This window comes from Apium graveolens, chromosome 4, assembly GCF_009905375.1.
Source record: "Apium graveolens cultivar Ventura chromosome 4, ASM990537v1, whole genome shotgun sequence".
Taxonomy (NCBI): Eukaryota; Viridiplantae; Streptophyta; class Magnoliopsida; order Apiales; family Apiaceae; genus Apium; species Apium graveolens.
In genome coordinates this window covers 85,078,233-85,150,321 of record NC_133650.1, presented here as the reverse complement: position 1 = coordinate 85,150,321, position 72,089 = coordinate 85,078,233, and the positions used below count along the sequence as shown (strand labels likewise).

At 36.9% G+C, this 72,089-nt stretch overlaps 1 protein-coding gene across 1 annotated transcript; it reads left to right on the top strand.

Moving 5' to 3' along the window:
• The first annotated feature begins 35,704 nt into the window (after window positions 1–35,704).
• Window positions 35,705–38,036, top strand: LOC141718140 (cytochrome P450 CYP736A12-like). Its single transcript, XM_074520516.1, has 2 exons — window positions 35,705–36,453; window positions 36,609–38,036. The coding sequence occupies exons 1-2, from the start codon at window positions 35,782–35,784 to the stop codon at window positions 37,434–37,436; spliced, it is 1,500 nt and encodes a 499-aa protein (XP_074376617.1). The 5' UTR covers window positions 35,705–35,781; the 3' UTR covers window positions 37,437–38,036.
• The last annotated feature ends 34,053 nt before the right edge of the window (window positions 38,037–72,089 follow it).

Sequence of the window (72,089 nt, the reverse complement as noted above, 5' to 3'; positions counted from 1 at the left end):
GAATAGCAAGGTATGTAGGCATCTTGTTAAGGCAGATTGAGTCACGAAACACAAGAGCAGTCAAATCGAGCTTCGAAGCTCACGAACCCTAGCATTAAATATACCCTAAGTTTTTATCCACAACATTTGGTATCGCCTGTGGGAAAGAATAAGAATAACCATGGTGAGAACACGGAACGGAAGCAGCGCCCCTGAAGTAACACCGGCTGGGACAATTCAACCAATTTTATCAGTGGTAGAGATACCCCTGCATTCGACCTATGCCACTACCCAAGAAGGAACCTCGGTGGGAGTAACTGAACCCCAGTCAAAAGGGAAGAATCTCCTTCCTCATCAAGGGATGAATCCCCAATTTCAGCAGCTACAAGCACCTGTGAATCCTCAACCCGTTGGGTATGTGTATTCAACAATTGTGACCCTAACCACTAACCACCCTTACGGGCCATTATCCAGAGGTTGGAAGTGGGCACTCAAATCGGAGTGAAGCACAAGGGAAGACGCCCCATTACATACTGGTTTGGCTCCTATTCCGGAGGATCAAGAATTCTCTGGGCCTTATATTGAAAGAGAATATGAATCTTCGGATGATGATGTGGCTTCAAGAAGGAGGTGTGTTGGTAAAGAACCAATGTCTGATGCTAATCAGCATTCTAGGAGCACCCGAGGGACGAATCCCCAAGAAGTGTAGAGGAATATGTGTATTAGTTTGATCATAGTTAAACAAACACTTAAGTAAATCTAGTGTTTGTAGCCTCAACGGATAAGACCATTTTGGCTATCCGTTGAAGGAGTAGCTTTACTTAGAAATAAGTTTAGTATTGTAGCACATTTCATTCTCTGTATTTAAGTTGTAATTCTTAGATGTTGTGGGAAATTATCAGTCATGTTGACTACTAGTGGATATGCAAATAGGAGGGCTAATTGTAAATATTTCATGCCTTGTAATTTTGTATAAGTGAAGTAGTATCAACTGATATTAAAGGCCTTCAACGGATGAGAAACAAAGCTTCAACGGATGTCTCTAAAGCTTCAACGGATAACATCCATCAACGGATGAGTGCTTCAACGGATAAAGCTTCAACTGCTAATGCATCAACGGATAAAGCTTCAACGGATAAAGCTTCAACGGATAAGCATCAACGGATGAAAGCTTCAACGGATGCTTAGTTCAATAGCAGTTGATAGTGACAATTCATAAGCTGACAGAGGCACATGGGTTGACAGAGACAAACTGGAATGTGGCAGCCTCTAGGAGGAATCAAGAAAATGCAGCATTTCCATTCTGGTGCAAACAAGGAAGTATTCAAAGATTCACAACTAAACCTAAATTGCATTGGATAGAGAAATGAAGAAAACATGTGAAGAATCTTTTAATTGTATTTTACAGTTTTGTCTTCACTTGTAAACTTGGTGATATATAAACCAAGTAGCAGCTAGTAATTAGATGTGAATTTTCCAGAGCTGTTTAGAAAAATCCAGAGAGAAAATCATCTAGTTTGTACTAGGACGCAGCTGTGATTTAATTCTTTGAATCACAGATTTTCTGAAATAACACTCTGGTGGAACAACAAATCCACCAGAAAAGTTTTTAAGTTCTTTGTGTTCTTTACATTTGTGTTTGAATATATATCTGTCTGTATTAGCTTCAAGCAATTCACACACATTGTCACTAAAACACTTAGCCTTAGAAACTGCTCAAAACTTGAAAAAGTTTTGAGATTTACATTCAACCCCCCTTCTGTAAATCTCATTGTTAGTCACTGGGAATAACAATTGGTATCAGAGCAAGCTCTTAACATACAAAGAGTTTAAAGATCTATTCTGCTAACATCATGAGTAAGAAGGATATTGGTGTAAAGATTCCAATCCTGGAAAGAGATAACTATCATCACTGGAAAGTGAAGATGCATTTACATCTTCTCTCTCAAGATGAAAGCTACATCAACTGCATTGAAAATGGTCCTCACATCCCTCACAAGGTGGACCACAGCTGCTACTGCAACAGTTGCTGTTGGACAGTCTATTCCCAAGCCAAAAGCAGAATGGACTGTTGAAGATATTGAAGAGGTTCACAAGGACAAGAAAGCTATGACATTCTGTTTAATGACCTAGATCAAGATAGTTTGACAATGTCATTAACAGCCAAACTACTAAGGAAATTTGGATCTGTGCAACTTATCTGTGAAGGTACTGAGCAAGTTAGAGAAAACCAAAATGCAGCTTCTCATTCTAACAGTATGAATATTTTCATTTTGAAGAAGGAGAATCATTGAATGATACCTTCACAGATTTCAGAAACTGTTGATGGATTGAAGCTGTATTGGCAGAGTGTACCAAGTCAAGGACTCCAATTTAAAATTTCTGAGGTCTCTACCAAAGGAATGGAAGCCTATGACTGTTCTCTAAGAAATTCTCAAGATTATAAGGACTTCACACTTGAAAGATTATATGGGAATTTTGAAGACCATATGAACTTGAGATGGAGCAAGATGAGCTGTTGAAAAGGGAAAGAGAAAAGGAGGATCAGTTGCACTTGTAGCTGACAATGAGAAGATTGAAGCCAGGAATGAGGAAAAGACAATGCCAAAGTCTCAAAATTGGCACAAGCAAATCAGAATCAAGCAAGGGAAAGGAGCAAGTAGCTGAGGATGAAGACAATTCCAGTCAAGATGACTCTGATGATGTTGATGAACATCTGGCTTTTCTGTCCAGGAGGTTTGCAAAGATGAATTCAGGAAAAATGCAAAATTCACTAAGTCAAACAAGAACATGGTGGACAAATCTAAGTTCAAATGTTATAACTGTGGCATTAGTGGACACTTTGCAATGAGTGCAGAAACCATCCTCTGATAAGAAAGAAATTTGAGCAAGTTGATTACAAAAAGAAGTATTTTGATTTGCTCAAACAAAAGGAAAGAGCTTTTCTCGACTCAAGATGATTGGGCAGCAGATGGAGCCAATGAAGATGATGATATGGAATATGTCAACCTAGCCCTGATGGCTAATTCTGATGAAAATGAAAAACTAGTTCATCAAGCAACCAGGTAATTACTACTGATCTCTCTCAGCTTTCTAAGATTGAATGCAATGAAGCCATAAATGATATGTCCAATGAATTATATCATTTGCTGTGTTTCCCTTAAATCACTAGCTAAAGAAAACACAAGAATCAAAGAGAATAATTTGTTTTTAAGTGATAGGAATGCTGTGTTAGAGAATCAGGTAATTGAGCTTGAAAGATTAAAATTAAATGCTTGACTGTTGAGAGTGAACTAGAAGAAGCTGTTAAGAAAGTAGAAATTCTTTCTAAACAGTTAGAAAGTGAGCAGAGGTAATCAAGGCCTGGAAAAACATCTAGGGATGTTAGTGCTCAGATTGTCAAGGTTCAGGGAATTGAATCATTCTGTGAGAATGCCTGGAAGAAAACAAAAAAGGAGTTAGAATTAATTGATGGATTGTCAACGGATGTGGAATCAACGGATGATGAAAGTTATCCTGTTGAAGGAAGAAAAAGAGCATCCGTTGAAGGCTCATCAATTAAACAGGCAAGTGATTCTAAAAAGAAAAATCTCAATAAGAAGGTTGGTTCAACTTTCAAGAACTTTGTCAAAGAAGGAGCTAGCACATCCAAAGATGCCAGTAAGGTGAATATAGGACACATGACTTTAGATCAGTTGAAAATAGGCTTAAGTGGTTGAGGATAAAAGGAAAACTAAAAGAAAATCTAATAGAAATGGAAGGTAGGGATTAACAAACACAACAATTACACACCTGATAAGTATGCTCCTAGAAAAAGCTGTGTGCATTGTAAAAGTGTTAATCATCTATCTGATAACTGCAAATCTATTAAGAATGCTCCCATGCCTTTAACTCCCTCCATGCCTAACATGTCTATGTCACCTCTGTATGTTATGCCTGTTATGTCTCATCAGAATCCTCATGCACATTTTGCAAATATGCCATATGTTAATAAACCTTATTTTACTACATTCAGTATGCCTCAGATGCCATACAACATGCCTATGTGGAATAATATGTTTGCACAATCCATGCCTTATCAAATTCAACCAAATGTGCTAAATGATTCTGTGACTAATCCCTACACTTCAACCAACTACATCTGAGACCAAGGTGACCCAAAGTTACCTAAGTCAAAAGATGCAGGAGGAATGAGTCTAGGAAAAGACTAACAAGGCTTGGACCCAAGGAAACTTGGGTACCAAAATCAACTTGATTGATTTTGTTGTGTGCAGGGAAAAAGAAGGAATCTATGGTACTTGGACAGTGGTTGTTCAAGACACTGACATGAGATTTCACCCTGCTCACAGAGTTCAAGGAGAGAGCTGGCCCTAGCATAACCTTTGGAGATGACAGCAAGGGTTCACTATGGGATATGGCTTGATTTCAAAAGAAAATGTCATCATTGATGAATTTGCATTAGTTGATGATCTCAAACACAATCTATTGAACATCAGTCAACTATGTGACATAGGGAATACTGTTTCCTTCAATTCTGAAGCCTGTGTTGTCACAAGTAAGAAGGACAACAAAGTGGTTCTAACTGAAGTTAGAAAAGGGAATGTGTACTTAGCTGACTTCAACTCTACAGATTCAGAATCAATTACTTGTCTTCTCAGCAAAGCAAGTCCAGATGAAAGTTGGCTATGGCACAAGAAGCTGTCCCATTTGAATTTCAAGACAATGAATGATCTAGTCAAAAAGGACTTAGTTAGAGGAATCCCTCTAGTGGAATTCACAAGGGATGGACTGTGTGATGCTTGTCAGAAAGGAAAGCAAAAGAAAGCATCATTCAGTAAGAAGCTTGAATCAGCAATTGATGAACCATTACAACTGCTACACATGGATCTTTTTGGACCAGTCAATGTATTGTCAATTTCAAGGAAAAGATATTCCCTAGTGATTGTAGATGGTTTCTCAAAGTTTTTATGGGCTTATTTCCTTGGATCAAAGGATGAAGCTAGTGAAATCATTATCAATCATATCAAGCAAGTCAACAATCATCCAGATTTCAAAGTAAGGAATATCAGGAGTGACAATGGAACTGAGTTCAAGAATACAACCAAGAAGTTTTTCTGTGAAGAAAATGGGATCATGCATGAGTTCTCAGCTCCAGGGACTCCACAAGAAAATGGTGTGGTGGAAAGGAAGAACAGATTACTAATTGAAGCTGCAAGAACAATGGTTGAAGAGTCAAAACTCCCAACATACTTTAGGGCTGAGGCTGTTAACTGTGCATGTTACACTCAGAATATTTCTCTAATTAATCAGGCAAAAGGCATGACTCCCTATCAATTGTTCAAGAGAAGAAAACCAACTTTAAACTTTCTGCATGTCTTTGGTTGCAAATGCTACATCTAAGGAATCAACCTAATCACAAAGGGAAGTTTGATGTAAAGGCTGATGAAGGAATATTTGTTGGTTATTCTGCTGGAAAATCATATAGAGTCTACAATCTAAGAACCAACATTGTCATGGAATCTGTGCATGTTGTGTTTGATGATAAAAAGATTGATGGACTAACATATGAGGGACATCATGAAGGACTTAAATTTGACAACATTGAAATATATTATGATGATAGTGAAGATGAGAATGATGGAGAAGGCACCTTGAAAAGAATTCAAAATCTGCCTTTGGATAATGCACAGAATGCTGCATCCGTTGGAAGTCATAATTCAGCTTCCGTTGATAGAAGCAATGCAACATCCGTTGAAAGACAAAGTGCATCATCCGTTGAAGTTCATAATGAAGCATCCGTTGATCACAGTCTGTCAACGGATAATCATTTCACTTCATCAGTTGATTGAACTCCCAATTCCTTTCAAAGGATCAGCAACTCAGGGGGAGTTTCAACCAATCAACATTCTATCTCACATCATGAAAATACTGAGGCAACCTCATTTAGAGCTAATCTACCACCTCAAAGGAAATGGACCAAGAATCACCCTTTTGAACTGATCATTAGTGATACTACATCTAAAGTGCAAACTAGAAGGGCTACTCAAGATGAATGTCTGTATAGTAGCTTTCTATCACAGGAGGAACCTAAGAGAGTGGAAGAAGCTCTATTGGATCCAGATTGGATTTTCGCAATACAAGAGGAGCTAAACCAATTTGAAAGGAACAAAGTATGGAAGCTGGTACCCAAGCCAAAGAACAAGAGTTCTATTGACACAAAATGGGTATTCAGAAACAAGATGGATGAAAATGGCATTGTCATAAGGAATAAAGCCAGATTGGTTGCTAAAGGCTATTCTCAATAAGAGGGAATAGATTTTGATGAGACATTTGTTCCAGTTTCCAGACTTGAAGCCATCAGAATCTTTCTAGCCTATGCAGCCCATGCCAATTTCAAGGTCTATCAAATGGATGTCAAGAGTGCATTTCTGAATGGGGAATTGGAGGAAGAAGTTTATGTAAGCCAACCTCCAGGATTTGAAGATCCAAATTTTCCAGACTATGTGTATTATCTATTGAAAGCACTCTATGGACTAAAGCAAGCACCTAGAGCCTGGTATGAGACTTTGTCAAAATTTCTTCTAGATAATCACTTCACAAGAGGTACTGTTGACAAACTCTTTTCTTTAGAAATGTTAATGGCTCTACAATACTTGTTCAAATTTATGTAGATGATATTATATTTGGTTCTACAGATGATAAGCTTTGTAAAAAGTTTGTTAAGTTAATGCAAAGTAAATATGAAATGAGCATGATGGGAGAGCTAACTTATTTTCTTGGTTTACAAGTTAAACAAGTTAGTGGTGGAATTTTCATTAGTCAAACTAAATATATTTATGTTCTTTTACAGAAGTTTGACTTAATGGATTGTTCATCTGCAAAAACTCCCATGGCCACTGCCACCAAGCTTGAATTAAACAAGGCTGAAAAGTCTATAGACATTTCAAGTTATAGAGGCATGGTTGTCTCACTTTTATATTTAACTGCTAGTAGACCTGATATAATGTTTTCTACATGTCTCTGTGCTAGATTTCAAGCTGACCCTAAAGAGTCTCACTTAGTGGCTATTAAAAGGATTTTCAGATATCTCAAAGGGACTCCAAATCTAGGAATTTGGTACCCTAGAGAGTCTGGTTTTGATCTAATTGGCTACTCAGATGCAGATTATGCAGGTTGCAAAATAGACAGGAAAAGCACAACTGGCACCTGTTAATTTCTAGGGAATAAGCTTGTGTCATGGTTCAGCAAGAAGCAAAATTCTGTTTCAACATCAACAGCTGAAGCTGAGTACATTGCTGCTGGTAGTTGCCGTGCATAGATACTGTGGATGAGGAATCAACTATTTGACTATGGACTAACTGTTGTCAAAATTCCTATATTCTGTGACAACACAAGTGCCATTGCCATTATTGAAAATCCAGTGCAGCACTCAAGAACCAAGCACATTGATATTAAATACCACTTCATAAGGGAACATGTGATGAAAGGTACAATGGAACTTCATTTTGTTCCAAGTGAAAAGCAGATTGCAGACATATTTACCAAGCCACTTGATGAATCAACATTCAAAAGATTAGTAAGTGAGCTAGGTATGCTTAATTATTCATAAATTCATGTCCTCATTATAATCTGCTTTGAAGCCTGAAATGAATTTGTGGCAAGAACAAAGTTGGCTTTAAGTAAAGTTTATTCTATCAATGGATATTCCCTATCCGTTGAAAGCCAAAATTGTTCTATCAACGGATGTTCATTATCCGTTGAAAGAGAAATACATTTCTGGTAATTTTATCCTTCAATGGATAAAAACAGTGTTAATCTTCAACGGATAACTATTTACCTCATCCGTTGAAGTGTCACATCAGTTACTTTAAGTGAGTCACAGCCGTTGATTCGTTTACTTAACCGTTGATACATATATACACAGTTGTATGTATTTGTATTAAAGGCAGTTTTCTGAATTTCTACAGTTTTCTTTATTCTCAAACGGTTGTAATTTACTTAAAAGTATTATTTAATCATTCTATTTACGTTTTAATTCGAGAAAGTATAAAAGCCCATTGAATTCTTATTTTCATTTTACTCTTTCTTGCAATTTTTACTCTCTTTCTCTCCCAAAACTCTCAATCTTTTCTATGCAACCTCTACTCACAACAATGGCACCAGTAGTCAAGATTATGTCTCAGTCTGGCTTTGTTTATGAAAAGAACAATTTCATAGCTTTGGTGGAAAAGAATGAAGCCCACTCAGATTATCACAAGATGATGGACTTCATCAAGAACTGCAAACTAAGCTATGCAATGTTGGAAGCCCCAACTATCTATTGTGAGGTAATTCAGGAGATTTGGACAACTTCGGAGTTCAATTCCACAGATATGACCATTGCTTTCTCTCTCAAAGGTAAGGATTACTGTATTAACTGTGATGATATACAGTCTTGCTTTAAGCTACCTGAGAATAATGTCATGACACCACACACTGATAATGATGTATCTGCTATGTTAGATTCCATAGGCTATTCTTTTGATTCTGCTAGTTTAGGGAGCATTAGAAGGAAGGGCCTTAGGAAAGAATGGAGTTTTCTTAGAGATGCCTTTATCAAGGTTTTCTCTGGGAAGATTAGCAATTTTGATGCCATAACTTCATCTCTTGTTAATATGCTCTATATGCTAGTTTCTGATAGGTACTTTAATTTTAGCAACTATGTCATGCTAGAATTAGGTTAAGCTAATAGACCTCATAACATCTACTATGCTAGATTCTTTATGTTATTGGCGAACCATGTTGCTGAAGGTTTGGTCATAACTAATGAGAGCAATAAACTCAAATGTTGGGCACAAGAAAAAAGGGTCCTTGCAGACCTTTTGAGAATTAACCTCAACAGCCAGGTGTCATTGGTATATTTACCAATAATGAATGCATCTCTGGTAAGTGAGGTAAATACTTCTGCAACTCCTACCTATTCCAACCCCATTGTTTCTTTGCCTTCTAGTGTGGCAATGGAATCTGTGTCTTTGTCCCAACAGATTCCTACCAAAGCCACCAAACCTAAAATTCCAAAACACAAGTCAAAGAAAACCACCTCTGTTGTTTCTCAAAAGACAATAGTTGTAACAACTACCATAAACCCTGAAGGGAGTGAACAGGGTGTGAGTGGTGAGGGGAGGGGTGAACATCAAGAAACCCCCCAGGATAAGGTGGGAGAGGTGAGTGGTACCCTAGCCAGCCAAGCCACAGTTTCTCAAAAGACTGTGGTGGTTCAAAAGGAGTCAAACACATCCCTAGTTGCATCCTCCCAAAAGGATGCAGCTATTGAAAATAGTCCCCAACCAGGGACACAGAACAAAAGAGGAAGGGACACTGAAGCCACACATTCACCTATCAAATCCTTTTCAAGAAGAAAGAAGGCTAAAACCCTAGTTTCAACACAGGGGGCACACACTGCACAGATACATCCACCTGTATCTTTGCCTTCTCAAATTCAGCTTGATGTGGCTCCAGCAAATGTGGAGTCACATCCCCATTCTCTCATAATAGACACACATCAATCACCAAATTCTTCATCACCATCTCTGGATGTGGATATGATATTCACATTAATTCCTGATTCTCCCTCTTTAAAACTCAGGGAGGAGCCCCACTCAAATCCTGGTGATCATCATCTTTTAGATGATTTGTTGGATCATCAGCCAATTCTTTCATACTTAGTTGAAAAATCTGTGTCACCTCACTTAAAATCAATTCACACAGATTCAACAATTATGTCACTTTCAAAATCTACATCTTTTCCTTCTTCAACGGATATCTCTCATCCATTGACAAGTGGTTGTTCTTCGACGGATAAGCTTAACAGCAGTTATCCGTTGATATCATCAGTTTGCACTTCAACGGATACTCCCTATCCGTTGATGGTGTCTACACATATAACTGAACCAATTCCAAGTGTAGAAGACATGGTTACTGTACAATCACTTCTAGGATTGAGGGAAGGGAGTGATAATTTGAGTGAGAGGCTGGGTTGCTCCCAGGCAAAAGGAGAGGTTGAGAGTCAAAATATGCATGCTATTTCTTCCAGCATGGCAAAAGTGAGTGAGGGGAGTGCCACCTTAGTAGGTGAGGGTGAGGGTGTGAGGGTGTGTGTGAGCCAGGGGGAGCCCCTGATGCAAGAATATAGAGAAAAGGAGAGAAAAGCAGGTACAGAAGCTATAAGGGTGGATCCAGCCATTGCTAGTGAGTCAATGATTGTGGATGATGCTAAAAAGGGAAGACAATTTCAGCAACATTACAAAGCTGAAATTGATAACATTTCCTTGGATGCTGACACTTTTACTCATCCTGTTTCAGCCTATCAACTGTTGGTAGCTCAGGGAAATGTGGAGGCAGAGCAGACTTTGAACATAGTGCACACTTCAGAATCTCTTCAAAGAGATAAAGCTGCTGTTAATAGGATGCCTTCTCAAGCTGGTGAGCCATCTGAAGAATTTGAAGTAAATTCTAATAATGATGACTCTATTTCTTTGGATGGGAGCATGAACTTAGGGGGAGATGCAGGCCCAAGTTATGTTCCAGATTTACCTGAATGGGCAATGACAAAGAAATCTACACCAGGACAGTTTGGTGTAGCTTTGGTCAAGCAGGTTATGGCTATTCAAAAGGCCCTTCAAGACACTTCAGATGCTGGTACCAAGGCTATTCTTCAAGCTCATCTAGACTCTCTACATCTCTTACAATTGCAGCACATCAGACAGAATTTGAGTGTGGATGAACTCAAAAAGGAGATTGCTGATCTAAAATCCTATAATTCTGAGAAGTTGGATTCATTCATGCCTTATGGTACAATGCAAGATTTGTTGCTGAGATTGAGGAGAGAATCTGATGCTGACAAGAGGCTGGCCAAGTTGGAAAATAGAGTTCAAGTCATTGAAGACTCTGTGGTCACCATTCTTCAAAATCAACAATCTCAAACAAGTCTACTATTGCAGCTGGCAAAAGCACAAGGCTTGACCCCTATCCTTGATGATAACAAAAAGGGGGAGAATAAAGGGGAAGGGGAAGGAGAGCCATCAACAAAAGTTCAAATATCTAAAGTGCTAGTTCCTGCCATCACCACTTATCCAACACTTCAAATCAAAAGAAAGCTTGATGGAATTGATCTAATCCAGATAGCAGCAGCTGAGATGAAAGTCAAAGAGCAAAGGAGGAGAATTGATGAAAGGATGCAACAAATTTTTGGTTCTATAACTTCAAAATCACAATATGTGAAGCATAGCACAATGGTGGAGCCAATCATTATGGAGCTCAAGCTAGTAAGGAGGAATAAGGTTGGAGAGACTTCTTCCAAGAATCTGAAACCTATGGTTCTCAAGCCCAACAACAGATCCAATAAGGACTCTACAAATAACCCTCTAAGCCTTGCTTAGTTGAAAGGAGTGGATTTTCCTCTTCCAAAGCTTGATGAAGACAAGGTTTTGGGTGGTAATATCATGAAGCACAAGGAGACCAAGGATGTGGTTGAAAGAATGAACATGGCTATTATCTTTAGAGAGGGAAAGAGTATCTGTGTGATACAAGGACATCCCAAATTCTCAATAGCCAAGAGGGAAGAAGCCAGAAGGTTGAAGGAAGAAGCTAAAAAGCTAAAGGCTGACAAAAGAGCACAGGCAAAGCTTGAAAAACAGCTAAAGTCAAGTCAAGCTGAAGAAAAGAAAAAAAGTGAAGACAAGGGTGAAGATGTAGGTATGGGGGACATGCTTAGTGATGATGTGGAAGAAAGAAGTAAGGAAAGAAAGGAATGGCAGAAAGGGAACAGAAAGAAGGCCAATGCAAAAAGGAAGATTGTAGATAAAACTGAAGAAACCCAATCAAAATCCAACTCACTACCTTCTATTCCTGAACCCATTGTGCCTGACCCCTTCATAAACATCCATGGTGAAACAATCACTCCTAAGGAGGAACTAGTTGATTGGGACACCATCAAATTGCCCACTTTCTTAACCACTTCTCCACCATCAAAGAAACAGAAAAGAAAAATCAAATCAACACCTCCTCTAACCTCAATCAAATTCACTCAGAAGCCTAAGCCTAAGCCACAAGACTCAAAGGATGATTATGTTCACATTTGTGACATAAAGGAATTTACAGACATTGAACTCTATCTGGATGAGCTGGAGGAAGTAAGGGGAATAGATGCCTACAGACAGCTTCCAGAAAGACTAGTGTTCAAATATAAAGGAAGTGGAGAAAGGACTTGGCCTCTTTACAGAATTCTAAATGAAGGCTATTCTACCTTGGTTAGAGTCTACTCATCTATAAAAAGGGATTCTGGCTTTACCACGACTGCCAAAACTGAGATTCTCAACAAGATTGCAGCATAAGGAAAACTTGGTGGGAGCCCAATGCCTTGCCTAGAACATTACTCATCCCAGAGAGAGGAATTACAGTTCATAAATCACCTCATTAGTTGATGGAGTTCAGAGATAATAAAGGAGTCAGAAGATTTTTCAGACTTGAAGATCAGCTCAGGATTGCCAGTAATGAAACTCTCAAGGATATGCAATCTAAGTTGGACATCAATGAAGAAGATGAAGCTGAATTCTACAGATAACTCCAACTCCAAATAGAGGAGAATGACAAGAGGCTAGGAAAGAAAACAAGGGATCAAAGGAAAAGAAATTAATCTACTCAGGCTAAAGGAGCACCCTTGGAAACAATGTAATTCTTCAATTCTATCTCAGTATGCACACTTTTGCAGCACTTTTGAATTTCTACTTTATTTCAGTTCATATGTTTGATAAGTATTTTGTTATCATCAAGTTAAACCCAAATTTATGCCTACAGTTCTAGTAGACATAAATAGGGGGAGATTGTTAGGAATATGTGTATTAGTTTGATGATAAGTTAAATAAAACACTTAAGTAGAAATCTAGTGTTAGTAGCCTCAACGGATAAGACCATTTTGGCTATCCGTTGAAGGAGTAGCTTTACTTAGAAATAAGTTTAGTATTGTAGCACATTTTATTCTCTGTATTTAAGTTGTAATTCTTAGATGTTGTGGGAAATTATCAGTCATGTTGACTACTAGTGGATATGCAAATAGGAGGGCTAATTGTAAATATTTCATGCCTTGTAATTTTGTATAAGTGAAGTAGTATCAACTGATATTAAAGGCCTTCAACGGATGAGAAATAAAGCTTCAACGGATATCTCTAAAGCTTCAACGGATAACATCCATCAACGGATGAGTGCTTCAACGGATAAAGCTTTAACTGCTAATACATCAACGGATAAAGCTTCAACGGATAAAGCTTCAACGGATAAAGTCATCAACAGATGAAAACTTTAACGGATGCTTAGTTCAATAGCAGTTGATAGTGATAATTCATAAGCTGACAGAAGCACATGGGTTGACAGAGACAAACTGGAATGTGGCAGCCTCTAGGAGGAATCAAGAAAATGCAGCATTTCCATTCTGGTGCAAACAAGGAAGTATTCAAAGATTCACAGCTAAACCTAAATTGCATTGGATAGAGAAATGAAGAAGAAACATGTGAAGAATCTTTTAATTGTATTTTACAGTTTTATCTTCACTTGTAAACTTGGTGATATATAAAACAAGTAGCAGCTAGTAATTAGAATATGAATTTTCCAGAGCTGTTTAGAAAAATCCAGAGAGAAAATCATTTAGTTTGTACTAGGACGCAGCTGTGATTCAATTTTTTGAATCACAGATTTTCTGAAATAACACATCTCTGGTGGAACAACAAATCCACCATAAAAGTTTTTAAGTTCTTTGTGTTCTTTACATTTGTGTTTGAATATATATCTGTCTGTATTAGCTTCAAGCAATTCACACACATATGCTCACTAAAACACTTAGCCTTAGAAATTGCTCAAAACTTGAAAAAGTTTTGAGATTTACATTCAACCCCCCTTCTATAAATCTCAATGTTAGTCCACTGGGAATAACAAAGTGCAGGAGAGGATTAGGGCTCACGAAGCTGAGATCCAAAGGGTAAAGCACGACCTGGAGGCGCACCTGACCCCAAGACCCCCACTACCTACGAGGAGGAGAAATCCTCCTCCAATCATAGACCTGGATGGTCTGCTACAAAGAATGACTGTTGTTCTAAGGGCTGATCCAAGCAATCTTCTGCCCCTAGGCGATCCTGATTCTCCAACTCCACCATTCACTAAAGAAATAATGAATCCCCACATCTCAAGAAAGTTTAACATGCCCACCATCAAAGCTTATTATGGTACTGGAGATCCCGCTAATCATATGAGGACATTCTCTAATACACTGCTGTTACAGCCCGTGAATGACACTATCAAGTGTCATTCCTTTCCTCAAACCTTGTCAGGAATGGCTCAAAGATGGTACAGCCGTTTGCCTCTGAATTCTATTGGGTCCCTCGGAGATCTAAATCAAGCCTTTATCAAGCAATTCATCAGTGGGAGAGTGCATGAGAAGAGTTCAGCATCCCTCATGAGCATTGTGCAGGGATCAAAAGAGTCCTTGAGAGACTATCTGAACTGTTTCACCAAAGAAGCTTTGAATGTGCCAGACCTTGACGACTAGGTAACTATGATAGAACTGCAGCTGGGAACTAGGGATGAATTTTTCAAGATGCCATTGGCCAAGCGCCCCCTGAAAGCATGTCACAGCTCCAAGATAGACCTGGGAAGTATATCAAAGTGGAGGACAGCATGAGGAAGACAGTGGAGAATAACGAGCCCGCTGGTGGCAAGAAGAGAAAGACTGAACTAGAATATAATGTTAAGGATAAGTATCCTAGAACTGAGCAAAACACTGATTCGACCCCGAAGAAGGGAGGATCTGGACAAAATTTCCCCGAATATGCAAAACTGAATGCTCCAAGAAGTCAGATCTTAATGGAAATCGAAAGAGATAGAGATGTTTCTTGGCCTAAGCCCCTGAAGGCTGATCTTACTAAGCTAGATAAGAGCAAATATTGTAGATTTCACAAAGCAACTGGTCATGACACCGATGAGTGTAGGCAACTGAAAGATGAAATAGAATTCCTCATTTGAAAAGGAAGGTTGAGCAAGTATACTGGAGATGGAGGAGATATGAATAATAGTGTAAAAAGGAACTTCGATGATCGCAAAAGAGATCAGGATGATCAGGGGTAAAATCCATAACCCAGAGGATCGGTGATAAACGCAATCTTTGGAGGACCACGGCCTCGAGGGCCTGTGATAAATACGATTTTTGGAGGACCAACTGTTGCTGGTTCATCTAAAAACTCAAGGAAAGCATATACCAGAGAAGTTATGCATATTATCGGAGATGCCCCAAAAAGGGTCAAGACAGGAGTAACAATGACATTCGATGATCTTGATTTAGAGGGTGTCAAATTTCCTCATGACGATCCTCTGGTCATAACACCAATAATAGGGAACAGCCCGGTGAAGAGAGTCCTCATAGAAAATGGAGCTTCAGTCGATATCTTACTCCATGATATCTTTATAAGGATGGGTTATAATGATTCTCAATTAACCCCAACTGATATACTGATATATGGTTTTGCTGGAGTCGAGTGCCCCGTGGAGGGAATAATTAAGTTGCCCCTGACTATAGGTCTGAAACCAAGACAAGAAACACAGATGTTGGACTTTCTAGTGGTAAAGGCTAGATCAACTTACAATGCAATCATGGGAAGAATGGGAATACATGCTTTAAAGGAAATCCCCTCTTCTTACCATTCAGTGAAGAAGTTTCCCACCCGGAACGGGATGGGAGAAGAGAGAGGAGATCAAAAGATGGCAAGGACTTGTTATGTAGCCTCTCTTAGGGCAGATGGAGTTGGGGGGCAGGTTCTGCCTATTAAAGATCTTGATATCCGCGAGAATAATGAGAAAAGAGGGAAGCCAGCAGAAGACTTGATTCCGATTCCTTTAGCTCCTGATGATCCTGAGAAAGCAACTTTCATTGGAACATCACTAGAGGAACCCCTTAGAGGGAAGCTGGTGAGATTCTTACAAGAGAATAGTGATGTATTTGCATGGTCAGCAGCTGATATGTCTGGCATAGACCCGGAACTGATCACTCACAAATTGAACGTAGATACAAATCGAAAAATGGTGAAGCAAGAGGAAAAAGAGCTTTGCCCCTGAGAGGTAGGAGGCAATCAAGCAGGAAGTAGAAAAGCACTTGGAGGCTGGTTTTATTGAAGATATACAATTTTCGGAATGGTTAGAAAACCCTGTAATGGTAAAGAATGCTAATATAAAATGAAAAATGTGCGTGGATTTCACTGATTTGAATGATGCATGCCCGAAGGATTGTTTCCCGCTTCCAAGAACAGATACATTGATAGATGCGACCGCTGATCATGAGATGTTAAGTTTTATGGATGGATTCGGTGGATATAATCAGATTAAGATGCACAAAGATGACATCTCAAGGAATGCAGGTTCTACCTATCAAAGGTTGGTAAATAAGATTTTCAAGGATCTTATTGGCAAAACTATGGAAGTTTTTGTCGATAACATGTTAGTCAAAAGTCTGGTAAAGACTGACCACACAACCCATTTGAGGGAGGCTTTTGAGGTCCTGATGAAAGGAATATGTCCTAAGTCCAATCATGTATTAGGATTTAGGAATAACTTTTTATGTAATCTGTTTTGATTTCATTGTTATATTAATAAAATACTTGTTTTGTTTTTATTACGGGCTCTATCTATTTAAGTGTTTAAATAAGATATACCATAGTTTAGAGTAAAGCTTTTTATGGATTATGATGAGATCATAATAGTGAGACCTAAAAAGATGATAACTCTAAACTTAAATAGTTCCTGGTCATAGGATTACTAACTGGTAATTAATAATCCGCAAAGATCGGTACATACTATACTTGCTTCATTATGAAGGATGTCTGTTCTCATAGACATTTGTGTGGTGACACTATAGCTAGTATGTAGGTGCTTATTATGGAATAAGTTCACTGAACATGACTCGCATAGCTGAACAACTGATGGAGTTCACTCACGTGTCAGCAGTTGTTCATATAGTGATAGTTGTACAAGTATCCTTAGACTTGAGGTCATCATAGTCATCTTGTGTACACTGAACTATGCTTTGGTTTAGTTCTTAGTCTCCAGGGACAATTATTAGGGCTCTACTGGGTATAGGAATTTGTACACGAAGATAATGTATGATCAATAAAGGATCTACCCCTTCCAGTGAAGGAAGCGAATGTTCAAGGCTGATCCACTTATGCTAGTTCAGGAATCTCTGGCCAGAGTGAATGAAATTAGAAAGGAGTTTCTAATTTGCATAGAACTATGCATAGTAAATGGTAAGCAAGTGATTAAATTAGATAGGTTTGACACGAGATCCATGCCTTGTATTTAATCGGGACATTGTAGGATAGAAGGAGTTTATTGTACGGTAACTATTCACTGAATAGGTTTTTGGTATTCTAAGCAGTGAATTCATATTATCCGGATAGTCGCGATATGCTGAGAAGTATCCCTCACGATGTAGAATAAATGTGATTAATTAATTAATCATATTTAATAAATTAGAGAATTTATATAAATAATGATAAAATAGTTTTATTATTATTTATTTCTACTACCGGCTTAATTTTGAACCTACAGGGTCACACCATAAAAAGAGAATGATTTAATGGTGGAGGAATTAATTAATAATGGCTAATAATTATTTATTTGTGAAATAAATAATTAATTGGCAAATTTAATAATTGATTAAATGAGATTTAATTGATTATAAATTAATTAAGAAAAGTTCTTAATATTATTAATTAAGGATTTAATTTTTGGAAATTAAATCAAGAGAGAGAATTATTTCTAAAGTGTTTAGAAATAGGATAAATAATTAAAAGGTGTTTTAATTATTAATGAGAATAATAAATGGGATAATAATAATAATATTTATGGGAAAATTTCAGCTGAAAATTTTGCCTATAAATACACTATTATAGACCCTATTTTTATTCGAACCCCAAAACCCAAAAAGTTTGGAAAACCCAATTCTCTCCACCTCCTTCCTCCTCCTTAACATCGTTTTCTTGGTGGATACCGGTGGAGTGCTTCACACTTGAGGAGCAACTGCTAAGGATCTCTGATCGTTGTCTCCGAATTATTTTAAAGGTTAGATTTGATCCCTATGTTTTTACCACGATTTATATGCTTTTTATTTGGATTTTATATGTGTAAAAGTGTTTTACCATGCCCCCACTGCGTTTAAAATTCAACAATGGTATCAGAGCATAGGTTGTATGCATATAGATCTGTGGTAAAAATTTTAGAATTTTATGTGCTTGTATGAATTAATTATGATTTTTACAAGTTATATCATGAATTAATTTTTTCTGATGAGAAATCATTTCTCAGAATAATTTTGAATGTTGATCTGGGTTCTACAAGTGTTGTAGATCGTCTGGGTATTTTTTTCATAATTTTGTGATGTATAGATTTTTTATTATGAATTTTTGAAGTTGTTGCAATTAAATTCATAATTAAATAATCATATATATATAGTTTGTAAGTATGTATATAGAATTTATCTGCTGTGTTGCTTGTCTGTTGAATGCACGGAAGCAGACAAAGAACAGTGGTGTCAGGCGGCTCGTTTTCCGAGGAAAGCAAAAGGCGGCTGCTGCAAGAAAAAAAAATAGGGGTGTCACGCATTCCGGGAATGTGTTACACACCTGTGGCGCATTCACGAAATGCGTTACACCTTTTAATTGGTTAAAAGGGTTGTAACGCATCACTAGAATGCGTTACAGGGCTTGTAACGCGTTCCTGTAATGCGTTACAGCCCGACTGTTTACATTAAAATTGATTTTCTGGGAGTTTCGTAACTCCGTTTTAGGCGTGCAATATACCGTTGGATTCGTTTTTCTGAGACGGGTCTAATGGAGTGATCAATTTTAGTTTATATAAAAGTTTTGAACTGTTTATATTTCCATGAAGTGTTTTAAAGTTGTTTTTGACTGTTTTAATTGCTTTTAAATGCTTCATGTGATACATAGAGATGTATAATGCTTAGACTAATGTGCTAGATGATATAACATGCCTACCTTGATGTTTATTAATATTTATATATGTGATATATGCTTAGTTTATCATGCGATGATAGATTTAGGTGAACTTAAATGAACATAAGGCGTTTGTTAGACAACCTAGTATAGTGAAATTGTTTCATAACCTTAATAATAATATTATGAATACAATCATGAGATTCTTGTGTTTATGAAACACGTATTTGAATATGAATTTTCGATATGAGAGAAAGGATGATTCTGTCAACAATAGATTTCTATCTGTAAGAAAGGGTTATTAAGTGACGCCTCTTGACAATGCTCCACCCGATCTGGGAATCATCTGATTATTGATTATTGATTTGAAATATTTAATTTAAAAGGAAGAATCTCTTTATAATATAATTATGATTGTAACGTAATATAATCCCTCTAAAATTAAATAATATCAAGTAGTAATTGGCCAATGATACAACGGGCTTGTGTCGGTCATAGCCTTCCAACATGATAGAAAAGTAGTTCTTATTTTTGAATCATTGTCGGTTCGTGCTACAGCCGAGGGCTTTGATTTCGAAATAAGAAATACTTGTCTATTACATAGAGATGTGTACATTGAATAAGAATCTAAAGGTCGGTACGTGCTACAGCCGTGGGCCTTTGGGGACTGATTCAACTGTACGGAATGTTGGGTTAGACTTGACTTAGAATATTGAGTTTGTCGTGCTACAGCCGAGACTCAATTATTCAAGAGGCTAAAGTTTGATTAGGGAATAACATGAGATGTAATTGATAAGAGTTGTCTGCCTATTGAACATTACATGGCGGTTCGTGCTACAGCCGGGGTCGTGTAATGGAATGTAGGATCCCTATTCCCACTAGCATTATGAATGCTTAATTTTTCACGTAGGGGGTTGAATAAATTAGATAAAATAGTGGGAGCCACTTATGAATAAAGACCCGATTCATATAGTATTTTGAAATGAAATCGAATATTTGCTAAGTGTTGTTATGTGTTTATCATTTACAGATTTACAATATACATTATGTCTTCTGCACTATCACTCAGGAGCATACTGGATGCTCACAAATTGACTGGTCCTAATTATGCTGACTGGCTTCGAAACTTGAGAATTGTTCTCAGGATTGAGAAGCTGGAATACGTGATTGACTCACCTAAGCCTACTGAACCTGCTAGTGATGCACATAATGATGAACATGTTATGTATCGTAAGTGGATAGATGATGCAAATGTTGCTCAATGCATCATGCTAGCTTCAATGAACATTGAGCTACAGAAGCAACATGAGCATATGGATGCTCACACTATCCTCATGCATCTACAAGAGTTGTATGATGTGGCGGGGAGGACAGCTCGATATGAGATATCGAAGGAGTTGTTCGGTTGTAGGATGTCTGAGGGATCATCTGTGAATGACCATGTACTTAAGATGATCAATTTGATTGAACGTCTTGGACAACTTGGTTTTGCCATGGATGGGGAGCTGAGCCAAGATTTGGTCTTGCAATCGCTTCCGAGTTCGTTCTCGCAGTTTGTTGTGAACTTTCACATGAATAAGTTGGATGTCAGCCTGCCTGAACTCCACAACATGTTGAAGACTGCGGAATCGAATTTTCCCCCTAAGAAGAGTTCTGTTCTTCTAATTGGTGAAGGTTCCAATCCTAAGAAAAGGAAGAGGAACTCTTCCAAGAAGAAGAAAGTAGGTGAAGAAAAGCCGGTTCCACCAAAAGCTGAAGACCCCAAGAGCAAAGTTGTTTGCTTTCACTGTAACAAGGTGGGGCACTGGAAGAGGAACTGCAAGGTTTACCTTGCAGAATTGAAGAAGAAGAAGGGTAGTGAGACTACCGCTTCTGATTCAGGTATGTTTATGATAGAAGTGAATATGTCATTAAATCAAATTTCTACTTGGGTATTAGATACCGCCTGTGGTTCTCAAATCTGCAATTTGTTGCAGGGACCAAGGAGAAGTAGGACTCTTGAAGAAGAGGAGGTGATTCTACTTATGGGAAATGGAGCAAGAGTTGCTGCTGAAGATGTAGAATCATTTCATTTACATATGCCTATGGGCAAGACTATTGTTTTAAATAATTGTTATTTTGTTCCCTCGATTGTGAGGAATATTATTCCCATGTTAGACTTGGTTGGATTTTCATTTATTATTGAGAATAATGAATGTTCTATTCTTAGAGATAATATTCTTTATGGATGTGGTACTTTAAATAATGGTCTGTATATATGTGACATAATTTACTTCAGATTGAACAAACTAATAAAAGAAAAGGGATGATGAAAATCTCACTTTATAGTGGCACTGCAGTCTCCATTTAGTAGACATGGAGAGAGGGCTGCAAATTTGCTAGGAATGGTACACACAGATGTATGTGGACCAATGTCTACGCAAGCCATGGGTGGATTTTCATACTTCATTACTTTCATAGATGATAGATCTGGATTCAGATATGTGTTTGATGAAACACAAGTCTGAGGCCTTTGAAAAGTTCAAAGAATATAAGTATGAAGTGGAGAAACAACCAAACATAGTATTATAATTCTTCGATTAGATCGAGGTGGTGAATACTTTAATGGAGTGTTTCTAGATTATCTCAAAGTAAATGGTATAGTCTCCCAGTGGACTCCTCCAGATTGGTATCTGAAAGGAGAAATCGAACTTTGTTAGACATAGTTCGGTCCATGATGAGCTATGCAATTCTTCCAGTATTCCCATGGGGTTACGCATTGGAAACCTCAGCATATTTACTGAATAAGGTGCCTTCCAAAATCTGTTCCTCAAACTTCGTATGAGATATGGAAAGAAAGGAAACCGAGTCTTAAACACGTTAAGATTTGGGGATGTCCAGCTTATGTCAAGTAAGTTGACCCAGATAAGCTGGAATATCGATCCGTAAAATGTAGTTTTGTGGGATATCCTAAAGAGACTTTAGGGTATTACTTTTACACCGATCATCGGGTGTTTGTCTCCAGACATGCTACCTTCTTGGAAAAGGAGTTTATCCTTGAAGGAAACAGTGGGAGCAAAATTGAACTTGATGAAGTTCAAGAAGCACAAACTAATACAGATCGAGTGGAAACACCTGTTCTGACTGAACAACCTTTTGTGGAACAGCCCATTCATAGATCAGGGAGAGTGTCTCGCCAACCTGAGAGGTAATATGGCCTTGTCATTAAGAATGACAATGAGTTGTCGATCATTGATGATGATGACCCTGTGACCTATAATGAGGCTATGAGTAGTGTTGACTCAGAGAAATGGCATAGTGCCATGAAATCCAGAATGGAATCTATGTATACGGTATACAAAAGATAGATTATAGCAGATGGCCAGGTGGAGACCTATAAGGCCAGGCTTGTGGAAAAAGGATTCAAACAAAGGCAATGGATTGACTTTGATGAAACCTTTTACCTGTAGCCCTGTTAAAATCAGTTCGGATTTTGCTTGCGACTGCTGCTTACTACGACTATGAGATCTGGAAAATAGCCAGATGGTTTTCTTTCCAAGAGAAATGAAAACCTAGTGTGTAAGCTGCTGCGAACCATATGTGGTTTAAAGCAAGCTTCTCGAAAGATGGAACATTCGTTTTGATGAGACAATCAAAGAGTTTGATTTTATCAAAAACGTAGATGAACCATGCGTCTACAAAAGGGTTAGTGGGAGCGCGGTAACATTTCTTGTATTGTATTGAAATAGAGTTGACACACATAACAACATAGCAGACCCACTCACAAAGCTACTTTATGAAAGTCACTTTGATCGTCATAAAGACTAGATGGGTATTAGATACCAGAGTGATTGGCTTTAGTACAAGTGGGAGATTGAAAGGAATATGTCCTAAGTCCAATCATGTATTAGGATTTAGGAATAACTTTTTATATAATTTGTTTTGATTTCATTGATATATTAATAAAAGACTTGTTTTGTTTTTATTACGGGCTCTATCTATTTAAGTGTTTAAATAAGATATACCATAGTTTAGAGTAAAGCTTTTTATGGATAATGATGAGATCATAATAGTGAGACCTAAAAAGATGATAACTCAAAACTTAAATAGTTCCTGGTCATAGGATTACTAACTGGTAATTAATAATCCGCAAAGATCGGTACATACTATGCTTGCTTCATTATGAAGGATGTCTGTTCTCATAGACATTTGTGTGGTGACACTATAGCTAGTATGTAGGTGCTTATTATGGAATAAGTTCACTGAACATGACTCACACAGCTGAACAACTAATGGAGTTCACTCACGTGTCAGCAGTTGTTCACATAGTGATAGTTGTACAAGTATCCTTAGACTTGAGGTCATCATAGTCATCTTGTGTACACTGAACTATGCTTTGGTTTAGTTTTTTAGTCTCCAGGGATAATTATTAGGGCTCTACTGGGTATAAGAATTTGTACACGAAGATAGTGTATGATCAATAAAGGATCTACCCCTTCCAGTGAAGGAAGCGAATGTTCAAGGCTGATCCACTTATGCTAGTTCAGGAATCTCTGGCCAGAGTGAATGAAATTAGAAAGGAGTTTCTAATTTGCATAGAACTACGCATAGTAAATGGTAAGCAAGTGATTAAATTAGATAGGCTTGACACGAGATCCATGCCTTGTATTTAATCGGGACATTGTAGGGTAGAAGGAGTTTATTGTACGGTAACTATTCACTGAATAGGTTCTTGGTATTCTAAGCAGTGAATTCATATTATCCGGATAGTCGCGATATGCTGAGAAGTATCCCTCACGATGTAGAATAAATGTGATTAATTAATTAATCATATTTAATAAATTAGAGAATTTATATAAATAATGATAAAATAGTTTTATTATTATTTATTTCTACTACCGGCTTAATATTGAACCTACAGGGTCACACCATAAAAAGAGAATGATTTAATGGTGGAGGAATTAATTAATAATGGCTAATAATTATTTATTTGTGAAATAAATAATTAATTGGAAAATTTAATAATTGATTAAATGAGATTTAATTGATTATAAATTAATTAAGAAAAGTTCTTAATATTATTAATTAAGGATTTAATTTTTGGAAATTAAATCAAGAGAGAGAATTATTTCTAAAGTATTTAGAAAAAGAATTAATAATTAAAAGGTATTTTAATTATTAATGAGAATAATAAATGGGATAATGATAATAATATTTATGGGAAAATTTCAGCTGAAAATTTTGCCTATAAATACACTATTATAGACCCTATTTTTATTCGAACCCCAAAACCCAAAAAGTTTGGAAAACCCAATTCTCTCCACCTCCTTCCTCCTCCTTAACATCGTTTTCTTGGTGGATACCGGTGGAGTGCTTCACACTTGAGGAGCAAATGCTAAGGATCTCTGATCGTTGTCTCCGAATTATTTTAAAGGTTAGATTCGATCCCTATGTTTTTACCACGATTTATATGCTTTTTATTTGAATTTTATATGTGTAAAAGTGTTTTACCATGCCCCCGCTGCGTTTAAAATCCAACACCTGAGATATCACAAAATGATGCTAAATCCTGCAAAGTGTGTTTTCGGGGTGGGATCTGGAAAGTTTTTGGGATTAATAGTCTCCAAGAGAGGAATCGAGGCCAATCCAGATAAAATAAAAGCTATCATGCATATGGAACCACCACGTTCCATAAAGGACATTCAGAAACTCACTGGAAGAGTTGCGGTTCTAGGATGATTCATCTCCAAATCTGGAGACAAGTGTTTGCCATTCTTTAAATCCTTGAAGAAGGTAAAAGATTACATAAGGACTGAGGAAAGTCCGGAGGCGTTTGAAGGATTGAAAAAGTATATGGTTCAAGCCCCGTTGTTTTCCAAACCAGCTCTGAATGAAACTGTGTACTTGTATTTGGCCGATTCATAAAATGCCTTGAGCGCTGTATTGGTTAAGGAGGAACTTAAAGTCAAAAAACCCATATATTATGTTAGTAAGATTCTGCACAGAGCTGAATTGAATTATTCGACTATTGAAAAGTTTGTTTTAGCCCTAGTAATGGCTTCAAGGAAGTTGTGTCCTTACTTCCAAGCTCGTAGAATTGAAGGGCTAACAAATCAGCCCTTGACAAACATCATTCACATTCCCAAAGCTAGTGGGAGACTGATTAAATGGGCGATAGAATTTGGAGATTTCGACATCAAGTACAAGCCGCGAACGATAATAAAATCTCAGGCCTTGGCTGACTTCGTGGTGAAGTGTACCATACCCAACCAAGAAATCGTGGGGCAGGAAGATACTATACCTCAAGACACGGAAGGTAATGAAGTGGACAAAGAAGAAAGAGTTAAGGAGAAGGAATACTGGGTTCTTTATTTTGATAGAGCATCAAAAACAAATTTGAGTGGAGCAGGACTTCTTTTACAAAGTCCAGATGGTTTCTTGATTGAATATGCTATGAAGTTAGACTTCCCAACCATAGATAATGAAGTTGAGTATGAAGCTTTGAAAGTTGGCCTCGGCCTAACAGGCGGGGACATTGAGGGTCAAGAACTTGAAAGTCTGTGGAGATTCGAAGCTTGTCATATCCCAGGTCAAGGGAGAGTTTGAGAAAAGAGATGAAAAAATGTCCAAGTATGTCCTCCTAGTGAGGGTTGTGATGACTCAGTTCGATGAATGTCATGTCGAACACATTCCAAGAGAGGAAAATGCTAAGGCATATGCATTATCTAAGTTCGCCTCTTCAGATATAGAGAAAAGTTCAGGAAGTGTGGATTTTCACGTTTTGAAAAAACAAAGCATTGATGTTAAGCTTATAGCCCCTTTAGGGCTGGGGACGTCATAGATAGATCCCATTAAGGCCCATATTCAAACTGGTTGGCTCCCAAATAATGTGACTGAAGCACGAAAATTGGTTGTTCGAGCACTGAGATATTCATTGATCAATGGAGTTATGTACAAAAGATCTTATGTGGTTCCTTACTTAAAGTGTCTTAGACCCGAAGAAGCGCGCTTAGCTCTGGAAGAAGTACACGAAGGTATTTGTGAGCAACACTTGGGGGGCAGAGCACTGGTACATAAGATAACCCGTTTAGGATTTTAATGGCCAGAAATGATGGCTGATGCCAAAGAATATGTGAAGAAGTATGATCGATGTCAAAAACATGCACTAATTGTTCGACAGCCTCCTGAGATGCTAACTTCCATCAATTCTCCCATTCCTTTTGCTATGTGGGGAATGGATATTCTCAGACCTTTTCCCATGGCCACTGCACAAAGGAAGTTTCTGATTGTAGCTATAGATTATTTTACTAAGTGTACTGAAGCTAAACCTTTAGTCAAGATCACAACCAAGCAGGTTGCACAATCCTGTGGGAAAATATCATGTGCAGATATGGAATTCCCCGTATCCTTGTCACCGATAATGGAACACAGTTCAACAATGAAGAATTCAGGAAGTATTGCGAGGAAAATGAGATTGAGTTGCGATTTACCTCCGTAGCTCATCCACAAGCCATTGGGCAAGCGAAAGTGGCAAATCGTATAATTCTAGATGGGCTGAAGAAGAGGATTTAAAAATCCAGGAATAATTGGGTGGATGAAATACTCCCAATACTTTGGGCTTATCGGATTATTTATATGTAAGCGATTCTCTATTAATATTTTCTTTAAAAATTATATATGTACATTTTATTTACTTTTTATAATAAAAAATATATTACAAATATATTAGATATATTTTCAAACTAAAAAATGATTAATAAATAATATAATAATTTATTTATGTACTATACCTAACTTTATATCTGAAATTTGATTCTTTAAAATTAACTGTATAAGTATTCAATTACTATTTTTTTTGTGAAAGTAACTATCTTTAAAGTTAAATAAAATATTCATTTAGCACACTTACATATTATATGTGTATGATAAAAAAGACATGTGGTTTATTTCCCACAAATCACGTCTTTGTCTAATATAGACCCAACCAGGCTGGGCACTATTATAACATTGAATTTTTTTCCTAAACACAGCTACGGAAAGGGGAAAACCACCCCTAAGGCATAAAACCATGAAACAAAAGGATGTTTCTCCAGGCATTTGGAGGAAGTTGGCAAGGATTAATTTGTAAATCAGCTAATAATCTAGGAATGAATTCAGAAAAGGGAAACCTAAGCCCATCAGAAATGGCATCTTCATAAACAAAAAGGGTATCTGGTTTCTAGTGGCATGTACGATCACCACCTTCAACGGGAATATTTTTGAAAGGAGGGCGAACGTTATAAGTGGTATTAAGAAGGTCGATACTAGATGCATTATACCATTTATTACAATAATCGAAGGAATCTAAATGAGCATTATATGTGTATTCATCTCCCCTATTATTAATCATATCAATCAACGACATATAAGAGGAGCGAATTTCGATGTCGTTACCTCGCTTAGAAGCTGAAGCGATCTTTGCTGCCCTTTCTGAACTTTTATCAGCCATTAATGGAGGTTGAGGAAAAGCCTGAGGCGGAATAAGGTGGCCGGAAAAGGCTGTTTTCCTACCGAAGAACTCTTGAAGGTTGTTGAAGGTTGAGAGAGGAGGAAAGCTTTTAGAAATGAGAAATGAGAAAGTGAAGTGTGGGATTTCACTTCACTCCCCCTACTCTTATATAGGACTTCCCATCCGGTCATGAACCGGTAAAAAGGAAGTCTAACCGGCTATTACCGGTCAAAAAGCCCAGCCCAATTTCGGAAACTTCCAGATGCACCTAATATATATATATAATATACATATATATGTATTTTGGGACACTCTAGAAAATTCTGGAGAATCCAAACAATTTTGGGCCTGGAAATAATTATCCCAAGCCCGATGTTCTAGGCCCAATTAAAAAGCCTGAAAAAAAAGAGGGGCCCAAGATCAAAAGCTCAGAAAAGTAAGGCCCATGGTCAACATTAGGCCCAAATGTGATAAGGCCCGCTAAGAAGGCCCAGGGAAAAGCCCGATTTAAGGTTGGAGCCCAATTTTAAAATTGAAAATCCTGACCGAAAAATGGGTCAGGATCTTGGTCGAAAGTTTCTGATCGAAAAAACTCACGACCAGGATTAAAGAGCCCTTAATTCGGTCAGCAAATCGTAACTCAGCTTTTACTCCTGGCCGAAATTCGGTCAGGATTCTGATCGAAAAGCCCTGATCGAAACCATGCACGACCAGAAAATATTAGAGCTTAATTCGGTCAAAAATTCGAAAGTCAACATTAAATCCTAACCGAATTCAGTCAGGATTCCTTGTCGAATATTTCTGATCGAACAAAGTCATGACCAGACTCATTTTGGGCCCATAATTTGGTCAGAAGTTTGAGATCCTAACCGAATTTCGGCCAGGATCCTGATCAAAACTTCCTGACCGAAAGAAGCTTCGACCAGACTCTATGGGAGCATAATTCGACCAGGATCTAGGTCAAATGAATTCCTGGTCGAAATTGTGCATATAAAAAAAGAAAGAGAAGAAAAAAGAATAAATTTCAGGGAAAATACAGAAAATAGTAAATTCTGAAATAATTTCTCAAAAAATTCAAAAAAAAACTTCAGAAAATTAAAGGATAAATCCTAGAAAATTAAGGAATTTCCTTAAAAATTCCTGGAAATTATGAATATTTTCTGGAAATTAGGGATAAATCCTGAAAATTAAGGAAATTCCTTAAAAATTCCTGGAAATTATGAATATTTTGTGGAAATTGAGGATAAATCCTGTAAATTAAGGAAAACCTGCAGAAATTAAGTGAACATTCCTGAAAGTTAGGGAAACATCCCAGAAATTAATGGACAATTCCTTAAAATTAGGAAAAATCCCGAAAATTAAGGGAAAATTCCAGTAAATTAAGGAAAAAATACCAGAAAATTCCTAAAAAGTAGGAATTAGGTAAGGAAAGTAATAGGAAGGTTCCAAAATAACCCTGAAGTCACGTACAAGGAAAATCGTTGTAAATGTTTAGGTCGCTCCACACTTTACGCAAAAAATGATACCTTGTAAGGGATCAAATAAACTTAATTTCTGCGAAATCTTTTACGGTTTCCCAGAAGATTGGGGGGAAAATGATAGGGAGTAAAATAAACCCTGATTGCATAATTAATATCGAGTTATTTATACACGGATTGGGTTGACTAAAAAAAAGAAGAAAGCCCATTATAAAGGGCCCAAAACCCTGAATATTAATTAATTTCGTAATTAATTAATAAGGGATAAATCAACTGATAAGTAAAGTCCAGATAAGGACATAATTCCTTGGAGATTGGCCTCTAAGAAATCTCATAGGATAAGGAATTAATTTCCTGCATTATAGGACTCCAAAGTCCATTCTAATTCTGAGACTTGCCCACCATGTCTCCTAATCCTAATCTAATTCCAAGGCATTCCCTGCCTATATAAGGGGTTTCAGCCCACAAATCAGAACTACGTTTTTGACTTGATCCTTGGCGAACAACAAGGTACGTAGGCATCTTGTTAAGGGAGATTGAGTAACGAAACACAAGAGCAGTCAAATCAAGCCTCGAAGCTCACAAACCCTAGCATTAAATATACCCTAAGTTTTTATCCAGAACAAGTTGATTATTTATCAATGTATATTATTTTCATACAAGACATTACTAAATTACACAATATTTTTATTATAGCTCATTAAGCAAAATATATACATTCTTGTTTGTGTTGTATAATTTGTTTTGAATGAATGGATATAAACATGTTGGTCAGTGTACGTTTAAAACCAAATGATTAAACTTAATCAATAAAATATTGTTAGTATGTTTAAAAAGAAAAAAAAACTAAAAATTGACATATATGTTGAATACAGAGTTGACCAAAAGTTTTGAATTTCATCTAAATAAACTATATGTACTCGTCTATATTATTAATGAGTTAACTGCTAACATACAATTAACTTACTTAATTTAAAAAGATAAAAAATGCATAACTGAAGTCAGAATGACTTGCCATCATAATTTACAATAATGTAAAATTTACACTACTGTTAATATAAAAGTTGATTTTAATGAAAAAAGTTAATTTTTGAGATTCATATTTATGACAAATGTTAATTTTTTATTTACACTACTGTTAACAAAGTAACATTGAGTTTTATGTGTATATCAACATGTAAATTATCGTATGTTACATTTATTAGTAAATTACGAGAGTTTCAATTATTTATATGCTAAATATCTGATTAATGAACATGTATAATCATTATTAATATTTAGTGAGATAATTGATTACTTAAATAACATGCATTTATAAATATTCAAAAATTAATATTATGTAATAAATAAATTGTAATAATTTATATATGGTATTCACATTATTACTGACAAACAACCCATACCTATTTTTAACACAACCGAGTATCAATTATGGTTGGAACATAAAAATAAATTATATATTATAATGACTTATTATTGATATTCATAATTTTTTTTCAACAATTCGAAAGAAAAATTATAAATATCTCGTTAGTTAAACCATTTTTAAATTTCTTTCATTACGACTCTGATATTTCTTCATATATTAATTTGATAACATTGTATACTATTCTTCTAAAATTAAATATTTTTCAATTCAATAATATTTTATAAATATCAGTTGAACTGGTTAGTTCCCTCAAATTATTGAACAATATATATATATAGGGGGCTACTCTAATAGAAACCAATTTAGAATGGAAACTACAAACCAAATAATTTTCTTTTTAAAATTAATTCGAAATATAACACATATGGTATGCAAATCGATCGTTGAGAGATGTAGAAAAATACAGTGAAAAAAAATACGGTTTGACGGGAAATATCAAATTAAAAACGGAGGGGAAAAGCTGAAATTGGGTGTGGGAGGGTGCACGGTAGTTGGGTGATGTGATTTAGGGGGACCATTAGATTAGGTAGATCTAATGGCTTAGATTAGTTCTAAGTTTCTATTTTAATTTTAGTTTGTATTTGATCATTCCCCTATATATATATATATATATATATATATATATTCTTCAAATAGTATAAAATGCATTGAATCAAATTCTACAATATACTATATAGATACCTTTTATTTGAATAATTCAAAATATTTGTATAATATTATCTTGATCAATGCATATTACTTATCTAAAAAAATTATTTTTAAAAAGCTAGTTATTTTAAAGTGAAAAATAAAAAATAAATTGATTTAATATATCATCGTAGTTTTAACAAATCTCATGATATCTCATATCAAATTTCGAATATTTTTAAAATCGGGACAAGTCCCAAAAATAATAATGTGCTACAAGTGAAGTTAGTAATTTTAATACAAATATTCAATTGACTTATCCTATAAGGATCTCAAACACATTAATTTATATTAACAAGAGATATTAAAATAATTCATATTATTGGTAAGATATTATCGCTGAGCTTGTAATTTGAATTTACCAAACGTAGAATGGGACGATGTTTTTCGACTGGGTCATATAATCAAATTTCGAGTATTTTTTGAACAATGGGCCAAGTTCTTATTTCAAATTCGAAATAAACTAAAATGCATTTACTCATTATAATATGAACTTATCTAAATATGTTATACCAATATAGATTATTTATATATAAGCGATTCTATATTAATTTAAAAAAAATTATATATATACATTTTAATTACTTTTTATAATAAAAAATATGTTAAAAATATATGCGATATATATTCAAACTAAAAAATGATTAATAAATAATATAATAATTCATTTATATACTATGTAACTTTATATCTAGAATTCAATTTTTTAAATTTAACTGTACAAATATTCAGGTAACTATCTTTTTTTTTGCGAAATTTAAGTAACTATCTTTAAAGTTAAATAAAATATTTATTTAGCACATTTACATATTATGTGTATGATAAAAAGGACATGTGATAATATGGTGTAGTGGTATCGGTTTGTATATGTGAATAAAATATCTCGAGTTCGATTTCCACAAACCACATCTTTTATATAAATTTATCTATTATATATACTAGTGTATAACCGGTGCGATGCACAGATTGCTTTTAACATTCGATAGTTTTTAATAATATATTTTATAATATAATTTTCAATAGTTGAAAAATAAATTGAAGAATAGAATAAGTTATAACAATATATATTTTATAATAATTTGAGACTTGACTGAAAATAATTAATATAATACAATATGTTGTTCACAGGACGCGAGCCCTAAACCTGTAAAAATTGTTAAAATAAAGAATATAAAAGTTTAAATATAATAAGTTGTTGACGGGGTTCCAACCCGGAATTCATGAGAGCAGTTTAAATATTAATATAATAATATTTTATTATTGCATCCAACGGTTCTCATCATTCTGACTTTAAATGTGACGGTTGTTATTTGTCGTACCAAACACTGTACCGAGCAACTGACTACCAAATAAAGTGTGTTTTGCTTATAATAGTATAGTATAGATAAGAGATTTGTGCTAGTATTAAAAGCAATTCTTATTTTCTATCTAATATTTTTATTTATATTTTATTAAGTGTAAAAAATTGTTTTAAAATTGACCAAATTTATTAATTATTTTAGCATGTAATTTCATATTTATAAAAATATTATAAATCTAATATAATAAAATATAAAACTAATGTATTATTTATTAATTTTTTTATTCATATTTAAATATGTTATTATATTTTCAATTATAATATTTATTAGATTGCAGTTTTATTCAATATATCTTTATTAAATATATTTTTATTTTTACTTGTATTGAATTAAATAATATGAAAATTAATTTTTTTAGTTTGAAGTTTCTATATATATAATTAAAAAATAAGAATAAAATAATATTTTTATATATACATGATGATTTTATTCAGAGTAATTTAATAGTGTATTCTGATTTTTACTACTCTCTCGTCAGGATAATGAGTAGCTAACATTATTTTTTCAGCAATAGCGATAAACGCAGTTGTTCTTCTAATCAAAACATAAGAATAATTAGTCGACAAATCTTATATTGTGAAAAAAATAGAGTTATAACGTGATTGAAGTAATTAGGATAGGATTTCGATCTAAAAAAAATATAAATATAAGGGTACATGGAATGGGAAGATGTTTTTAGGCCGGGTTATTTAGTAAAATTTCGAGTATTTTCTGAATAATGGGTCAAGTTATGATTTCAAATTCAAAATAAACTAAAATGCATTGACTCATTATAATTCGAACTTATCTAAATATGTAATACCAATATAGATTATTTATATGTAAGCGACTCTATATTAACATTTTCTTTAAAAATTATATATGTACATTTTATTTACTTTTTATAATAAAAAATATGTTACAAATATATGAGATATATTTTCAAACTAAAAAATGATTAATAAATAATATAATAATTCATTTATGTACTATACCTAACTTTATATCTGGAATTCGATTATTTAAAATTAACTGTATAAGTATTCAAGTAACTATTTTTGTTTTGCGAAAGTAACTATCTTTAAAATTAAATAAAATATTTATTTAGCACACTTACATATTACATATTATATGTGTATGATAAAAAAGACATGTGGTTCGTTTCCCACAAATCACGCCAAGTCTTTATTATCACCATGATTCGTGCTAGTATTAAAAGCAACTCTTATTTTATATTTAATATTTTTAATTTATATTATATTAATTATTAAAAAATGTTTTCTTATTAATAAATTTTTTAACTATTTTAGCATATAAATGCATATTTTTAAAAATACTAATAAATCTAATATATCAAAACATAAAACTAATATATTAATACAATTGATTCAGATTAACACAAAATTAAAATAAAAATATAATTCGACCAACAAAAATAAAATTTATAAATCACTGATCCGAGATAAATCAAATTAACATTAAATTAAGTATAATTTGTATCCTATTGATGTGAACTAAAAATCAAATTTTAATTAAAATATAAATATTATTTTTTAAAAAATACACAGAATTATCAATAAAACTATATCGTTCAATCAATAATATTCTTTTTTCAAATATCTTTTATAGAATTACTCTTAATCGATTAAGTAATCAACATGCTCAAATAATATATTTTAAGGTCCCAACATAATAAAGATATTATATTTTTACCCTCGATAAAATAATAACTTTGATATTATAAAATTTCCCTCCTTGCTAATACTATCACTTTAAATATGTTTAAATGTTCTAAATAGTTATGAACATATAATTATTATAAGGTCATATCATTTAAGTTTTAAATGAACAAAATTAAAAATGGAATTCAAAATTATTTAAAAAATTATAGAATATTAAAAGAAATATGTGTGATCTGTACATAGCACTGGTTTTAAACTAATATATATTAAAATATAAATAATTTTGAAATAAAATATATAATTAAAAATCATTTATTCATTAGAAACAACTAGGGATTTATTAATTGTGTCGCACACAAATTTTTGTGAAACACAACCTCAGTTCTTTCTAAACAAAATTTGTGATTTCCATGTAGCAAACGTTTGCATTAATTTTTTTTTGACAAATGCAGAAAGTTCTCGTTAAATTGAATATAGTACAGTGGGACAAACCCCCAACTGTCATACAAACAGGTGATAAAACAAATAACATACTAAAAACAATTAGATGATTTGTTTCGTGATCGTTTAACACATAGAATTTAAAAATTCTTGAAATTAAAAACGAAATCAAAGACATCCCAAACGATCCAAATTGCAGCAGCATCTCAGAAAATAGCAACATTGCAATTGACCATATCACATAAAAACTATGGTTAGCCCAGTGTTCAGAAATACCAATCGCATAAAATGAGATTAGAGAAGCGGCACCCAGCTATCTAAATGTCGGACACCAACTATAGACATGCCGAAGGCACCCCAGCTATCTACATGCCGGATAGCAGCTATAGACATGTCGAAAGTATAAACCCATGAAAGATGAACAATCTTTAGTTGTGAAAGGTGAGCTCTTCCAATAATCACCACCGTCCAAATCCGATACAGGCTTTACAGATCACCAAAAATATCAATAAATTCGTCCTCAACAGATCCATCACCAGATAAACCCAAGCATGACTAAATAAAAACATAACAAACATTCCAAAAAAGAGACAAAACACACACCGCAGAGGAGAGACACACAAACACCCAAAAAATAGGGTTTTATTGAAAGAAAATAAATAGGAATAACAAAAAATCTGCTGAAATTTGTATCTTAAAAAGAAACCGGTATAAATGGGTTCCTCACTACCGTGTGCCACTTTGACTTGGTTTTATTATATTAATAATTGTAATACAACTGCTTCCTTGAATTCTAATCGACCTGGAAGGGTGGAATCGGCATAGAAAAAGTAGATTTGTGAACTCCTTGCACTCTATAAGCATTTAAAAAATGTATTACTAAGGACCGAAATAATTGAATAGATATGATGTACATGTACATGCATGTGGGTGTTGTTGAAAAAAATATTAGGAGAAAAAAACAAGAAGGGAACATTTTTATAAAAATGGAAAAGAAACCAGCAGAAGCTTTCCTACACATGGAATTTTTATTTTATATTTAATTTTTTTTTAGGCATGTGGTACAAAATCAGTTGAAATACTGCTTGTGGTTTAGGTGGGTTCATTTTTGGCTGCTCAGTTTATCTAGCTATAAAAACCAAACTCCTACCATTTTTAAACAGCACACAACATACAAGCAACTACATTACAATACTTGAGTTACTTTCAATCTTTAAAAACCATAATATCCTTTTCCAAATAATTAACCAACGATGACACTTTCCTGGGCTTTTTCATTTCTGTTCCTGGTCCTTGGAGCTGCATTCTGGTGGATACTCGACACCAGGCAGCGTAAGCTACTGCCACCAGGCCCGAGAGGATTACCGATTGTTGGTAGCCTTTTAAGTTTGGGCAGCCTTCCCCACCGCACCTTCCATGAGTTGTCCAAGAAGTATGGTCCTATAATGTCTTTACGCATGGGTTCGGTGCCAGCTATAGTTGTCTCGTCTCCTGAGGCTGCTCAACTTTTCCTTAAAACTCATGACAGTGTTTTTGCAGCACGACCACAAATGGAGGCTGTTGCACATATGTCATATGGTAACAATGGCATTAGTTTTACCAATGGTACGTACTGGAGGCATGTGAGAAAATTTGTTGTACAAGAGCTTTTAGCTCCCGCAAAAGTTAATTCTTTTCGAGGGATGAGAAGAGATGAGGTTGGCTTAGTCGTGGAGGACATTAAGAAAGCTGCCGTGGCTGGTGAGGTGGTGAATGTTAGTGATAAGGTAGGGGGTTTAATTGAGAACATGACGTTTAGGTTCCTTTTAGGACGAAGCAAAGATGATCGCTTTGATCTCAAGGGCATCATGACGGAAGCCTTTACTTTGGCTGGACAGTTTAATCTTGCTGACTTTGTGCCCTCCCTAAAGCCACTTGACCTTCAGGTACATATATTGTCAAGGAACTTCATAATTTCTGGTTGTACAGTTAAACAATGGCATACTTAGTATTTTTCAGGTCCTATGTATCATCTCTGTCATATTTTTAAGCTTCTTTACTCTTCCTAGTTTTAACGTGATTTACACATTGCCTCCTACAGGGATTGTCACGCAAATATGAGGCAACAAGCAAGAAACTTGATGCAATGTTGGAGCTAATTATTGAGGAGCATGAGCAAAATTTGAATAATGGCACTCTTAAGAATAATCGTGACATTGTCGATGAAATGATATCTTTATCTAGAAATAACGCTTCTATCAACCATCAAGAGCTAGCCAAACTGATTGACAGACCCAGTATCAAGTCCATCATGATCGATATCATTACAGCAGCAATTGACACCTCATTTACATCAATCGAATGGATACTAACAGAACTAATGAGACATCCAGGCGCAATGAAAAAATGTCAAGAGGAGCTAACTTCCATTGTTGGACTTGATAGAATGGTGGAGGAGACGGATTTGCCCAAACTAGAATATCTGTACATGGTTATTAGAGAAGGTATGAGACTACACCCTATTGTACCGTTACTTGGTCCCCATGAAGCTAAGGAGGATATTGTAGTTAATGGATATCATATCCCTCAGAAGTCACGAATTATTGTAAACGCATGGGCTATAGGACGAGATTCTAAGGTGTGGGGTGACAATGCTCTAGAATTCATTCCAGAGAGGTTTTCTGAGAGTAAAATAGATCTTCGAGGACGTGATTTTGAGCTCTTACCATTTGGTAGTGGTAGAAGAGGGTGTCCAGGTATGCAACTGGGGTTGCTCAGCGTTCAGCTAGTGTTGGCTCAGTTGCTACATTGTTTTGATTGGGAGTTACCGCACGGCAAATCTGCTGAAGACTTGGATATGACTGAGCAGTTTGGGCTAACTATTCCCCGAATCGAACACTTGCTCTTGGTGCCTAAGATTCGTATTTAAACACGGTAGCCTTAGAAAGTAGTAATTACCTAAAGGCTCATCATTTCTCTCTAACACAAATTCATTCATTCATTCTGATTTATTAAAAAAGGGTTCCTTGATTCATTGCAATATGGTGATTATGATATAGAATTGATGTAGTTGTCTATATTAGTCCTCCTTATCGGGCTGCTTGCGCCACAATCTTATTGCATTAATGTGAATGTAATCTTGAGGTTTAGGATCAATAGTCTACCAGAGGCAGATTTCCCAGTACCTCGGATACAGTAAAGATAAATTTTCTCTGTTCGGGCTCATCAAACCTCTCAACACCTTCCCGATTGCTTCCATTGACTCTTTCATTAGTGCCAATTGCGATAACCTGGAGTAATGCTCATACAATTCTCCTGTTGTTTTCAATAAAAAGTGTCTGGGCATTACCCGAAAAGACCACAAATTTTAAATAAAAATGACTTTCAATCATTTCCTTCTCCACCACATTTGTTATTTTCACTTCAGTTTTTGAGTCCAAGTAGTGGGACACTCTCTCAATCTCCACATTAAGACGTGTTTCGGCTTTCTTCAAATATTCCCCACAATCACAACAAGCAATGAACTGTTGAGACTCTAGCAGACACCTCGATGAAAGGCTTCTCAAAGTCTTCCTGGTATCTGCTAGCATCTTTGTTACAGTCCTCATAAGACCACGATTTATTACTTTACCGGTTCTTTCGCTCTGCACAGCAAACAAAGAAATGTAGTCAGGGGACCAGGGATTCAAACAAACTGGTACTTGTTTGCTCAGCCTGGTTTGTAAATTAAAAATAAAAATCTATAACTTTATAAGTTAGTTACATTTATGTATATTTTACTAAAATATATTTTTGAAGTACAAATTTTTGTAGTTAAAAAGAATTGTACTATTATCAAAAAATATAATTTTATTTACATGGTAAGAAATTAAAATTAATAAATATTATTTGCTACTAAGTGATGTGAAGTTAAATTAGAGTTATACCTTGATCAATAATCCATAAACTAATAATTTTATTAAATAATATTTTTTCATGTACTCCTCATAGCTAAGTATACTTTTTTGGTCTCAGCCATAGATCATATTTCATTTTTAAATTCAAGATACATTAAGTTAATTTATCTATAATTTATACTCTCTTGGTCATTCATAGGTATACATAATTATCATTAGGGGTGAGCAAAAAAAAGTCAAACCGACCGGACCGGACCGGACCAAACCGACCAAACCGCTTTTTACGATTTTTTCGGCGGTTCGACTTGGTCTAGGTTTGGTGTGAATAAAAACTGTTATTTTACGGTTCGACCTCGTTTTCATCTCCAAATCGGGCCGTTAAGGTCGAACCGGACCGTTTCAATATATATTAATATATTTATTATAACTATATACCATTTTTATGTATATATATATATATATCTATTAATTACTTAAGTTTATTTTATACTTTAGATATATTTTCAAAATAATATCTTCAAATTTATATTTTTACATGTAATATTTGTATTCTAAATTTTAAAAAATAAATAAATTTTATAATTATGTATTTAGTTAGGTTTCAAACCGTTACCGACCGGACCGTTAACTTGCGGTCTGGTCTGGTCCGAAATTTCAAACGGTCCGGTCCGGTTTGATATTCTGTAAAACCGTTATATATGGTCCGTTCCGATTTGATCGTAAAAAACCGACCCAAATATTAGAGAACCCAATATATCATCCCTTTTTTATAAACTCTCCCCCTTTTATACAAAATTAGGGTTCATATCAAGCTCAAAGCATCTACTATGTCCAGTACGAAAAGCAGTAGTTCGTCAGTTAGAAATCCGTTCGGAAGTAGCAGTAACTCATGGGCGGGTGGTAAACATTACGACCCTGATTTTGAATATCGTTTCAATGGTATCAAATGCAAGTGCGATCTTGTGGCACCATGTCAAGAAGCTTGGAAAGAAGGGACATTGGACCCGGGAAGAAGGTTTTTCGGTTGCAGTCAATGGAAGGCAAGTGTATTTTGCATTGTTATCTTGTTTAATGTTTAAATGTATTTAGCTAACTTGGCTTATAATTTGATTAGGATTCAAGGAAAAAATGTAATTTTTTTCTATAGGCTGATCCTCCATACACCGATAGAGCAAGAGAAGTTGTTCAGGAATTGAAGGCAAAAGTGAGAGAACTCTGAGTTATCGACAAGTCAATTAGTCATTAGAGAACTCAGAGATATCGATAGTCAAAGTGAAGATATGAAGACTAGAGATCTCTACAAGCCAAATTCTCTTATAGAGAACTTAGAGACCTCTACAAGTCAAATTTACTATGGAGCATTAGAGATCTCGATAAGCCAATATACTTATCGAGATGTCAAGTTCTCTAGAGACCAAATGGAGATCTCGAGGTAAAATCTCAAAGTACAAAATTGCATATCAGTTCAATATCCAAGATTAACAATCAACAAACAATCCAAACAGCTGGATTGACAAATCTACAAAAGCAGCTTGAAGGATGTGCAAGATCAATGGTGAAGATCAACTAACAAAGGAAGATCAATATAATCACAGAATTCTAAAGATATGCTAAGCTAGAAATAGAAGATATACTTTTCTATTATTGGAAATGACAAGTGACTGTTTACAAAAGCTATTAGCATGTTTTATTGTACACTGTGTAAACCAGCAGTTAACTGATTTATAAAGTTAACACTGGTCCTTTAGTCATAAGTAACAATTCAGATAGAAAATCTTGTAATACTCTCAAGTAGAAGCTAAGCTCTTTATCAACAAAGAGCCTAGAAATTTTGTAGCAAATTTTTTTTAATTTTAATATAAAATTAAGTGAGTTTTGAAGATTTTTGTCCTGCATGAACACATTTTTACTACAAGATTTAATTTACTTTGTTCAACCATAAAAGATTCAAGAAAAGCTCAAAAACAGTAAAACACATTCACCCCCCCCCCCCCTCTGTGTGTTATTCATTTCCTAACAAGTGGTATCAGAGCAAAATATGAAAGTAAACAGATTCAAGATCTTGGAAGAATGAATACAAAGAAAATCAGTAGCATCAAAATTCCTACCTTTGACAAAGCTAACTACACTCTTTGGAAAAAGAAAATGTTGTTATTTATCAGGATGGCCAATCCACTCTACATTCAGATCCTCAAGAATGGGCCCTTCACTCCTATGGTTAGAGTTGAGGAATCTACAGATGGAGACATGGTTATCCTAGCTCATTATGCTCCAAAGGACCCTTCTGAGTATACTGAGCCTGGAAAAGAGAAAGTTTCCCTGAATAGTGGCTTGCAATTAATATTGATTGAGTCACTTGACAATATGATGTACAACAACATTGTTAACTGTGACACTGCCAAGCAAATATGGAAAAGATTGAAATACTCTGTGAGGGTACTAAGAAGTTAGATATAATCAGAGAATGATACTGATTTCATAGTATGAGGGTTTCATGGCCAAGCTAAAGGAAAGTATAACTGATGTGTTTGAAAGGTTAAACAAGCTGATAAATGATTTGCAGCTCCATGACAAATACTATGAAGCTGAAGAAGTGAACCTGGAGTTCTTGCTTACTCTCCCTGATCATTTGGAATAGAAAATCTTAGCAATCAGGGAAGGGAGAGATTTGAGCAGAATTACACTGGAAGTTCTATATGGAATTCTCAAAATATATGAACTAGAAATGATTCAAAGGAAATCATTGAGATCTGGTCAAGGACATGTTGTAGATGGCTCAAGTGCCTTAATTGTCAATGAAAGCCAAACACCTACTGATGAACCAAGATCTCAAACTCCAGTGACCTCAACTAATGAGCAAAGAACAAATGATTCACAAGAATAAGTCATTCTGGAATTGGAAGATGATGAGTTCTACACTCTTGATGAACTGGATGAGCTAGATCAGTCTATGGATTATTTGGCTAGAAAATTCTCTAATATTAGAGTAAAAAAGCCAAGATTTTTCAAGGGTAAAAGACAATCTTTCAACAAAGACAGCAGCTGGAAAGTAAAAGGGAAGTACACTTCCGATAGCAAGAATGGTTACAAAACTGCATCTGTTGACAGATCTAAGATAAGGTGCTAAAACTGTAATGAGTTGGGCCATTTTGCTACAGAATGCAGGAAACCCAAGAAAGCAAAAAAGGATAAAGCTTATCTTGAATTAGATGCAAAGTATGAAGCTCTTCTGAAGAAACAGCAAAGCAAAACTTATATTGCAGAGGGTAAAAGTTGGCATGACTCTGAAAATGATGAAGATGAAGAATTTGGAAATTATGCACTCATGGCCTTGGAGCAAGGAGAATCATCCTCATCTAAATCATAGGTACCAACTCTTACCACCATTGATTTAAATGTGAGTCAATATAAGGAAACTGTAGAGAAGATGAGCACAGAAATGCTTCACATTCACACAAGCATGGTTGCTGCTAATGAAGAAGTTAGCAGATTAAAAAAGATAAATGAGAAGCTTGAAAGTGAGAAGCAAGAAACTGAATTGTTGTTGGTGGAGCTTGAAGCTGTAAAGCAAGAAAATGCTTATCTCAAGAAAAAGCTCAAGTGTGCAAATGAAATTGAAGCAGTGCTAAGGGATAAGCTGGAAAAGAATGAGGTGAAGTTGAAGTCTTTCAAGAATGCATCTGAGTTAATTGGACAGTATCATGAGAAAAACAAACCATGTACAAATATTGCTATTGGTCTTGACTATGATGCCTTGAACAGCAAGAAGAAAAAGACAGGTGACAAAGGAAAAACAACAGTTAATGAAAATGTTCCATCTATGGTGAGAAAGGTTACATCACCTATATTCAAGGCATTTGAAGTCAACTTCAGTGAAGAAGAATTGATTATCAAGCAAGAAATTGTTGATGAGGATAAAGAGAAGAAAATTGCAGAATCAACTCAGTCTTCCAATACTGAAGAAAAGCTCATGGACAAACAAAGTCCCAAGACACATGTCAAAGAGACCAAAAATAAAGATGCAAGAAAGAAAAAGAAAAATATAAATGGAAAAATAGGGATAAACAAAAGCAACAATTTTTCTTATGTTGTACATGCTCCAAGAAAGAAATATAAAAAATATGGCTCTGAGAATCGCCTAACTCACCTTTGTAAAAAGGCAGTTACCAAGCCAACTAAAGGAGCCTGCAAATATAATGAAGCAAATGCAAATGATCCCTACTCCTTTTATGACAAGTTTGACTGCATTTCTTGCAACTTAAAAGTAATGAAAAGCTACCACAAACTGAGAGTAGACCTCAAGGAAACAAGAATTGAATCTACAATAGAAAGGGAAAATGCTCAACATTCAATGAACTCTATTTTATCTGAAACTACTCATTCTACTTCTGCTAAATCAGTTAATAAGAAGAAAGTACCCAACACTGCTTGGGTTGCTAAACACACTTAAAACTCATTGTGTGCAGGGCAAAGTGAAGAAAATCATCTGGATTATAGATAGTGGATGTTACAGGCATATGACAGGTGATAAAGCCCTGTTATCACAGTTTGAGGAGAAAGCTGGCCCTTTGGTGACCTTTGGAGACAACAGCAAAGGATTCACAATGGGATATGACAAGATAGTTTCTAAAAATATTATCATTGATGATGTAGCACTGGTAGCTGGTCTTGAAGTGAAACTTCTCAGTGTTAGCCAATTTACAGAAAAAAGGCTTTCAAGTTTTATTCAACAAAGAAGAATGCACTTTTATCAGCAAGAAAACTGGTGAAGTTGCTCTGAAAGGAGCAAGGAAAGGAAGTATGTTTGTTGCAGACTTAGACTCAACAAATAAAGATGGAATTTGTTGCTTCTACACCAAGGCATCAGAAGAACAAAGCAATTTATGGCATAAGAAGCTGTCTCACTTAAATTTCAAGGCAATCAACACCTTGGTCAAAAAGGAGTTGGTAAGAGACATGCCTAAACTGGAGTATGCTCAAATTGAAGTTTGTGAAGCTTGTCAGAAAGGAAAAATGAAAAGATCATGTCACAAGTCAAAAACTGTGGATTTTATAAGAACTCCTCTGCAACTAATTCATATGGACTTGTTTGGGCCAGTAAATGTCTTATCAATTTCATGGAACAAATATGCACTTGTGATGGTGGATGATTTCTCAAGATACACTTGGTAGAGTTCATGCACTCTAAAAATGAAACTCCACACATCATAATTGAGCACATCAAGAAGATAGAAAAACAGGCTGAAGATTACAACTGTGTAAAAAGATTGAGAAGTGATAATGGAACAGAATTCAGATATGCAACATTGAGTGAATTCTGCAAAAGTAAAGGCATTGTTCAAGAATTCTCAGCTGCTAGAACACCTCACCAAAATGTAGTATTGAAAGGAAGAACGGAACATTAGTTGAAGTTGCTAGAATAATGCTCCAAGATGTCAAGTTGCCAACAAGTTTCTGGGAAGAGGCTGTTAACACTGCATGATACACTCAGAACAGATATCTCATTAACAAGACACATGGAAAATCACCTTACTCAATCATGTCTAAAAGAAAGCCTACTGTAAAGCATTTTCACGTGTTTGGAAGCAAGTGTTACATATTAAAAGACAACTCTTAATATTTGGGAAAATTTGACTCAAAAGTCTTTGAAGCAATTTTTCTGGGATATTCATTGAAAAGAACAGCCTACAAAGTTTATGTGATTGACCAAAAGAAAATTATGGAAAGTACAGATGTGACTTTTGATGATGACAAGTGTCCATACTTGGAATTCCTTGATGATAATGAAGCTGAATCCCTTGCATTTGAAAACCTCAACATTGAGAGTGATTCTGATGAGGAAGATGAAGTTGATGCACAACAGATGATGAATGAAGAGACTACTCAACGGGAAAATCATGGAAGTGGAAACTCATCTCAAACACCTGAATTTGATAGCACAAACTCAGGGGAAGAAAGAGAAGAAGGATCTAGCAGTCATACCAATAATGAAAAAAATGATGAAGGCACAATTCAACAAACTCATACAAGAAAGTGGGATAGAAGTCACACTAGAGAATCAATTATTGGTGATCCTACTGCTGGTGTGAGGACTAGAAGTGCAACTGCTAATGAGTGCCTACATGCATGTTTTCTATCTCAAGCAGAGCCTAAGAAAATTGATGAAGCTTTACTAGATCCTGACTGGATATCTGCCATGCAGGAAGAGCTGAATCAGTTTGAAAGAAACAAAGTTTGGGAATTGGTTCTTGCACTAAAGAATAGAAGCATAATTGGAATAAAAGGGGTGTTCAGGAACAAAATAGATGAAAATGGTATAGTTACCGGAAATAAAGCAAGGTTGGTTTCAAAAGGCTACTCACGAGAAGAAGGAATTGATTATGATGGAACTTTTGCTCCAGTTGCAAGACTTGAAGTAATAAGAATTTTTCTTGCTTTTGCTGCATATTCAAATTTTAAAGTGTATCAAGATACATTAAGTTAATTTATCTATAATTTATACTCTCTTGGTCATTCATAGGTATACATAATTATCATCCATTGGTATACATAATTAGTATGCATGGGGTGTGACATGAAGGTTAATAAAAAGTGTATTTTGGTAGCGAAAAATAAGATAATTAAAATTGTGGATCAATTAATAGTGGAAGAAATTAGTGGATATGAGTGGATAATAGTTAATTTTTATAGTATAAAATTTGAGTAAAGTTTTATGGAGACCCTATTTCAATGGAGGCCTAGGAAACCACCTATATTCTGTAATCAAAATACTATAAAATATATTATTTTGTAAAATATGTTCTACGAAGATCACCAATTCATTAAAATTGTTGAAGATACTTTAAATTTAATAAGTATAATGTATATTCTGCAAACTGAACAAATGTTCTGCAAACTAAACAAGTTTCATTGAAAAAATATATTTTATAATATTATACATGCAAAATATATATGATATTCAATATTTCAAATAAAATGATGATCTTTGTAAAACATAATTTGCAAAATAATAAATTTTGCAATGTTTTTATGCAAGATTTTACTTGTTGAACATAAGTGGTCTCCGGGTGTGTAACAAAAAGGTGGTCTCCATAGAACTTTACTCTACATTTTAATATTTTTGTAATGCATGCATGTCCAAAAAGTAAACTGTGTACAAAGCTTATAGGGAGTATTACTCTAGAATTTTTAATGTTTAAGGGTAATATTTGATTGGGAGTTACCACATGGCAAATCTGTTGAAGACTTGGATATGAGTAATCAGTTTGGGCTAATTATTCCCCGAATCGAACACTTGCTCTTGGTGCCTAAGATTCGTATTTAAACACGGTAACCTTAGAAATTAGTAATTACCTAAAGGCTCATCATTTCTCTCTAACATAAATTCATTCATTCTTTCTTTCTTTCTTTCTGATTTATTAAAAAAAGGTTCCTTCATTCCTTGTAAAATTCTTAAATTATTAATTTGGAGATTGATACTATTGGCTATGGGCCCAATAAGGCCCACCAAACGAAGGCCCATCTGACGATTGAGCTATTGGGCCGAAGGTCCCATGGAGAGCCCAAGACAAGTCCCACATTTCCTCCCAACCGTTGGAAAGCAAAAGACATAACCCCCCTTTTTCACTCCCTCCTTAATGATGAGTAACGTACGAGCATTCATGGCAGAAATGGGTATAAAATCCCAGAGAAAGTAAGAAACAAGGGGACTCATTTTTCTTTCGAAAACTCTACTTTCTTGTATTTTTTACCCACTTTACAACCAGATTCTTATTCTCACACCGGAGGTGAATCGGGGAAACAATCCCTCGTATTCTCTTCACTTTCAGGTGGTAGCCGAAGCCTACATTGTGGAAGCCGGAGCCTGCTCAATTGACCGAAGGAATCTGGGCGTAACATTTGGCGCCTTCTGTGGGAACTACGAGATTTGCAAGTCGAGATAACGAGAGCATGACAGAAATAATTCATGAGCATTCACCACCACCAGGTTTTTCCGATAAGGGGCAACCATCCACCCTAGTAGACGAAGTTGGAGTCATCACATTAACTCCTGAAGAAGAAGCCTTACTCTTAAAGATCCAGGCGGAAAAATCTGCGGAGAAGGGCAAGGCCAAAAGTGACCAACCAGAAAAAGAGGCGGAAGCCCGCGTGAAGCGAAGAGAGGCCGATGTGTTACGGCTGAAGGCCCTGCAGCTTCAAAGAGAAGAAATTAAACTACAAGAGAGGACCTTATGTGAAACGTTGTAGGCCGACGAGTCGGGAAGAGCGAATAAGGATAGAAGGGATCGAAGGGTGCATGACGAAGAAGATGAGTTTGACTCTGATTCACATCCCCGAAGGAAGAGGACAAAGCAACCCTTTTCATCCAATTCAGACGAAGAGCCCGATGGTTCCCGGCTCAGGCTCACTCACCTAGTAAAGGCCTTGTTGGTGATAGGAGGGCCGACAGAAAGCCAATCGTGACACAAGAAATTGAACAGTATCGGCCCCCTCCAGGCGAAGAAAGGCAGTTCCCTAAGATGAGTGAGTTTAGCGGGAAGAGAGACCATGAGAACCACTGTGAAAAGTACGAATTTCTAATGATTGGAATGGGTCATAATGATATTATGCTCTGTAAAATGTTCAAGACCTATTTAAAAGGATCAGCCTCGATGTGGTACAAGTCCCTCAAACCTAGGTCCATCGGGTATTACGAGCAACAGAAAATAAAGTTTTTGAAGTACTACTCACACTTGTGCCGGAAGGAGAAGGATACTGAAGCCCTGGTCCACTGCAGGCAGAGGGCAAACGAGGAGTTGGGGGATTATATCACTCGGTTTAAAAAAGAAGCTGGAATGGTTACTAATCTGGACAAGGTCAAAGCAATGGGCTTCTTAACGATGGGGCTGGACCCCTATAAAGATAAAAAGCTTTGCTCATCTCTTTACGATTTCCCCCCAAAATCCCTAAATGATATATATGTGAGGGGCGAGAACATTCGCCAAAAAATGGAAAGTATTGGGGGATATAGTGTGGCGCCCCAAAACCCGGGGTCAGGAGTCTCGGAGGCCACGCCATCTAAACTCACACAACTTATACTACAGTATATAAATACTCACGCTTCATGACCCCACACTTATCACACACACACTTACAGGTTATTGTCTTGGAAAAGAACCATCATAACTAGAGTAATTTTCAACCATCAAGTGATATTTATTACAACACAAAAGTAATTAATCTTACCGGGGAGTGACCTTTAGGTAAGGCTATTCCGCCGGCCAAATATACATTTCTTGTTTCTTACCTTACATAAGTCATACTTATAAATAAGCCGAACTATAAATAACTGAAAACTAATCCAGCTTATTCTGACTACCTGTGGTACATCACCAAACAATCTACAGAACAGCTGGCCATTTCCTACCCGTTTTCTGGCCATTTCCTACACACCTTCTTATGAAAATAATTCTTTAAGGGATTTTAATATCCTGCGAATACCTTAATAGTAATCCCAGCACCTAGGCTTGGGTTATGGAATTGCATCTCAATTCCAATTGGAAGAATTAGGACATTCGTTGGAGCCACCGTATACGATGATCAGTCGTACTGCGATAAAAGTAACCTTTTCTACTAGTAGAGGGACGACACATTCACATCTCGGTTATCACCCTTGCCGCATACGGGCTATGTGTCCTCATTTCGGGTATACACGCACTTCACAGGTCCATAGGTACATATTGTACCGTCTCTTACGGTACCAGTAGTCTATCCAATACATGAAGTACTTGGATCCTACCCCTCTCCTTTAGGAAATCCTATCATATCTCGAGAACTCGAACCACATCGAAGTTCCTCCAAGCGTTTTTCTTGTTGATAGGCATAGCTTTACTGTATATATATATATATGTACTTCTGAAAATTTCGGAGGAAGTACTAAGGATGTGAGTTGACCGTTGTCAACAGATAATTAAATAAGGGGGAAAATTATCTCCTTGAAACTATATTCAAAATATTAAATAAGTCGGGATAATATTCTCCGACGATCTGAAATTACTCGGATGATTCCCCAAAATCAGAAAGTATGTTTTAAATCAGGATCTATGATTTTAAATCAAAATAAACTCTTTAATTAAATAATAAATAATTAAATGATAATCGATAAATAATTAAACCTCAAATGAGTTTACTCTTCAAAAGAGTATTTAAAATAATATTCCTCAACTAGTTTATGTTTACGCAATTAATAATCTTTAATGATTAATCAGGTTTGAAATAAATAATTCCTGGGGTATACTACGCCCATGATAAAAGAATAAGTATATAGTATTTATTATTCGAATAATAAAATATAGTTGAGGGAATATGGTCGTTGGGAAATCATTTGAATAAAAGTTCGAGGGGTTTTAATGTTTCGGAAGTGGACGTTGAGCCCCTTTTAAAATGTACTACTATGGATTTATAACCGTCCTATAATATTAGAGGAATGATTCCCGGGTTTTATCTTAAATCCAGCCGACTCTCGGTCTCATATAATATGTCACGCTTAAAGCGAAATAAACATTTCACGATATATACTTATCGTACAATATCGCTACATTATGAGAAAATTCAACAACTATGTATCATGGCAAGCATGGTATTTATGCAATGATAGTAAAACAATCCTTTCACAATACAACAGTAAAATGGAGTTGGTTTCGTAAACTTTCCTGGGTATCTCGAGGTGGAGGATGCTCTAGGTTCCGCTCGGAAATCTATAACCATAAACATATTTTATTTCGTTAGGTTCCGTTCTAATTTACGGCAACTTGCACTCATGCTCTACTTATTATGCACCCTCTCAGCTTATATTACCCTTACTATCCTTTTAAGTCCTTATTCACATCGTGGTCGCTTCATTTTTTTAAGTATCTTAGGTTTATTCTTATTATCGTCGTCGGCTCCGCTTATGGATTCTTACGGTTTCTACTGGCGCGGTCTCGGCTCCGACATTTTTACTAAATTGAAAAATCATAATTTTCCCTTGAAATTTTTATGTCAGTTAGGAAACTCAATATGTTTTCTCTGTAAAAATTTCATGATTTATGAACAAACTCAAGTCGATCCTTTATATTTTCAAAGTTCGTGATTTGTAGCAGTTTTCGTCGCGTAAATCACTTTTAGTAAAACGGCCATAACTTTTGATCCGTAAATTGGAATCAAGCGATTCAAGTGCCTAAACAATCCTTATAACATTTTCTATCTTAAAAAGGGTTATTTTTAAAGAAACTACATTTTACAACTTCGGGACTCTCTGCAGAAACTTAAAGTTACAATTTGTTGGTTTTAACGAAGTTACGTTTGCGATCGGGGTTTCGTTTACGCCCTAACTCTTAACACAACCACCAACAATCATCATTCCATCATTAAAACGCAAAATCCTCTCAAGAACATCATGTTCTTGAGGCAACAACAATCAACCTTAAATCTACTTATCTTAAACACCAAGATTTCATCAATACCACTCATTAAACTAGGTTCACTACCACATACTAAATGGATCTTAAAAATGAATCTTAAATAAAGTTGGGCCAAAGACTTTTACCTTTCTTGAAATATTGAGATGTGTTCTTGAGGATGGTGGATGCTTGTAAGTGCTTTGTATGATTTTTAGAACCTAAAACCACCATTGAAATCAAGAAACCAAAGAGAGGTTACTATTCATACTATTCACTAGTGAGTTTCTTGATTTTATTTCACCCATCAAACCTTGATAAAAAGAGATGAAAGAATTTTATTACCTTAGTTTAATTGCTAGGAGGCTTGAGAATTAATGGGAGAATTTAACAAGAGCTAGAACTTTGAGTTTTGAATTTGAATTCCCCTTCTTTTTCATCAATAGTCGAATGGAAGCATCAAGGGGGTATTTATACTTCTCTTGTTTGCTTAGCTTGGTTGATTTGCTAGGTTGCTTCTAGGAAGATGGGGTGATATCTTTCCTTGATCTTTATTCTTCCTAATATAGCATTCTAGGTTTATTCTTTGTAGCAAATCATGGGGACAAATCTTAATAGCTTGCAAGGTTACAAGCTAAACTACATGGTTAGCTTCCTTAGCACACTATTTTGCTAGCTAGCTTGATCATCCTATGGTTAGCTCACTATTTAATGAAGTAAACATGGTTACTTTCTTACCATGGTTTAGTTAGTGCATTACGTTTATTTAATCGTTTACGCGTTCGCTCGGTTGCTTAAACGTTTTCATAATACTTACTCGTAAATAGTTCGCGACGTAATTCCTTTCGTATTCATTCCTTATATTTTTATTTATCCTACTTGAATATAAATCCGTAGGGTTTTAATCTCGTAATTATATTGTGATTCCCGTAATCCTCGATGAGTCGTAAATACGGTCGTTTTGAAAGTTCATTTTCTTCGAAAACTAATAGCGTTTACATACACTCATTTGATACGTATAATCGTAATATCAACTCCGAAACTCATTTTCTCATGCACTACATAGTGTGGGCTCAAATGTTTTTCCCGTCCGTCAGGGTTACTATTCATTTAAACGTTTTACAAGGTCTCAAAAATTTGAGTTATTACAATTTTCCCCTCTAACAAGGATTCCGTCCCGGAATCAATTAGAAAATAAGTGGGGATATCTATTCCTCATTGCATCTTCAAGTTTCCAAGTTGACTCTTCAACATTTTGATTTCTCCATAAGATCCTAACCAGCTTCACAGTCTTGTTCCTCAGAACTTGTTCTTTCTGGTCCTTTATCCTTACTGGCTGTTCGATGTAGGTCAGGTCTGGTTGTAAATCTACCTGCTCCTATTCTATTACATGTTGTGCGTCTACATGGTACTTCCTTAACATGGACACGTGGAACATGTTGTGCACTTATTGTAAATTAGGAGGCAAGGCGAGCTCGCAATCTAGAGGACCTATTCTCCTCAAAATTTCAAAGGGTCCTATGAATCTGGGACTCAGCTTCCCTTTCTTTCTAAATCTCATCACTCCTTTCCACGGAGATACCTTCAATAGCACAGAATATCCTACTGCATATTCCCTATCCTTCCTGGTCTGGTCGGCGTACTTCTTTTGTCTGTCCTGGGCTGCTACCAGTCTTTTCCTGATGAGTCCTACTATTTCCCTGGTCTGTTAGACTAATTCTGGTCCTAATATCTTGTGTTCTCCAACTTCATCCCAACACAGGGGATAGCGACATCTCCTTCCGTGAAGAGCTTCATACGGGGGCATTCTTATGCTAGCGTGATGGCTATTGTTGTAAGCAAATTCCATCAGGTGTAAGTGGTCATCCCAATTTCCTTTGAAATCAATGGCACATACACGTAGCATATCTTCTAGGGTCTGAATAGTCCTTTCTCGCTTTGTCCATCAGTCTGGGGGTGGTAAGCGGTACTCATATTTAGTCTGGTGCCAACGCATTCCTAGAAGCTTCTCCAAAATAGGGAATTAAACCTCGGGTCTCTATCTGACACTATGGCTACCGGAATGCCGTGTCTAACTACTATTTCCTTCAATAAAATATCCACCAACTTGTCTACAGTGTATCTTTCGTTGATTGGTAGGAAGTGTGCGGACTTGGTCAATCTATCTATGATAACCCATATGGCATCGCGATTGGTCTTTGTTCTTGGTAAGCCTGTCATAAAATCCATGGCTATATGCTCCCATTTCCATTCCGGAATCTCTAGGGGTCGTAAAAGTCCACTAGGTCACTGATGTTCAGCCTTCACTCTCTGGCATGTCAAGCACTTGCTGACCCACTCTGCTACTTCTCTCTTCATGTTAGGCCACCAATAATATTCCTTAAGGTCACGGTACATTTTTGTACTTCTTGGGTGGAATGAATATCTAGAGTTGTGCCCTTCGTGCAGCAGCTCATCCTTTAACTCTTGCACATTTGGAATCCAAATTCGGGACGCATACCTCATGATCCCTTTCTCATCCTTCTCGCATCTCACTTCTTCACCGGTCAATGTTCCTCTTTCCTCACTCATCTTCTTTTCCTGACATACTCGTATCTTTTCAGTCAGCTCTGGAACTAGCTTAATATTAAATAATCCTTTCGTTCCCTTACCGGTCATTCTTATGTCAATTTCCATCTTCTCAAATTCCGTAATCAACTCCTCCGATGTCATTATCATCTTGAGTCTTTCCTTTCTACTTAGGGCGTCAGCCACCACATTGGCTTTACCCGGGTGATACAAAATTTCACAGTCGTAGTCTTTTATCAACTCTAACCATCTCCTTTGTCTCATGTTCAGTTCCCTCTGAGTGAAAATATACTTGAGGCTTTTATGGTCAGTGTAGATCTCGCATTTCTCACCGTATAGGTAGTGTCTCCAAATTTTCAGGGAAAACACTATGGCTGCTAATTCTAGATCATGCGTAGGGTATTTACCCTCATATTCCTTTAATTTTTGAGAGGCATATGCTATAACTTTTCCGTGCTGCATCAGTACACATCCTAATCATTTAAGTGATGTGTCGCTGTATATCACAAACTCTCCCTTTCCATCGGGAAGAGCGAGCACTGGTGCTGACACCAGCCTCTTTTTCAGTTCTTGAAAACTTTCCTCACATTTCTTTATCCATACAAACTTTTCTGTCTTCCAGGTAAGTCTAGTCAGTAGACCGGCTATCTTAGCAAAATCTTGCACGAATTTTCGGTAATATCCTGTTAAACCCACAAAAGTCCTAACCTCTGTTGGGGTAGTTGGTCTTCCCCAATTGGATACCGCCTCTATTTTAGCAGGGTCAACTAAAACTCCTTTTCTACTCACCACATGTCCTAAAAACTGAACTTCTCTCAACCAAAACTCGCACTTCGAGAACTTGGCATACATTTTCTCATTCCTCAAAATTTCTAAGACTATCCTAAAATTTTCTGCGTGTTCTTGCTCTATCTTTGAGTAGATCAGAATATCATCGATAAAAACTATCACACATATATCCAGGTACTTTTTGAACACTCTGTTCATCAATCCATAAAGGCTTCGGGTGCATTGGTTAACCCAAATGACATAACTAAGAACTCATGTTCATACTTAGTGCGAAAAGCAGTCTTCGGTATATCTTCCGGTTTGATTTTCAACTGGTGATATCCTGTTCTTAAATCTATTTTGGAAAAATGTACAGCTCCCTTGAGTTGGTCGAATAGGTCATCAATTCTGGGGAGAGAGTACCTATTCTTTATAGTCAGCTTATTCAGCTCTCGATTGTTTATGCATAATCTCATACTGCCGTCCTTTTTCTTTATGAACAGTACTGGCACTCCCCATGGCGACACACTGGGTCTTATCATTTCATTATCTAATAACTCTTGCAGTTGAGAAGCTAGTTCCTTCATCTCAACTGGGGCTATTTCCTTCATCTCAACTGGGGCTAGCCTATATGGGGCCTTGGATACTGGTGCCGTTCCTGGTGCTAATTCTATAGTGAACTCTATTTCTTGGTCAGGTGGTAATCCTGGTAAGTTCTCTGGAAATACATCCTCAAATTCGTTTACTACGGTTATGTCCTGTATATTAGGGACTTCCTTCTTGGTATCTATCACATAGGCCAAATAAGCCTCGTTACCTTTCCTTAACAATCTTTTTGCCTGTAGCATGGTTAGAAATTCCTGGTTCTGTCATTGACCTTTAAACACTACGTCTTTTTCATTTTACACTCTTATCTTCACTCTCTTCCGTTCACAATCTATTTGCGCTCCGTTACTGGATAACCAATCCATTCCTAAGATTACATCAAATTCTCCTAACGCAAATGGGATTAGGTCAACCTCGAAGATCCTCCCTTCTAACTTCAACTTGCACTTAGGGTGTACTTGATTTACAAGAATTATTTCTTTGTTTACTATTTCCACTCGTAATATCTCATGTAAGGGTATGGCATTAAGTTTTAACTTTTTAGCAAATTCTTGAAATATAAAAGACTTTGTTGCTCCAGAATCAAATAGGACATTTGCATGTTCGGAATTCAACAAAAGGGTACCTGCTATCACGTCAGTGTTTCGGACAACATCTTGAACAGTCATGTTGAAAGACCTAGCAGCTGAGGGTCGGTTGGATGCATCTCTGCTCATACCTGAGACTGGGGGCTTCATTATCAGGCAATCCTTCCTCATATGTCCTACTTTCCCACACCGAAAACATGTCTTGCTATATTGGGGACAGTTGTTGGCAAGGTGTCCGGGTTGGTCGCACCTGTAACATTTCAGAGGGGCACTTGCCTGATTACATATCCCAAGGTGTCTTCTCTTACAGGTCTGGAACTCAGGTATTGGGGCATGGGGTTGGCTATGAAATGTGGCCCTAGATTTTCCGTCGCCCTGGCCAACACTCTCACTCGGGACCTTTCTGTATCTGGGGCCTCGTGCAGGTTTGGACACCGCTCCCCTGATGAACCTGCTCGGAAGGCTCCTGTTCCCGGTTCCTATTCATTGGCTTCCTATCTTCCTTTTCCTATATTCCTTCTCTTTCACACTCTGCTCACTGCCAGCTTCAACAATCAAGGCTTTCGGTACTAAGGTGGCATAGTCTGTCAGCTCTAACTGTGGCGCCCCAAAACCCGGGGTCAGGAGTCTCGGAAGCCACGCTATCTAATCTCACACAACTCATACTAAAATATGTAAATACTCACGCTTCACGACCCCACACTTATCACACACACACACACTTACAGGTTATTGTCTTGGAAACGAACCATCATAACTAGAGTAATTGTTAACCATCAAGTGATATTTATTACAACCCAAAAGTAATTAATCTTACCGGGGAGTGACCTTTAGGTAAGGCTAGTCCGCCATCCAAATATATGTTTCTTGTTTCTTAACTTACATAAGTCATACTTATAAATAAGCCGAACTATAAACAACTGAAAACTAATCCAGCTTATTCTGACTACCTGTGGTACAGCACCAAACAATCTACGGAACAGCTGGCCATTTCCTACCCGTTTCCTGGCTATGGTTTTCATGGAAGGCATCTTGATTCACTGTTGTGTTGTGTCAATTTAAGAAAACAAGTGTGAGCTATATTGATCAGCATAATAATGTACAGTATGAAAATGACTGTATGATAACATCATATATGATAATTATGTTTTATTCGAAAATAGTTTTCCTCGGTGATATACACCTTCTTATGAAAACAATTCTTTAAGGGATTTTAATATCCTGAGAATACCTTAATATTAATCCCAGCACCTAGGCTTGGGTTATGGTATTGCATCTCAATTCCAATTGGAGGAATTAGGACACTCGTTGGAGCCACCGTATATGATGATCAGTCGTAATACGATAATAGTAACCTATTCTACTAGTAGAAGGACGACACCTTCGTATCCCGGTAATTACCCTTGCCGCATTCGGGCTACGTGTCCTATTTTCGGGTATACACATACTTTACAATTTCCTGAGTACACTGAGTACCTTTGCCTGCGGTACCTTTGGTAGTCCATCTAGTACACGTAGTACCAGAGTCTACCCCTCCCTTGTCCTTTAAAAGAATTCTATCAATCTCAAGAACTCGAACCACATCGAAGTTCCCCAAGCGTTTTGCTTGTTGATAGAAACAGCTTATCTCTCTAAGATATAAGTGTATATATATGTATATACGTACTTCCGAGAATTTCGGAGGAAGTACTAAGGATGTGAGTTGACCGTTGTCAACAGATAATTAATAAGGGGAAAAAGTTTCTCCTTGAAACTATATTCAACATATTAAATAAGTCGGGATAATATTCACCGACGTTCTGAAATTATTCGAATGATATTCTGGAATCAGAAAGTATATTTTAAATCAGGATCTATGATTTTTAAATCAATAATAATCCCTTTAATAAATAATTAAGTGATAATCGATAGATAATTAAACCTCGAATGAGTTTACTCTTTAAAAGAATATTTAAAATAATATCCCTCAACTAGTTTGTGTCTACATAATTAATAATCTATAATGATTAATCGGGTTTGAAATAAATAAACGTTGGAGTATACTACTCCCATAATAAAGGAATAAGTATATAATATTTGTTATTCGAACAATAAAATATAGTTGAGGGAATATGATCGTTGGGAAATCGTTTTAATAAAAATTCGAGGTGTTTTAATGTTTCGTAAGTGGACGTTGAGTCCCTTTAAAACGTACTACTATAGACTTATAATCGTCCTGATAATATCACCGGAAATGATTCCCGGGTTTTATCTTAAATCCCGACCGACTCTCGGTCTCATATAATATGTCACGCTTAAAGCGAAATAAACATTTCACGATATATACTTATCGTACAACATCGCTACATTATGAGAAAATTCAACAACTATGTATCATGGCAAGAATGGTATTTATGCAATGATAGTAAAACAATCCTTTCACAACACAACAGTAAAATGGAGTTGGTTTCGTAAACTTTCCTGGGTATCTCGAGGTGGAGGATGCTCTAGGTTCCGCTCTAATTCATTTCGTTAGGTCCCGTTCTAATTTACGGTAACTCACACTCATGCGCTACTTATTATGCACCCTCTCAACTTATACTACCCTTATCATTCCTTTAAGTCATATTCACATTATGGTCACTTCATTTTCCTAAGTATCTTAGGTTCATTCTTATTATTGACGTCGGCTCCGCTTATGGATTCTTAAGGTTTCTACTCGCGCGGTCTCGGTTCCGATATTTTTATAAAATTGAGAAATCATTATTTTCACTTGAATTTTTTATGGAATTTAGGAAACTCAATATGTTACTCTCAGTAAAACGTTCATGATTTATGAACACTTTAAGTATATCCTTTATATTTTCAAAGTTCGTAATTCGTAGCAGTTTTTGTCGCGTAAACCACTTTTAGTAAAACGACCATAACTTTTGATCCGTAAATCGGAATCAAGTGATTCAAGCGCCTAAATGATCCTTATAACATTGTCTATCCTAAAAAAGGGTATTTTTCAAGAATCTACAGTTTAAAATTTAGGGACTTTCTGCAGAAACTTAAAGTTATGATTTGTTGGTTTTAACGAAGTTATGTTTACGATCGGGGTTTCGATTACGCCCTAACTCTTTACATAACCACCAAAAATAATCATATCATCATCAACACACAAACTCCTCTCAAGAACATCATGTTCTTGAGGCAACAATAACCAACCTTAAATCTATTTAACTTAATCATCAAGATTTCACCAATAACACTCATTATACTAGGTTTACTACCACATACTAGATGGATCTTAAAAATGAATCTTAAATAAAGTTGGGCCAAATATTTTTACCTTTCTTGAAAGCTTGAAATGTGTTCTTGAGGATGGTGGAGGCTTGGAAGTGCTTGGTATGATTTTTGGAACCTAAAACCACCATTGAAATCAAGAAACCAAAGAGAGGTTACTATTCACACTATTCACTAGTGAGTTTCTTGAATTTATTCCACCCATCAAACCTTGATAAAAAGAGATGAAAGAATTTTCTTCCCTTTTTTCTCTTGAATGGCCGAATGGAACAAATATGGATGTGGGGTATTTATACTCCTCTTGGTTGCTTCTCTTGGATGCTTTGATAGGTTGCTTCTAGGAATCTGAGGTGATATCTTTGTAATTGATTTTATTCTCCTAGTATAGCATTCTAGGTTGATTTTTGGTTACATATCTTAGGGACAAATCCTAATAACTTACTAGGTTACAAGCTAAACTACAAGGTTAGCTTCCTTAGCACACTATTTTGCTAGCTAGCTTGATCATCATATGGTTAGCTCACTATTTGATAAAGTAACCATGGTTACTTCTTTACCATGGTTTAGTTAGTGCGTTACGTTTATTTAATCGTTTACGCATTCGCTCGGTTACTTAAATGTTCTCCGTAATACTTACTCGTAATTGGTTTGCGAAGTAATTCCTTTCGTATTTATTCCCAATATTTTTATTTATCCTACTTGATTTTAAATCCGTAGGATTTTAATCTCGTAATTATATTGTGATTCCCGTAGTCCTCGATAAGTCGTAAATATGGTCGTTTTTCAAAGTTCGCTTTCTTCGAAAACTAATAGTGTTTACATACACTCATTTGGTACGTATAGTCGTAATATCAACTCCGAAACTCATTTTCTCATGCACTACATAGTGTGGGCTCAAAAGTTTTTCCCGTCCGTCAGGGTTACTATTCATTTAAACGTTTTACAAGGTCTCAAAAATTCGAGTTATTACAGTCTTCCCCTCTAACAAGGATTTCGTCCCGGAATCAATTAGAAAATAAGTGGGGATATCTATTCCTCATTGCGTCTTCAAGTTCCCAAGTTGATTCCTCAACATTTTGATTTCTCCATAATATCCTAACCAGCTTCACAGTTTTGTTCCTCAGCACTTGTTCTTTCTGGTCCATTATCCTTATGGGCTGCTCGATGTAGGTCAGGTCTGGTTGTAAATCTACCTGCTCGTACTCTATTACATGTCGTGCATCTGCATGGTACTTCCTTAACATGGACACGTGAAACACGTTGTGCACTTGTTGCAAATTAGGAGGCAAGGCGAGCTCGTAAGCTAGAGGTCCTATTCTCCTCAAAATTTCAAAGGGTCCTATGAATCTGGGACTCAACTTCCCTTTCTTTCCAAATCTCATCACTCCTTTCCACGGAGATACCTTCAATAGCACAGAATCTCCTACTTCATATTCCCTATCCTTCCCGGTCTGGTCGGCGTACTTCTTTTGTCTGTCCTGGGCTGCTACCAGTCTTTTCCTGATGAGTCCTACCATTTCTATGGTCTGCTGGACTAACTCTGGTCCTAATATCTTGTGTTCTCCAACTTCGTCCCAACATAGGGGAGAGCGACATCTCCTTCCATAAAGAGCTTCATACGGGGGCATTCCTATGCTAGCGTGATAGCTATTGTTGTAAGCAAATTCGATCAGGGGTAAGTGGTCATCCCAATTTCCTTTGAAATCATTGGCACACACTCGTAGCATATCTTTTAGGGTCTGAATAGTTCTTTCGCTTTGTCCATTAGTCTGGGGGTGGTAAGCGGTACTCATGTTTAGTCTGGTACCTACGTATTCCTGGAAGCTTCTCCAAAATCGGGATTTAAACCTTTGGTCTCTATCTGACACTATGGATACAGGAACGCCGTGTCTCACTACAATTTCCTTCAAGTAAATATCTACCAACTTGTCTACGGTGTATCTTTTGTTGATTGGTAGGAAGTGTGCGGACTTGGTCAGTCTATCAATGATAACCCATATGGCATCATGATTGGTCTTTGTCCTTGGTAAGCCTATCATAAAATCCATGGCTATATGCTCCCATTTCCATTCCGGAATCTCTAGGGGTCGTAATAGTCCACTAGGTCGCTGATGTTTAGCCTTCACTCTCTGGCATGCCAAGCACTTGCTGACCCACTCTGCTACTTCTCTCTTCATGTTAGGCCACCAATAATATTCCTTAAGGTCACGGTACATTTTTGTACTTCCTGGGTGGATTGAATATCTAGAGCTGTGTCCTTCATGCAGCAGCTCGTCCTTTAACTCTTGCACATTTGGAATCCAAATTCGGCACGCATACCTCCTGATCTCTTTCTCATCCTTCTCGCATCTTACTTCTTCACCGGTCAACATACCTCTTTCCTCACTCATCTTCTTTTCCTGACATACTCGTATCTTTTCGGTCAGCTCTGGCACTAGCTTAATCTCAAATAATCCTTCTATTCATATACCGGTCATCCTCACGTCGATTTCCATCTTCTCAAATTCCTTAATCAACTCCTCCGATATCATTATCAACTTGAGTCTTTCCTTCCTACTAAGGGCGTCAGCCACAACATTGGCTTTACCCGGGTGATATAAAATTTCACAGTCGTAGTCTTTTATCAACTCTAACCATCTCCTATGTCTCATGTTCAGTTCCTTCTGAGTAAAAATTTATTTGAGGCTTTTATGGTCAGTGTAGATCTCGCATTTCTCACCGTATAGGTAGTGTCACCAAATTTTTTAGGCAAACACTATGGCTGCTAATTCTAGATCATGCGTAGGGTATCTGCTCTCATATTCCTTCAATTGTCGAGAGGCATACACAATAACTTTGCCGTGATGTATTAGTACACATCATAATCCTTTAAGCGATGCGTCGCTGTATATCACAAACTCTCCCTTTCCATCGGGAAGAGCGAGCACTGGTGCTGACACCAGCCTCCTTTTCAGTTCTTGAAAACTCTCCTCACATTTTTCTGTCCATAAAAACTTTTCTGTCTTCCGGGTAAGTCTAGTCTGTGGACCGGCTATCTTAGCAAAATCTTGCACGAATCTTCGGTAATATCCTGCTAAACCCACAAAAGTCCTAACCTCTGTTGGGGTAGTTGGTCTTTCCCAATTGGATACCACCTCTATCTTGGCAGGTCAACTAAAACTCCTTTGCTACTCACCACATGTCCTAAAAACTGAACTTCTCTCAACCAAAACACGCACTTCGAGAACTTGGCATACAATTTCTCATTCCTCAAAATTTCTAAGACTATCCTCAAATGTTCTGCGTGTTCTTGCTCTGTCTTTGAGTAGATCAGAATATCATCTATGAAAACTATCACACATATATCCAGGTACTTTTTGAACACTCTGTTCATCAAATCCATAAAGGCTGCAGGTGCATTGGTTAACCCAAACGACATAACTAAGAACTCATAGTGTCCATACCTAGTGTGAAAAGCAGTCTTTGGTATATCTTCTGGTTTGATTTTCAACTGGTGATATCATGTTCTTAAATCTATTTTGGAAAAATGCACAGCTCCTTTGAGTTGATCGAATAGGTCATCAATCTGGGGAGAGGGTACCTATTCTTAATAGTCAGCTTATTCAGCTCTCGATAGTCTATACATAAACTCATACTACCGTCCTTTTTCATTACGAACAGTACTGGTGCTCCCCATGGTGACACACTGGGCCTTATCATTCCATTATCTAATAACTCTTACAGTTGAGAAGCTATTTCCTTCATCTCAACTGGGGCTAGCCTATATGGGGCCTTGGATACTGGTACCGTTCTTGGTGCTAACTCTATAGCGAACTCTATTTCTCGGTCAGGTGGAAATCCTGGTAAGTTCTCTGGAAATACATCCTCGAATTCATTTACTACGGGTATGTCTTGTATATTAGGGACTTCCTTCTTGATATCTATTACATAAGCCAAATAGGCCTCGTTACCTTTCCTTAACAATCTTTTTACTTTTAGCATGGTTAGAAATTTCTGGTTCTGTCGTTGACCTTTAAACACTACTTGTTTTTCTTTCTGCACTCTTATCTTTACTTTTTTTGGTTCAGAATCTATTTGCGCTCCGTTACTGGATAACCAATCCATTCCTAAGATTACATCAAATTCTCCTAACACGAATGGGATTAGGTCAACCTCGAAGATCTTCCCTTCTAATTTCTACTTGCACTTAGGGTGTACTTGATTTACAAGGATTATTTCTCTGTTTGCTATTTCCACTCGTAATATCTTACGTAAGGGTATGGAATTAAGTTTTAACTTTTTAGCAAAACCTAGAGATATAAAAGACTTGGTTGCTCCGGAATCAAATAGGACATTTGCATGTTCGGAATTTAAAAAAAGGGTACCTGCTATCACGTCAGTGTTTCGGACAGCATCCTGAACAGTCATGTTGAAGGTCCTAGCAGCCGCGGTCTATTGGATGCAGCTTTGCTCATCCCTGAGGCTGGGGGCTTCAACGATGGGCAATCCTTCCTCATGTGCCCTACCTTTCCACATTGGAAACATGTTACATTGGGCCGGGTGCAGTTACTGGCAAGGTGTCCGATTTGGTCACACCGGTAACATCTCAGAGGGGCTTTTGTCTGGGTACACACTCCAAGGTGTCTCTTCTTACAGGTTTGACACTCTGGTATTGGGGCGCATGGTTGGCTATGAAATGTTGCCCTAGATTGTCCGTCGCCCTGGCCAACGCTCTCACTCGGGGCCTTTCTGAATCCGGGGCCTCGTGCAGGTTGGGACACCGCTCCCCTGACGAACCTGCTCGGAAGGCTCCTGTTCCCGGTTCCTATTCCTTGGCTTCCTATCTTCCTCTTCCTATTCTCCTTCTCCTTCACACTCTGCGCACTGCCAGCTTCAACATTCGAGGCTTTCTGTACTAAGGTGGCATAATCTGTCAGCTCTAACACTGCTACTCAGTTCTGTATCCACTGTTTCAGACCAAGCTGAAACCTTCGCGCTTTCTTTTCTTCGGTATTCACAAACTCAGGCACAAATCTCGACAACTCAGTAAATTTGGCCTCATATTCTGCCACAGTCATCTTATCATGTTTCAACTCCAGAAACCTAATCTCCATCTGGGTTTCCATAAACCTAGGGAAGTATTTGTCTAAGAACAGTCGGGTAAATCTATCCCATGGAATTACAACATCAGTTTCTAGGTTTCGTTTGGACTCCCACCAATAGTTAGCTTCTCCTTTCAGCATGTAAGAAGCGAAAATGGTCTTATGTCGTTCCTCAACACCTAGTATCTTGAAGGAATTTCTATCTCTTTGAGCCAGGCCCGTGCTTCAACGGGGTCGGCAGATCCTAGAAACTCTGGGGGTTTAAGAGATTTGAAGGCTCTAAAGGTAGTAGCTGCAGTCTGTTGGGCAGCATGTGGCTGTGGTGGAATAGGCTGTTGGTTTAGATTTGCCCTTAGCAGTTCCATAAATTCATTCTCGGGGTTCCCTCCCTGATGGGTATCCTCAGCCTCTTCTTCTACATATTCTTCCTCATCATATTCATTATAGTCTAGGTCTTCTTCACTTTCCTCATTCACTACAGGGTCAGTTTCACCTCGTTGTTGGTTAACAGCTTCTACGGGTTATGCCCTGGTTCCTCTTCTACGGGGTGGCATTGTTCTGATATTGAAAATTGGTCAACATAGTTGTAATTATAACAGTTGGATTATTTTATTCGTATGTAAGCATGTCATTTATTAGCTAGCAGGTTTTTATAAAGTGCAATAATATAGACATCATTTCTTAATAACTGCTTAGATATATATTAATAAGATCTCCCACTTATATCTTGGGGATGAACAACTAGCCGAGTTCATACATGCCTGATTACAATCTATCACTACTAGCTCTAAATACTGAAATGAAAATACATAAGTCGTGTACCCTAAAGGGCTAGGAACGCTATCTACTACTAGCTATCCTATTAAAATTGGTGACAATTCACCCAGCCTTCTTCAAGGTCTATATCTAGTCACTAGTCTCCCAGTCACAATCACTGCGAGTGAGGTCACGCACCCTCCTCATCACTCCTTCAATCACCATCTCTGCATCAACTACCGGGACGTGTCCTCCCACTGATGTCATCCTCATCTGAACCCTGGTACGGAGCTTGATCCCATCGATCTCTCTGCGGGCTATGGCTGGGGAAGCAGCTCTGAAGTCTCCTGGGTATCCTAGTCGGGTGGCTCTCTCAGCTGTCAGTGCCTGGCATAACTCCGAAATGCGAGCAGATGTCGCAATGATCTCAGCATTAAGCTGACCCACTATCCAGTCATGTACGGCTACATGCATGGTTGCCGGGGTGGTAGAGGTGAATCTGGGTCGCTAGAGGATATGTCATGAACCTCGTGGAACTGTGCACATATCGCCTCCTCATCATCATCATCAGTATAAGGCATAGGGCTCTGGATCCCTGGGGGTGTTGTAGGAGAGCGAATAGCCTGGTGAGGGTGCATCTCTACATCCCTCCATACTACGCCATTACCTATGGGGACAGGAAGGTCAGTCCCCTCCTCTAGGACATCCTCAGTAGGGTCATCATCTGAATCATCAATGGGTGGGCTCTCTAGCTCGAGAATAGGGTCACGCTCAGGAATCATGACATCATCAACATGATAAACCTCCCTCCTAGGCTCAACTGGTACCTGACACAATAGGCAAGGTGTTACTAACTTAGAGTTGGAATTCCCTTGAGGGTAAAACGGTCAAGACTACCCGTGTAGCCCGACGAAGAACTCGACTTGAGCTCTAATTGATAATTTTATTATTCTTATGTCTACGTATTTTATGTCCTATCCTTTTCAAGATTTGATAACCTAAGGCTCTGATACCATTTCTGTGGCGCCCCAAAACCCGGGGTCAGGATTCTTGGAAGCCACGCCATCTAATCTCACACAAATCACACTACAATATATAAATACTCACGCTTCACGACCCCACACTTATCACACACACACACTTACAGGTTATTGTCTTGGAAACGAACCATCATAACTAGAGTAATTGTTAACCATCAAGTGATATTTATTACAACCCAAAAGTAATTAATCTTACCGGGGAGTGACCTTTAGGTAAGGCTAGTCCGCCGGCCAAATATACGTTTCTTGTTTCTTACCTTACATAAGTCATACTTATAAATAAGCAGAACTATAAACAACTGAAAACTAATCCAGCTTATTCTGACTACTTGTGGTACAACACCAAACAATCTACTGAACAGCTGGCCATTTCCTACCCGTTTCCTGGATGTGGTTCTCATGGCAGGCATCTTGATTCACTGTTGTGTTGTGTCAATTTAAGAAAACAAGTGTGAGCTATAATGCCCAGCATAATAATGTACAGTATGAAAATGACTGTATGATAACATCATATAAGATAATTATGTTTTATTCGAAAATAGTTTTTCTTGGTGATACACACCTTCTTATGAAAACAATTCTTTAAGGGATTTTAATATCCTGTGAATAACTTAATAGTAATCCCAGCACCTAGGCTTAGGTTACGGTATTGCATCTCAATTCCAATTGGAAGAATTAGGACATTCGTTGGAGCCACCGCATACGATGATCAGTCGTACTGCGATAAAAGTAACCTTTTCTACTAGTAGAGGGACGACACCTTCACATCTCGGTTATCCCCCTTGCCACATACGGGCTATGTGTCCTCATTTCGGGTATACATACACTTCGCAGGTCCATAGGTACATATTGTACTGTCTCCTACGGTACCAGTAGTCTATCCAATACACAAAGTACTTGGATCCTACCCATCCCTTGTCCTTTAGGAAATCCTATCATATCTCGAGAACTCGAACCACATCGAAATTCCTCCAAGTGTTTTGCTTCTTGATAGGCATAACTTTACTGTATATATATATATATATATGTACTTCCGAAAGTTTCAGAGTAAGTACTAAGGATGTGAGTTGACCGTTGTCAACAGATAATTAAATAAGGGGGAAAAGTTTCTCCTTGAAACTATATTCAAAATTTTAAATAAGTCGGGATAATATTCTCCGACGATCTGAAATTACTCGGATGATTTCCCGAAATTAGAAAGTATGTTTTAAATCAGGATCTATGATTTTAAATGGAAATAAACTCTTTAATTAAATAATAAATAATTAAATGATAATCGATAAATAATTAAACCTCGAATGAGTTTACTCTTCAAAAGAGTATTTAAAATAATATTCCTCAACTAGTTTATGTTTACGCAATTAATAATCTTTAATGATTAATCAGGTTTAAAATAAAAAATTGATGGGGTATACTAAGCCCATGATAAAAGAATAAGTATATAGTATTTATTATTCGAACAATAAAATATAGTTGAGGGAATATGGTCATTGGGAAATCGTTTTAATAAAAGTTCGAGGCGTTTTAATGTTTCGTAAGTGGACGGTGAGTCCCTTTTAAAACGTACTACTATAGACTTATAACTGTCCTATAATATTACCGGAATGATTCCCGGGTTTTATCTTAAATCCCGACCGACTCTCGGTCTCATATAATATGTCACGCTTAAAGCGAAATAAACATTTCACGATATATACTTATCGTACAACATCGCTACATTATGTGAAAATTCAATAACTATGTATCATTGCAAGCATGGTATTTATGCAGTGATAGTAAAACAATCCTTTCACAACACAACAGTAAAATGGAGTTCGTTTCGTAAACTTGCCTGGGTATCTCGAGGTGGAGGATGCTCTAGGTTCCGCTCGGAAATCTATAACCATAAACATATTTCATTTCGGTAGGTTCCGTTCTAATTTACGGCAACTCGCACTCATGCTCTACTTATTATGCACCCTCACATCTTATATTAGCCTTATTATCCTTTTAAGTCCTTATTCACATCGTGGTCGCTTCATTTTTCTAAGTATCTTAGGTTCATTCTTATTATCGTCTTCGGCTCCGCTTATGGATTCTTACGATTTCTACTCGCGCGGTCTCGGCTCCAACATTTTTATAAAATTGAAAAGTCATTATTTTCACCTGAAATTTTTATGGATGTTAGAAAACTCAATATGTTACTCTCTGTAAAAATTTCATTATTTATTAAAACTTTCAAGTGGATCCTTTATATTTTCAAAGTTCGTGATTTGTAGGAGTTTTCGTCGCGTAAATCACTTTTAGTAAAACGGTCATAACTTTTGATCCGTAAATCGGAATCAAGCGATTCAAGCGCCTAAATGATCCTTATAAAATTGTATATCCTAAAAAAGGGTTATTTTTCAAGAAACTACAGTTTACAACTTCGGGACTCTCTGCAGAAACTTAAAGGTACGATTTGTTGGTTTTAACGAAGTTACGTTCGCGATCGGTGTTTCGTTTACGCCCTAACTCTTAACACAACCACCAACAATCATCATTCCATAATAAACACATAAAATCCTCTCAAGAACATAATGTTCTTGAGGCAACAACAATCAACCTTAAATCTACTTATCTTAAACACCAAGATTTCATCAATACCACTCATTAAACTAGGTTCACTATCACATACTAAATAGATCTTAAAAATGAATCTTAAATAAAGTTGGGCCAAATATTTTTACCTTTCTTGAAAGCTTGAGATGTGTTCTTCAGGATGGTGGAGGCTTGGAAGTGCTTGGTATGATTTTTAGAACCTAAAACCACCATTGAAATCAAGAAACCAAAGAGAGGTTACTATTCATACTATTCACTAGTGAGTTTCTTGATTTTATTTCACCCATCAAACCTTGATAAAAAGAGATGAAAGATTTTTATTAACTTAGTTTAATTTCTATGAGGCTTGAGAATTAATGGGAGAATTTAACAAGAACTAGAACTTTGAGTTTTGAATTTGAATTCCCCTTCTTTTTCATCAATAGCCGAATGGAAGCATCAAGTGGGTATTTATACTTCTCTTGGTTTCTTAGCTTGGTTGATTTGCTAGGTTGCTTCTAGGAAGATGGGGTGCTATCTTTCCTTGATCTTTATTCTTCCTAGTATAGTATTCTAGGTTTATTCTTTGTAGCAAATCTTGGGGACAAATCTTAATAGCTTGCTAGGTTACAAGCTAAACAACATGGTTAGCTTCCTTAGCACACTATTTTGCTAGATAGCTTGATCATCCTATGGTTAGCTCACTATTTGATGAAGTAACCATGGTTACTTTCTTACAATGGTTTAGTTAGTGCGTTACGTTTATTTAATCGTTTGCGCGTTCGCTCGGTTGCTTAAACGTTTTCGTAATACTTACTTATAAATTGTTCACGACGTAATTCCTTTCGTATTCATTCCTTATATTTTTATTTATCCTACTTGAATATAAATCCGTAGGGTTTTAATCTCGTAATTATATTGTGATTCCCGTAATCCTTGATGAGTCGTAAATACGGTCATTTTTCAAAGTTCGTTTTCTTCGAAAACTAATAGCGTTTACATACACTCATTTGATACGTATAATCGTAATATCAACTCTGAAACTCATTTTCTCATGCACTACATAGTTTGGGCTCAAAAGTTTTTCCCGTCCATCAGGGTTACTATTCATTTAAACATTTTACAAGGTCTCAAAAATTCGAGTTATTACATATAGGGACTCCCGAAGGGATGACCGATCGAAGCGAGCTGAAAGATATGAAGGCTCAAGATCAGGTTCTGACCGAAGGGATGGCAGGAAAGAAGGAAGAAAGGAGACAGATCGTGGGGCAGAACGGCGTCGAGATAGAGATTCATCCGTGTCACCCCTTTGAATGCGCCAATCTCCAAGATTCTCCATGAAATCAAGGGCAATCATGGGTTCGTTCGGCTGGCCAAAATGAAGCTCCCTAACCATAAGAATAACCCCGATAAATACTACGACTATCACAGGGACAAGGGGCATAATACTGATGAGTGATATCACCTTAAAAAGATAATTGAGCGAATGATCAAAGAAGGCGAACTTAATCAGTTTGTCCGAGATCTGAGAGACAGACCGGGGCCGAAGGAAAACCGAGAGGAGGAGGTAGAAGCCAAAGAGCCAGAACGAAGAGATAGGATAAGGGGTGAAGTAAAAACTATATCTGGGGGCAGTATCCTAGACAAGGATAGTAAGACATCCAAGAAAAAGTACGCTCGACAAGTGTACAATCTATATCAGTTCAGCCAGGCGAAGCCCCACATGCCCATGACATTCAGCACAGAGGACTATGAAGATGTCATTCGCCCACACGAGGACCCCCTCATTATCAACCCTATCATCGGGCAGAATAAAATATGGAAGGTGATAGTAGATACTTGAAGTTCGACCAACATACTGTTCCACAAAACCTACTGCAAGATGAATTTAGCAGGAGAACAGTTGGAGCCCTGCAACGAGGCTCCTCTTTACACCATTGGAGGACACCCCATATAGTTTGAGGGAACAATCACACTTCTTCTCCTCCTAGGCAAGCTGCATATACTGTTGAAAAGGCCGTAAAGTTCTATGTAGTTCGGATTGAGAGCCCATACAATGCAATATTCGGGAGACCCTTCCTGTCAACCTTTGAAGCAGTGGAATCTATACCCCACCTTAAGCTCAAGTTTCCAACCGAGAAAGGGGTAGGAGAGATGAGGGCGATCAAAAAACCACCCGAATTATAATGTTGGAAGACCTGGAGAAGGATCAAGAATATGAAGGGCCGAACGAAACCGGAGAAAGAAAAAGGGTCGAGGTAGAGCAGAACAGAATCCGAGAAACACTGAATATTAAGTTAGAAAAGTTTAGAGCGTCTTTCACGTCCGATCGTCGAACCCGCTGCAGAAACCAAAGAGGTAGAGTTGTATGCAGGCCATTCGTGAAAAATGGTTCGAATAGGGAAAACATGGGGTCAGATCTGAAGGAGAAGGTAATAGCTGTCATTCGGAAATACCATGATGTGTTTTCCTGGGGGCCGGAGGACAAGCCCGGTTTGGATCCCAAGATGGCTAAGCACTGTTTGAATGTACAGCCTGAGGCCAAACCGGTGAAGTAGAAGAAGAGGACATTCGCAGTCGAACGTTAGAAGGTCATAGAGGCCGAAATAGAAAAACTATTGGAGGCCAAGTTCATCTATGAAATTGAATACCATGACTGGCTAGCCAATATAATAGTTGTCAAAAAATCAAACAGGAAGTGGAGGATATGCGTAGATTACACGGACCTCAATAAGGCATGTTTGAAAGACCACTACCCCCTGTCTAGCATCGATCAGCTGATAGACGCAACGGCTGGCTACCAGGTACTTAGTTTTTTGGATTCTTTTTCTGGCTATCATCAGATTGCTATGAATGACAAGGATGTGCCCAAGACAGCGTTCATAACCCCGAAGGGAACTTATGCTTACATTAAAATGTTCTTCGGACTAAAGAACGCTGGAGCCATATTTCAGCGAATGGTGAACAAAGTCTTTGAAGATCAAATCGGTGAAAACATGGAAGCATATGTGGACGACATGATTGTAAAGTCACTGTTCCAAGTTCACGCTGAAGACTTGAAAGAATGCTTCGAGACGCTCTGAAGAAACAACATGAGGATCAATCCGAACAAATGCACCTTCGGGGTGTCCAGTGGAAAATTCCTAGGCTATATGGTCAGCGCCCGGGGATAGAGGCGAACCCGAAGAAGATCGAAGCAGTCATTAATATGGAAGCCCCTAAATGTATCAAAGACATCCAGAAGCTGACCGGCCAACTCGCCGCCCTTCAGCATTTCATCTCTAGAGCGGCCGAGAAAGCACTCCCTTTCTTTGTCGTGCTTAAAGGGTCAAAGAATTTCGAGTGAGGGCCTGAATGCCAAAGGGCATTCGAAGAAGTGAAAGAATACCTTACTAAGGCACCATTCTTAATGAGGCCTGATCCGAAGGAAAATCTTCAGCTCTACCTGGTTGTGTCCGACAGAACTCTGGGGGCGGTTCTTGTGAAAAATTATGAAGGCAATCAACACCCCGTATTCTATGTATCTTACGTCCTAAAGGATGCGGAGACAAGATACCCCAATGCCGAAAAATTCGCATATGGTTTGGTTATGGCCTCCCGAAAATTGCGACATTACTTCCAAAGCCGAACGATTCAAGTTGTCACCGTTCAACCTTTGAAGAAGATTTTGACCAGGCCCGAAGCCTCGGGAAGAGTGGTAGCATGGTCCATCGAACTTAGGGAATTCGATCTGAATACATCCCCAGAACGGTGATCAAGGCCCAAGCATTGGCAAACTTTGTGGTCGAATGCCCATTTTTGGTGCCGCAGGATCTCACCAAAGATGAACAGCTCATTCGGACCCCTAGGAAATGGAAACTCTTCGTAGATGGATCGGTAGCTGGGAAAAAGTGTGGGGCCGGCTTAATACTTTCCAGCCCCGAAGGGTTTGAGATATTCCAAGTGTTAGTCCCAAAGTATCATAGAAGGGGGGTTGAATACGATACCTACAATCTTTTTCGATTCATTTCAAGTTCTTCGTTAAAAGTACAGAATCAAAAATAATACAAAACAATTCGAGGAATATACTGTTTTATTAATATAAACCATGAGGTTGCTACAATCTAATCAATGTATTGATTAGCTACAATAAATTCAGTAGCATAACAATATGTTTACAAGGATAATAAATTTGAAGCTTTAATGGAGCTCTCGTAAACAGAATTGTATTGTTGGAGAATATAACTAACTGTATGAAAATACATTCAATTTACTTCTGTAGTCTTTCAAAATTCAATGGATAGGTGGCCAATTCTTGTCCACTCATTTCATTAAATTTGATGCACTTCAAATCAGTGAATAACACATCTATGGAGACAGCTCTGTGGCGACAGCATTCCCCTGTGCCTTCTATGTGACGACAGCTTCCCTGTGCCTTCTCTATGGTGATAGCTCTGTGGCGACAGAATTGCCTTGAGCATTTCTATGTGGTGACAGCTCTGTGGTGATAAGCTCTATAGCGATAGTTGCCTTGAGCATTTCCTTGTGGTGACAGCTTAGTGGCGAGAAGCTCTATGGCGACAGTTGCCTTGAGTATTTCTCTGATAACACCTCTGTGGCGATAGGTACTCTTGTGGCGACTAGTATAGAGAGAGCTGTCATGACTTAGAGTATTTTAGCTCTTTGACAAACCATTCTTCAATGTATCAATCATTTTTCTTCTGTAATTGAATCAAAATATTTTCTTAAATACTGATGTTTGGTGCACTGGTCTGGTTCACAAACAGCTAGCATTGTGAGGATCCAAATTCAATTTTTCTTGTGTTTCTGAGTTGATACAGACTGATGTTTATCCATTGCTTCTTTTACTGAACCCTTGATCTGTAACACTTGAAATCAATACATGCAACTGATGTTTAAATTCCCTTGATGTCTTATTCTTCATGGCTACTTGAACATGATAATGAACTTCTTCCCATGATCTGTTGAAGGACTTAGTGAGTCAACCACATCATTTGGTTTATTGTGTTTATCCTGTCTTCATCTGTAGGGTTCTTG

Excerpts from the sequence above, each read along its gene's own strand:
- LOC141718140 (XM_074520516.1), top strand. The coding sequence starts at position 35,782 with ATGACACTTTCCTGGGCTTTTTCATTTCTGTTCCTGGTCCTTGGAGCT. Across the intron at positions 36,454-36,608 it reads TAAAGCCACTTGACCTTCAG|GGATTGTCACGCAAATATGA; the intron begins GTACATATATTG and ends TGCCTCCTACAG.